General features: G+C 32.0%; 4 protein-coding genes across 9 annotated transcripts; 2 read left to right on the top strand and 2 right to left on the bottom strand.

The window, feature by feature from the left end:
• Positions 1-12,856: 12,856 nt before the first annotated feature.
• Positions 12,857-15,756, top strand: LOC105780790 (transcription activator GLK1). Of its 4 annotated transcripts, none has more exons than XM_012605293.2 (6): positions 12,857-13,830; positions 14,140-14,283; positions 14,539-14,883; positions 14,971-15,078; positions 15,181-15,273; positions 15,348-15,756. In XM_012605293.2, the coding sequence occupies exons 1-6, from the start codon at positions 13,351-13,353 to the stop codon at positions 15,495-15,497; spliced, it is 1,320 nt and encodes a 439-aa protein (XP_012460747.1). In that variant the 5' UTR covers positions 12,857-13,350; the 3' UTR covers positions 15,498-15,756. The 4 variants fall into 4 exon arrangements, with proteins under 4 accessions (XP_012460747.1, XP_012460749.1, XP_012460750.1 ...); XM_012605295.2 differs by having other exon boundaries at positions 12,859-13,830; positions 14,143-14,283; XM_012605296.2 differs by having other exon boundaries at positions 12,876-13,830; positions 14,971-15,027.
• Positions 15,757-37,165: 21,409 nt separating this feature from the next.
• On the top strand, positions 37,166-40,344 carry LOC105780437 (uncharacterized). 2 transcript variants are annotated; one of them, XM_052629924.1, is made up of 7 exons: positions 37,166-37,341; positions 37,697-37,819; positions 37,918-37,949; positions 39,344-39,441; positions 39,542-39,624; positions 39,836-39,913; positions 39,986-40,344. In XM_052629924.1, exons 2-7 carry the CDS (start codon positions 37,736-37,738, stop codon positions 40,247-40,249), a joined length of 639 nt encoding a protein of 212 aa, XP_052485884.1. In that variant the 5' UTR covers positions 37,166-37,341; positions 37,697-37,735; the 3' UTR covers positions 40,250-40,344. The 2 variants fall into 2 exon arrangements, with proteins under 2 accessions (XP_052485884.1, XP_052485883.1); XM_052629923.1 differs by having other exon boundaries at positions 37,634-37,819.
• Positions 40,345-43,344: 3,000 nt separating this feature from the next.
• LOC105780436 (uncharacterized protein At4g28440) lies at positions 43,345-44,521 on the bottom strand. The gene is made up of 2 exons (XM_012604766.2): positions 44,125-44,521; positions 43,345-43,808 (listed from the first exon to the last, which is right to left on the bottom strand). The coding sequence occupies exons 1-2, from the start codon at positions 44,372-44,374 to the stop codon at positions 43,606-43,608; spliced, it is 453 nt and encodes a 150-aa protein (XP_012460220.1). The 5' UTR covers positions 44,375-44,521; the 3' UTR covers positions 43,345-43,605.
• A 964-nt stretch (positions 44,522-45,485) lies between these two features.
• On the bottom strand, positions 45,486-47,458 carry LOC105780847 (probable protein phosphatase 2C 58). Of its 2 annotated transcripts, none has more exons than XM_012605366.2 (5): positions 47,226-47,458; positions 46,534-46,776; positions 46,144-46,420; positions 45,889-46,043; positions 45,486-45,800 (listed from the first exon to the last, which is right to left on the bottom strand). In XM_012605366.2, the coding sequence occupies exons 1-5, from the start codon at positions 47,256-47,258 to the stop codon at positions 45,663-45,665; spliced, it is 846 nt and encodes a 281-aa protein (XP_012460820.1). In that variant the 5' UTR covers positions 47,259-47,458; the 3' UTR covers positions 45,486-45,662. The 2 variants fall into 2 exon arrangements, with proteins under 2 accessions (XP_012460820.1, XP_052485265.1); XM_052629305.1 differs by having other exon boundaries at positions 46,534-46,745; positions 47,226-47,457.
• Positions 47,459-72,089: the final 24,631 nt, after the last annotated feature.

The following is a 72,089-nucleotide window of genomic DNA, read 5'->3' as shown; positions in this document are numbered from 1 at the left end:
GTAATAGGCTTTTGATGTGAAGACGCCTGAAGACAATAAAGACTATGTTGCAAAGAGCCACAAAGTAACACATCCCTTGATTTTAAGTCTCAAACCTGACAATGAGTAGGATGGAACTCAACAAGTACCTGCTTGTCCTTTGTGAACTTGGACACAAACAACAAATTCTTGGTTATGCCAGGAACATATAACAATAAATGTAGATAAAAAGGGCGAGACCTCATAAATAAAGACAATTGTCCAACTCAAGCAATAGGCAAAACACTACCATTACCAACAAAAACCTTACCTGAACCAACATAAGGCACAGTTGAGGTAAGAGATGCAACATTATTGGTAAGGTGATGTGTAACCCCTGAATCGGGATACCAAGAATTATCGTTAACAACATCAAGTGTAGCAACCAAAGCTTAAGCATCATTGTTAATAGGAGAAGAAGTCGTTAGTGAAGGCACTTGTGGTGAACTCCATGATGGTGAATGAACCACAAATGGATTAGACCAAGGTTGTGGATAAGACCATGCACCAGAATGTTTTGAAACCATCGAGTTGAAAGGGAAACCAACAAATTGAGGAGGTGCATATAGAGAATACCATACTGACGGTGTGGGGGAGACCATTTGAGGGTGCAGTGAGAGAATTCCAAAACCACACACATGAGCTTGGCTGGTGGACGACAGTAAGTGCTTTTGTAACTTGTATCAAAATGATGATAGCATCGATCAACTAGATGTCCAATTTTTCCACAGAGATGACATTAAGGCCAAGAGCCAGATCTGCCTCATCCACATCCTTTGTATGAACCAGAACCAGATCTAACAGAAGTCGATTGATAAATAGGTGTAGACTCATGACTAGATTGATTTGTATTAGAATTATGAATAACAACATTAGCTGCAACTAGAACGTCAATCATTAGCTTTTGTTGTCGTGTTTCAGCATCAATGAGTATGTTGAAAAACCCTGAACATTGTATGGCACTATGCTAGCAGAGATAATTGTGAGAACTGACTTATACTCTAGAGAAAGACTATTGAGAATGGTCGTAACATGCTTAGGTTCACTTATCACTTTTCCACAACTTGCTAGCTGATGACAAAACATTTTAATCTTCATGAAAAAATCTTTCATTGATAGCTCACCTTTCTTTTAAGAGTGCAAAGCTTGACGATAATACATCAGCTTGGATGTGGTTTTGCTACCATACAAATTGCTTAATGCTTTCTAGATCTGAATCGTAGAGTCCATTCCTATCAAGTGAAGAAGAACATGTTGACTAACATATGAAAGAAGCCATGACACCAATGTGCTGTCCTACTGTTCGAAATGGTCAAAATCAGGGTTGGCCTAAACAACACCATCTGAATTTGTGAGAAATTGAGGCGAAGGAAGAAAGGAAGCATCAACAAAACGTTGAAGCTTGTGTGTTTTGAGAGTCAACAGAACTTGCTATTTCCACAACAAATAATTTGAATAATCAAGTACAATGATAAGAGGTTTAGTAGTGAATAGTCGACTATTAGTTATATCACTACCAAACGAAGAGTAAGAGCGATCTGAATTCATGAAAAATGCTGGTAATGAACAGGGAGGAGAAAGTAGAAACAATCGGTAAATCAACGAGCTTAAACCGTGAGGAATACTGGCTCTGATACCAAGTTAGAAAATGAAGCAAAATATCATGTTTAGCTGCTATTTGGCAGTTGAGAAAATGTAAAGATATGAATATTTTTTATTATTCAAAAAAAATTCAAAATAGTTGTAATTTTTGCAACTATTACTCAGTGCATATATATATTGACTGAGAGAAGTTGGTAATAGAGGAGGTGCTCATGGCGGCCCGGCCCGACGGCCTGCTCGAAATATGGAAGGGTTCGGGTAAAAATATAGGCCCGAAATATGGGTTTGGGCAAAAAACGAGGCCCGTTTAGAAAACAGGCCGGGCCTCGGGCACCATTTTTTTTGCCCGAGCCCGACCCGGCCCGAATATATAATAAATTTTTATTTTTTTTATTTTTTTAATTTTAAAATATTTTTAAAATACTTTTTTTATTTTTTTATTTTTAAAATAAATTTTTGGTGTTTATTAAAAAATGGGACGGGCCGGGCTGGGCTTGGGCTTAGGAATTTTTTCTCAGGCCAGGCCTGGACAAAATTTTAGGCCCATATTTTGGGTCGGGCCGGGCCTGGGCCTAGGATGCGGGCTGAAATTTTTTTCTGGGCCCGGCTCGGCCCATGAGCACCTCTAGTTGGTAATCATGTAAAGCATGCTCATATGTACACAAAACAACTTCAACAGATCTTGGCTAACAACTAATTAGCTAAGCTCTTACAATAGCTGGATAACAGCCTCAAGACATTCATACTACCATTCTATCATCCTTCACTAGAAAATTATAAATTTGTAAATTATCCTTTTACTGGTGTCACCATTTGAGGAAAATCTTTTATAATTGTATCTCTTTTGGTTGGTTGGTTAACTACGAAAGGGAAAACTATTTTAATATTGAAGCTAGTATAGTTATTTTAATATTAATAGGACTACGAAAGGCCTTGCACGAGGTGCTGGCCAGACTTCATGATGATGGCATAATGGCGATTGATACACCTTGTAATAGGGCCCAATCGACCCAGGTCCAAGCAAAATTAAAAAAGAAGTCCAACAATTACAGGCCCAAAACTAACCTAAGCCCAAACAACTAAACCAGACCCCAAAACAACCCTGGCCTAAAGCAAAAAAAAAAAGAGAACCCTAGCCCTAAGGAGCGCCGCAGCAAGCCCCGAGTGCACCCAGCAGCCTCAGCAAGCGTCCAGTCACCGTAGAACTCGGAGATCGGCCTCCCCACGCTCGCCGTACACACCACGATACCTACAAAAACAGACTCAAAGAGTCCGGAGGGGAAAAAAAGCAAAATAAGTTTATTTTTGTTTCTTTTTTCGGCCTATAAAAGGCCATTCTTAATATGTAAAGAGTGGAGATCTTTGGGATAGAGGAAATCAAGAATAAAAAAAACCGCGAATACTCGTTTTTTTAAAGGTGATTTCTTTTTTTTTTTGTTGACAGTGATTATCGTTCCTCACAAGTTTTTCATTTTCTTTCAGTTTTCATTTTGTTTTCATTTAAAATAACAAAGTAAAAGAAAAGGAAACTTACCCGAAGCCGAGCCGTTTCCATCTCCGTCGCGTTCGGAGTAGTGGTGAAGGGGCTAGCAATCGGCGGCGCAAGGAAGCTAGGGTCGAAACCCTAGTAGAACACCTAAGAGATTTTTTTTTATTTTTTATTTTTTTTCCTTTCATTCGGTTTCAATTGATTTTGAAGGGCAGAAATTTTGTTTTAAATAACGCTCAAAACGGCGTTGTTTAGGTGGCCATACCCGCGCGGTGACCCGACCCGGAGGGGAGGATCCGCGCGCTCTAACGTCACATGGTCTATTTGCGCAATTGGCCCTTCGTTTTTGCGATGCACTTCAATTAAACTCATTTTGTTTTTTAAAAATTTAGCCGCATCTTTCATTTCTGTTTCAATTCGGTCCTTTGCTGCGCAGCGTTTTGGAGGGTGGGATTAATTTCCCTTTTGGTCCCCCATAGTTGCTCGCGTGTTCGAGTTTGTCCTCTTTTATTTATTTTCGAATCTATCCCATTTTTTTGTTTTTTAAGTTCAATTTAGTCCATTTTAGATTGTTTTTTTTTATTTTTTAAATATTTATCATTATATCATTATTCATTATTGTTATATTATTTATTATTGTGGTTATTATCATTATTTCTATGTTCATGCACGCATGGTTTTTACAATATATATATATATATATATATATATGCATTTTTTTATGTATTAAACACACATATTTTTATATATAATATATATGCATTTTTTAAATATATATATATATTTTAAGCTTTTATGAATACATGCATATCTTTTATTCATACGTTTTATATTTTTATATTTTTAAAACTTTTATATACTTTATTTTGTAGATATATACACATATACATTTTTATCTTTATTTTATTTTCATGATTTTCGTACACATATATACATGCATTTATTATTAGTTTTTTTATTTGATGTATCTCTTTTGTTTGTAAATTTATTTGTATATTATACCTACTTGTATATATTTGTAAATGTTTATTCATATATGCTTGAAATTAGAATATTGATCTCATGTTATGCATTACCCCTTTTAGCATATCCTTTTTTAAAAAATGTGTATTTTGGTTTTATCGAAGCATTAAAATCATCATATTTTTACAAATTTCCAAAATATTTGGCATTCATGATTCTTGGGAAAGATCGTGTCCTAACTTACTGGATTGCGATTATTTTTCGATGAATTTAGAAAGCCAAGTATTTGTTTTGCAATAAATTCGCAAATTTTAAATAAAAGCTTATTCTCGGGAATTCGAAATGTTGGGTCCTAACTTACTGGTCATGACATTTTCTTCTCGAAATAAGAATTTTCAAAAGCAAAAGGCAATATTTGGGTATTTTGAAGATTTAAAAACATTGTACCCTAACTCACTGGGTGTGGTGTTTAATTTCTTTGAAATAAGAATGCCTTATTATTTTTCGTTCATGAAATAAAAAGTTTCCTTTTAAAATCTTTTCAAATTTTCGACACCAAGGCATTCAAAAAAATCAATTTGGTACCAATTTTGGGCGTTACGAGGGTGCTAATCCTTCCTCGTGCGTAACTGAACTCCCGAACCTATTTTTCTCAAAATTCGTAGACCGAAATTGTTTTTAAGGTGAGCCGATCACACCTCAATCAAGGATCGGTGGTGACTCCAGTTTTTGTTCTTTTTAAGTCAACAACTAAAATTTTTGTTTTCAAAAAACGGTTTCGACACACCTTGTTTGGGTTAGGAGGCAAGCGAATACTAGAGCTTCGATTTCTTATGCTGGCTTCCATGTTTGGAAGGATTTTCTACCACTTATTACTACGTATTTCTTGTTTTCTTAATGAAGTTTTAGTTATTTAGAAAAAATTATTGATGTAAATAATGGTTTAAGGTCTAAGAAGCCCAATAAAATTTTTCAAAAAAAAAAAATCTATCAAGTCGTTTGATAAAAAAATGTAGTCAATTAAATCCTCAGGCTTTATCTATACAAAAAAGTGCATTAATTAAATCCTTTCATTAACAGTTTTCATCTTTTATTATTAGTGTGCAGACATGACCGCTAACGATAGTTGAGTCAACCGTCATGATACTAACTAGCATTACCACATCAGTAAAAATAAAAAAGTTATAAACATTATTTAAAAAATTCAGGTTTAATATGAATATGGACAAATGAACATCCAAGTGCAATTAATTTTGGATATCTTTTGTCCATGCTCATTCTAAATACAGTGTAACGACCCGATTTTCAGTAGTACCAAAAAATATAATTTTAAAGCCCCATTTCTTTAAATGGAATCCGTAAATATTAAATAGGAATATTTACGAAGTTATTATAAAAATACATTGAAATTTGTTTTAGTAATTTACTTGAAAATGTAATTAATAAGATTCAGAGACTAAATTGTAAAATTTCAATTACTATAGCATTTTAATTAGGAAAAGACTTGGGGAACTAGATAGCAATTATCCAAAAGATCAAAATGGTAAATAAACTAATATTTAGTAGTGGATAGTAAATGATGATATTAATTAGCATTAGGATTAATTAATGGTAATTAAAGTAATTTAAAGCATGATTAAACTAATTAATTAACATTAAACTATAGTAGTTAACCTATATAAGCTAGACCTAATACAACAGCCCGATTTTTAGTGGTGACAGAATAGTGGTTACGAGACCACAAATTTTCGTCGCGTCCACTCATAAATATCATTTTTATAATATTTATAGAGTTATTAAAGCTGTAATAAAATTTGAATAAGAAATTAAACGTTTATATAGTTAATTAAGGAAAAATGACTAAATTGTAAAAAGTGTAAAATATACTAATTATAGCATTTTAGTGATGAAATGGCTTAATTAGTAAAAAAAGAAGGACTTAATTAGAAAATATATCCTAGTTATTATAGTGGGATGGAAACATAGTGAAATTGATTAAAATAAATTATGAAATCAATGGTAAATTTGTAAATTAAACTAAATTAAAACAAATTTAATTACTGAAAGAAACAAAATCACTTTCATTTTCTCCTTGAATTCGCTGAAAGCCATATCTAGGGTGAGGAGAAGCTTCAGTTAGCTTATCTTCTTGCATGTAAGTCTATTTTGATCTCGTTTCTTGTAATTTTTTTGTTTTTGAGATCATTGCAACTAGGTCCAACTAGCCCGTACCTTCATTTTTTATTCTGTTAAAATTTTGGAAGTTTCCATTGTTGAATATTGGATGTTTTTGATGAATACCATGTATTTGGAGCTTTGATTGTGTTGTTTGATGATTTTGTAAAGTGATTTTTTTTAGATTTTGATTTTAGGATTAAATTATGAAAATGTCAAAATATTAGGGTTTGATAGTGAATTTAATATTTATTAGGGACTTTTTAAGGGCCTAGTATATTTGGATCGAATATCGATTTGAGAAAAATGGTTAATTTGATGAATTTCGGGTTAAGGGACTAAATTGCAAAAATTGTAAAAGTTTGAAGTTATTCTGTAAATTTGAATAATAAAAGGGTATTAATTGTAAAATGGATTGGAATATGAAATGTATGCTAATAATTGAGGAATTTTACATTTTAGATCAAGATCCCGTAGATACTCGTGGAAAAGGAAAAATAGCGGAATAGTTTCTAAACTTCTGTAACTATTACAATTCAATCCAGGTAAGTTCGTACAATTAAAATTTAATATCTAAATGAATTTTTGAATAGTATAACATGTTGTAAGATATATATATATATATTCAATTGTTGATAATGAATTATTATTTGATATATGTTATTGAATTTGATGCTCGGATTGGATTAAAAGCGAGATAGAGTACAAAGGTGATATGGTATGTTGTAGGGAATTGGAGAGGAGATGGTTTGGAAGGATGTATATATTTAGTTCTTGAGTAAATTGAGGTTCAGCATTTGTTGCGAACTCTCGTGTTATACTCTTTGTTTGGCGTGTTTCGGTTGGATTAGCTCTTATGAGCATTGGCGTATTTTGGTTGGATTAGCTCTTATGAGCATTGGTGTGTTACGATTGGATTAGCTCTTATGAGCATTGGCGTGTTATGGTTGGATTACCTCTTATGAGCATTGGCGTATTATGGTTGGACTGATGATGTACTCTTATTCGTAAGTCGTTCTTTGAATTAAAATCTCGGTAAGGTAAACTGTTAATGAATTTGATGGATTTGCTATTCATTTGAGTATTAAATTAAACGTATGTGATTTATCGGTTGAGATTGTGGATGACAGGGAACCTTCATGGTTGAATTGTTATTGTTTGAATTGTTGTATTTACTTTGGAAAGATGTATTGTTTTAGTATGTCAAACTTACTAAGCTTCTTCAAGCTTACTTGTGTAAATCTTTGTTTTTGTAGATACTCGGAAGGTTAGACGATGGGATCGGCTCTCGAGGCACACTATCTAGCATAATTCGGTAGTTTCTGGAACGTTTATTCCAGATTGTATGGCATGTAATAGGTTTGAATGTTGATATCCATGTTTTGGGTATGTGAATAGTTAAGTATGAACTTGGTTGTATAAGTTGTTTAGATGATATTTTTTTGGTACTTTTGATATCTTAAATATATGTATTAAGTAACTATTTGATGCATGTTAAGATAACCAAATTAGTATGCTATGAATTGATTATAGTATAGCTAAGATATGGTATTGAATTTAGAACGGTATGGTTGAAAGGTGTTAATTGTGATATGTTTTGATATGGAAATAAGTTAGTTAATGAATGGTTAAGTATGCACATGTTTAGGTATGTTTAATGTATATGTTTGAGGTGCCTATATGACATATTGGTTGTATGATTTATTAGCCTATTGTATGAGTCATTTCATGCAGGTTTTAAGCATGTTTTGAAGCCTTGGTCATGTGTTCAAGTGTATTTAGGCTTATGCTTGAGAATGGTGAAAGGAATGGCTTGATTTTGGCCATTTTCTTGTCCACACGACCTAAGGCACGGGCGTGTGTCTCAGTCGTGTGTGACGCACAATCATGTGACATGGTCATGTATCCCTTGTAAGTTTTAAAGGGTTGCAAGTCAAGCAGTTACATAGCCAATCACACGGCCTGGCACATGGGCGTATAGCTTGGCCATGTGACCCAAGTCAGAGAGTTACATGGACATGGGCTGGGGCACGACCGTGTGTCCCTTTTTCGAAAGTCACACAACTTGAGACACGGGCGTGTGTCTCAGTCATATGAGTTAGACGGCCATATCCAAAACAGAAAAGATGAAACCATCAACTTCATCCTCCATCACCGTCGACCATAGCCAAAAGAGAAAAGAAAGCTTCCAAAAGCCCTTGTGCATTCGACTAAAATTTCAAGTAAGTCCCTTGGCCATTTTTTTTATTTTTTATAGATTTATGATCATTGGATATTAATATTGTTAAAATTTTAGCAAGTTTTCATTGATGAGAAATTGATGATTTAGGTTTGAAGTTGATAGAAATTAAACATAGATTATGAAAAGGACTAAATTGTAAAGCCTTATAAACTTGGTTGTTAACTTTGTTATATTAGATACCAAATTGAATAAAGTGAAAACCTATTATGAAATTATGCTAGGAATAGAAAGTATAGGGTCATTAATTAAAGAATGTGAATTTTTTTTAATTCGAAGCTATATATCAAAAGATATACAAATCTCGAGTTTAGGGGCTAAATTGAATAAAATAAAAAAATATGATTGGATTTATATTTGAATGTGAATTGGATAAAATTTGATATTATTTATTTGTTGAATTATCATTTGTAGCTAAAGTCGATACTAAGCCGTTGAGAGGGAAAGAAAAAGCGAGAGTTTCGACAAGTGACGCGCAATCTTGGTTTGTACTTTTATGATTTGAGATCAATTTAATTGTTTTCATATTCATGTTAATTACATGATTAAATATCGATGTGGGTATATAATGATTGTACAAATTAAATTGTTGTGATTGATATTGAATATCGAGCTAGTGGACTGAATTGAATAAAATAGAAAATGGAATGATTCATTTGAAGCCTAATATATAAATTGAAAATGGCTTGAAACATGTTATATGATAAGATGAAATTGAGAATTGAGAATGATGGAATATGAATTGAACCATATAATGTAATTGGAACTTTGATTACCTTATTAGTTGTTCAGATAAGGTTGGATATAGTCGGCATGCCATAGGGTTAGGATATTGATTAGAAACCATCGTTGTCGGGCAACCCGGGGTGGTGGAATGTACATATAGAGTCATCATTTTCGGGCAACTCGGGGTGACAAAATAAACAAATTGTGAAAACCATCATTGTTGGGCAACCTAGGGTGGTAGTATATAAATGTTTCAAAGTTATCGTCATCGGACAACTTGGGGTGATAGAGGATAGATTCGTGTATCTATTCTAAGTCCATGCCGGGTTAATAGGGTTATAAAAACATGAATTGGCTATATGGTAATTGAAATGAAATGTGATTGGATTTGGTATACTTGAATACATATGAAATGTGATACATGACAGCATGTGAAAGACCATGTGAATTGACTAAAAATGAGCCATGAAGGTCGATTTGAGTTGAACGAGCCATTAAGCTCGAAAGTATTGAAATAGAATACTAAGATGATGCTTCATTTTGGTATGATACAATAAAGGAAAGTAGAACTCTAATATTTATTAGTATGATATGATAAGTATAAATACAAATGCTAGTGAATTGATGTATAAATCTACTATACATGTTCATGTCATAAGTAAACAGTATCTATTGGTATAAATGGTATGTAAATTAGATAAGCATTAAACTTAAATTGATTATATGCATTTGATTAATGCTTGTAATATATTGACTTAAATCATGGAAGTATCACTAAGCTTTACGGCTCAACGTACAATTTGTTTATTCCGTGCGCAGGCTTAGGTGGATCTCGAAGTTCTGAGACGTAATTCAGCATCCAGCTAGCGATCTTCAACTTAGCAGTGTTTGTATTGTCCCTTTCGTTTTATCATATGGCATGTACCTAGATTTGAGTTGTTTTGTATATCATAAACGTATAGGTTCATACTTAAGTAGAAATGGTTAACTTGATATGGTCAAATGGTATTGTAAATGTCATGTTTAAGATGGTTGAAATTGAAATGATCATATTATGCTATGTTAAATGGAATGGCTTGGTACCAAATGTTCAAATGGTGGAAATTATCATAGATATCAATGTATTCAATGACATTTTGAATAATGCATATGTTAAGTGTTTTTTTATGGTTAGAATTGAGCATATGAATATGGCATTTTAGAAACTTTTAGAAACAGACAATCATGTTGCGACGTCGAGTTCTTATCGTCGCAACTCAACGCCGTGACGAGAAGTCGCCAGTGATTTGCGTCGCAACGAGGAACTCTCGTAATTGCGATGTCAACTCGATATTTTGCAAACTTTACAATATGGTCATTATTCAACCCTGAGTCACCAAAAGAGCTTTGATAAGCTCGTATAAGACCCGAATATGATTATGAATCATATTATGAGCGTGTAATATATTTATCTGCATGTAAAATGGTTATTTTATGTATATAATTTATCGTAGTTGCTCCAGTAATGAATGTGGCATCCCGTAGCTTAGACTTGGAGACAAGGTCGAGTATGGGATGTTACACATAGTTTTTTAAATTATAAAAAAATTAAAACTTTTAAAAATATAAAATTTTAAAAATTGTAAAATATTATAAAAATTATAAAAAAATTGGAAATTGTAGTCATTATTTTTCTTGCTATCTCACAGTAAGTAAATCCCATATTTCTTTATAGGTTTTAGAGTTCTTGTTGTTATTTTTTATTTAATTTATCAATTGTGACATTGGTATTTCCTTGGTCCACTGTTAATTTCAATGCATGATTAGAAGTTACAATGTCAAAAATACACTGTTATGATTAAACGTTTGCATCATCAAATAGAGACCTCGAACTTATAATAATAATAAGTTGGTTTAGCACACATGGTATCGGTGTTTTAGATTTACAATTATCCCCTCAACTATATTTATTTTCTCACTTTCGCACTTTAACTTTTTTCTTTCTTTTATATGTTCATTGTTAACTATATTTAGTATGTAAACTATGCATTGTTACATGTTTTGGTACCTAAAAACTATCAACGTTAATAAAAAGTTGGCCAATTACATGACACGTCGATTGGTGATGTGACATGTTCATCAAGTTGACCAGCATTGATCCATCGATGTTTTTTGGTAAAAAAAATTATTAAAAATGATTTATAATTTGTAAAAAAAATTAAAAATAAAAAACTTGAAAATATTACTCAAAATTATAAAACTAGTAAAAAATATTCAAAAAATTTAAAATCTATTTAAAAAATTCAAAAATTTAAAATCTATTTAAAAAATTAAAAATAATTTAAAATATTGAAAAATTTGTAAAAATTCTTAAACGTTTGTTAAATATTATAAACATTGCAATTTTTAAAATGTAAAAGTAATAAAAATATTAAAATTTGTGAAATTCATCAAAAGATTTTTAAAATGATTAAAATGTAAAAATTGCAAAAAAAATATTATAATAAAGAGCGCAATATTGTTCAGCTAAAGAGATTGAAGATTCATCTCTATGCCCACAGAATTCATGCATTATTTAGTTGATTAAACCTGGGTTGTCTAATTGAAAATTTTTCAATATAATGCTCGGAAAAATTGACAAATGAACTGAACTTTGAATTAGAAAACATCCATTGGATTTAAATATTAGAAGATTGTTCTAAGATAAATTTTAAAGATTATTATAATTTTTACAATTTTTAAAATTTTATGATTTTCAGAATTTTAAACTCTTCGAAAATTTTAACCATTTTTTAATTTTTATTGGCTTTCACAATTTTATACATTTTTAAAAAGTTACAATGCTTATATTTTTAACAAATTTTAATAATTTTATATTTTAAATAAAATTTAAAACTTTTAACTAATTTTTTTATAATTTTAAAAGTTCTTTTTCATTTTTAAATAATGTTTTACACTTCTTTTAAAATAACTTTTAATGAATTTTTTTACTAGTCAATGCAGGCCAACATTAGTCAACAGTTGGTCAACATTGATTAACTTGGTCAATGTGCCATATTATCAATCAACCTACCATGTCATCATGACTCGGCTCATTCTGATTGGTCAATTTTTAACTGCGTTAGCTTTTAAATATCAAAACGGGTAATGGTGCAAAGTTCAATCACTGTAATTTGGTCATTTTTAGTCTGTATATTTTTTAAATTTTAAAATTTTAGTCTTCACTAAATAATAACTATTAAATTCATATAATTTTTTATTTCTAAAATATAATGTGACAAATATGTTATCATATGTGCAATGCCATGACAAATTTTTTTTACATATTTTTCACTAAAACTCAAGAAAATAGATTAATGATTGTCATTTTGCATGAAGATTAGAATTTCAAAATTCAAAAGTACCTGCCTTAGAAAAATCTAGTTGAAGAATATAAATTAAATCTACAACAATACTATAATAATGATTGATAATTGAAATTAACGGAACAAATTTATTTACTATTTTTTAGAACTGGATTAAAATTTTCAAATTCTTAACAAAAATTTATAATATTTGAAGAAATGAAAATGTCATCAAACCCATCCATCCCTTTCTTTTCATGCATATCTCAATCCGTTTCCACTGTGACATCAATTTCTCCCCCTTTTCTCTCTCTTTCTTGAAGCAAACTTTTTTCTTATACAACATAAATGAATTTAAATAACAGCTCACCAGCACGAGATTCAGTTTCTGCAAAAACTTCACAAATTTCTTAAAAAAGGCCATCCACAAATTTAAAGAATTTCAGCCATTTTTATTTTTTTAAAGAACAAAAAAGGAAAGCCGAAATTAATTGCCTTGCAACTAGTGCGTATACATACGAAACAAAAAACGTAAAAACAAGCAAAAAAAAAAACACCCCAGAGATCTCAACCCAAGTTGTGGTGTAGATCCAATCTTTTCCACACTCCATTTTCAGATTTTCTGTGTAAGCAAGCAGCAACTACAAAACCCCACCAATTTCATTAAGCGTATCCATTGTCCCCTTAGCCTGTATCAGTTTCCATGCTATACTATATATCTGCATAACGGATATCAACGTAACTTTTGGATTTAAGTCTCTTTTTTCTTTTCTTCATCTTTGAGGGGGAGGAGAAAAAAAGAGTGAACTGTATTAATGCTAGCTGTGTCACCTTTGAGGAACACAAGGAATGACGAGAACAAAGGAAAGATGGAGAGTTTCAGTATTATTAGCTCTGAAGAGTTCCCAGACTTCGCCGAGGGGAATTTACTTGAGAGTATTGATTTCGATGATCTTTTTATCGGCATCGATGAAGGCGATATGTTACCGGATTTGGAGATGGACCCTGAAATTCTTGCAGATTTACCCACCAGTAGATGTGATGTTGAGGAATCAATGAACACTTCAGTAGAAAAAACTGACGAGGATAGTAGCCAAAGGAAAGAGGAGGAGGAAGAAGAAGATAAAATTTCGGGTTCGGGGTCAGGTTCGAGCTCAAGCAAAGGCGAGGAGATTTTCAGCAAAAGAGAGGAACCTAATGCAGTTGATAAAACGCCTTCTAAATATGCTGTTAAGGGAAGAAAATCGTCAGCAGCACAAGCAAAGAATAACAATCAAGGCAAGCGAAAAACGAAGGTAATGAAAATTTACCGTAAGTACTTGAAAGTAGTACTAGCATAAGCATACTCGAGTAATTAGGTTTTAATTGTCTTAAGATTGAACCTAGAAACTGGTCTCTTGCTTTCACAAGTATGGACCAGAACATGGTTCCAGGGAAGGTGAAGATGTCACGAGAATCATGGAAGTAGGTGAATTGTAAACAAGAGAAGAGTGAGAGGGGCCCTCTGAAAAGCTATTTACATTAGTTGTTTTTTTTTCTTCAGAGATCTGGATAGGATAAAGTACTGTTTTGATTAGTTTAATGATGTGTTGAATTATGTGAAGAAGGTGGATTGGACGCCAGAGTTGCACAGGAGGTTCGTTCAAGCAGTGGAGCAGCTCGGGGTGGATAAGGCGGTGCCTTCAAGAATTTTAGAGCTTATGGGAATCGATTGTCTCACTCGCCATAACATTGCCAGTCATCTTCAAGTACTTTCACTTCCAAATATTCTTTATTTTTTCCTACTTATTCATATTTCATGCCTTTAGTACCTGTTGAATCTCTCGATATATAGTATTGTAGTTTGTTTCTTACCTTTTGAAGGTTGGAATTATTATGTTTACTTTTTCTGCAGAATCTGTTTCGAGATATGCATAGGATTGATTAAAAGTTTCAGAAAAAGAAAGTAGTATTTCAATGAATTATTTATTTTATGTAAAACCTTTTTATGTCTTGTTGTGCAGAAATATAGATCTCATCGGAAGCATTTGCTAGCCCGTGAGGCGGAGGCCGCAAATTGGACCCAGAGGAGACAAATGTACGGTGGTGCTGCCACCCCCGCTGGTGGCGGCAAGAGAGATATAAGTCCTTGGCTTGCACCTACTATGGGTTTCCCGCCGATGTCACCCATGCACCACCACCACTTTAGGCCTTTGCATGTATGGGGTCATCCCACCTTGGATCAATCCCTCGTGCACTTATGGACTAAACATCCAGCTCACACAACATCCCAACCACCGCAGCCACCACAGTCTACATGGGGACCTCCACCAGCTAATCCCTCGTTTTGGCATCATCACCACCAACGTGTAAGCTCTAATCACCATTTTCCCATCCACCTAATTAAAAGTGTCGATTTTAATAATTATTTTATTTTATTTTATCTCATTGTATAGGTATCAAATGGACTAACCCCAGGAACACCTTGCTTTCCACAACCAATAGCACCAACGGTAAACAATCACTCCAGTTTTGGCAGCATCTTACCTGTTTGTATCTCAACCGTGAGATTCATACTTGCTAGCTAGTAGTATTATGTTTTGGCATCTGCAACTATAGATTGATGAAGCTTTTAAGACTAAGTGGATTTGGTGGTTTCCTTGCAGAGATTCCGTGCAGCACCGGTCCCGGGCATTCCTCCCCACCACCACGGTACTGGCGGACAATCAGGACCCCACCCTCTCATTGACTTCCATCCGGTAAGATGTTTCCACATTGATTTCAACTACCTTTTCGTATAAAAGGTTTTTACAATAGTTTGTGAATTATACAGTCGAAAGAGAGCATAGATGCAGCTATAGGAGACGTTTTAACAAAGCCATGGCTGCCACTTCCTCTTGGACTAAAGCCGCCATCTACAGATAGCGTATTAGGAGAGTTGCAACGTCAAGGAGTGCCCAAGATACCACCCTCCTGTGCTTGATCCCCCATGCGAAAAAACCCTTAATTCGACGACATTTCCCGGCCTTAGCTTCATGTGGAAATCTAATTTCCTTTTCCTTTTTCTGTAAAACCTTGCTTCTTGTTGGACAAATTTGTTTATCAAGCTTGCCGATCCTGTGTGTGTTAGTAAAGCCAATTTTTGTAATGGTTTTACGGTTAACATTTTATTGTATTAGGTGACTTATCTATGGCAAAATCAATCTAAATCCCAAAATTATACAAGGGATAAGTGTTTGATATGGTGGAATCTCATACATTTTATTTTTAGGTTTTTAAATACTAATTAAGGATAAGTTTGATTTCTATTTTCATTTTCCAATATTGGTTCAAATTTTGAAAATTATTTTTAGAAAAATTAGAAAATAATAAAGAATTATTAATTTTCACTAAAATATTTTATAAATTAAAAAATTGTTTAAATTTAATTAATACTTACCCTAAAAAATATTCTTTTAGCCATTTTTAAACATGTGTATGTATGACATAAATCATAATACACGTTATATTCACATAATTTGTTATTAGACGAAATGTACTAACACTGCGATTAATTGTTTACTTTCAAAATTGAAAGGGAGTGAAAATTTATTACTCCAAAAAGTTTCTAGAATATCACCTGGAAATGTGTAAAAAAAAGACAAGTTTAAAATGTGTTCATAGTTGGATATTAAAAATAATTTTTTGATAATTTAGTGAATGTTGATTTAGTTTACTCAATAAATTGTTAAAATAATATCATCTTTTTCGCAACTTGAAGGAATTTTTAATATATTTTTATGTTTTTTACTATTCATATTCGAGTTAGTAGTTATTTTTCTCAACAATATCATCTCCAAATTTTAAACATAAATTTTGTTCTTAAAATACAATATTTTTACCATTACACTGCAAACTAGTTATTGCCATTTTTTTAAAAATTTACACATTCAAATTAACCTAACTAAATATTAATGGATTACAAGATATAAATACTTAAGTATTATAATTAAAATTTTAATTTTGGAAATTACAGCTTATAATCACCACAATATTTATCGAATTGAATAACTTATGAAGAAATAATTTAGCACTCTACTTAGATACCCAATTTTGCTACTTCATGCAAAATCTCCTTTACAATTATCAATTTGTTTGAGTAACACATTTATGTAAGAATTTAACTTATCTAGTATGCCAACTAAGACCCATACGGCTTGACTGTGGCATTGTTGACTTTCTTTTAACTTATTTATTTGATTGAATTATTTTTATGAAGGAATTCTACTCACTATTGATGTTACAAATATCCATATCTAAAATAGGATAAAATTAGAGTTGAGTTGTTTCTAAAATAAATTGAGGTGAGATAATTGGTTAACGATGAGAAGATATAGGATATCAATGAAATGCAGTGAGTGATTGTTTTTCTCGTCTCTTAATTATGAGGTCAGGAGTTCAATCTCTACTTACGAAAATAGAGTATAATTCATAACCAATTATTTACTTTTTATGGAAAATAAAATTAATCACGATCACCGGTAATAGATTTTGAGAAAAAAAAATATAAAATTTAATTAGACGGTGAAGAAAAGGTTGAGATAAGAAAATATTGATTGTCTCAAACTACTAGAGAGTAGAGGCAGGAGATTCTTATGGAAACAGATAGTGACAAAGGTGGGCAACCTTATAATTTAGACCATCATGCATAAAACTATAACATCTTTCTTAACTTTAAACTTTCACTAAATTGAATTATATAAGTTAATTCAATATTAATTTAGTTGAAAAATGTATTATAATATTTTTATATTACAAAAAGTAAATGCGATGTTATTATAATACCACTTTGATTTTTTTATATTTTTAATAAAACAAATAAAATATATATGGAAGGTATAAATTTACCGCACCAACTTTAATAAAATTTTGACTTTATCACATCAACCAAAGTTTTAATTTATATATATATTTTTATAAATTTTAAATTTTATAAAAGAAAAGTTTTTCACACATAGCATTTGTTTATTGATAATATTGATGATTGAATTGATGTCAAAAGTCAACTCGAACTAATTCAAAATTGATGAGAGTTATTTTATAAGTTACCACTTTATATGATTCAATTGTTAAACAAATATTTTCTAACTATATTTTTAATGTTAAAATTTTCATTCACCAATGTGATAACATTTTGATAGCATGTTAAATGATACTTTCTAATATGATAACATTTTTTTTAAAACATTAATCTCATCATATGTTCTTATCATATCTGTTCTTTTTTTATACAATTCTTAAAACTACCCATAAATAGGAGGATAATGTGCTTCAGCGCACTCGGACCCTGACAACAATGCCGATATCAATCGAGCTAAGACTCAAATGGCTAACATGATAACATTTTTAGGTGCTATTAAAAAATGACAATATGAGCTAGAAAACGATTAGTGTATTAATATTCTTAATTAGATGTATTTACCTATTTAAATTTTTTTTACTCTATATTTTTACTATTTAGTTTTATTTTAATTTTGTACATCTTGTATATATGTTATTGTTAGTTTCAAACCAACTATTTAATTATTTATTGGATGTTTAAATTTTAATAATTTTCTATAATATTTTTATAATTATTTAAAAAATCACATCCAATATGAACTTGGAAATGGTTTTTAAAATAATTATTAAAAACTATTTATTTTTGATAGTTTTAAAATTTTAAATATTTACTGATGTGGTAAAATCAACATGAGATATACGTGGCACACCACGTATCATTATATGGTTGCTAGTACCGTCAATTTATCATTTTTGTTTGGGTAAACTACAAAAAAAATCACTTTTGTTTGTTTCAGATTACATTTTAATCACTTATGTTTGAAATGTTACGTTTTAGTCACTTACATTATTGTTTTGTTACGAAGTGGTCACTCTACTATTAAGTTCTGTTACCTCCCTAACGACGGTTCTATGTGGCAGTCCAAATAGGTTTTAAATGCCAGCTTGGATGTCTTACAAAGTAGTCCAAATTAAATTTATTTAATTAAAAACCTATTTTCATCCCAGCAACTAAACATCCAAGTTGGCATTTAAAACCCATTTGGACTGCCACAGAAGACTGTTGTTAGGGAGGTAACGGAGTTTAATGGTAGAGTGACCATTTCATAACAAAACGATAACGTAAGTGACTAAAATGTAATCTAAAGTAAACAAAAGTGACTATTTTTATAGTTTACCTTTTTATTTTACTATACTATTGACATATATTGATACCATTTGTCTTCTAAATTTAATTATAGGTGTTTTTTTTTAAATAATTTTTTTTCATATGTAGTTATATTTTAGTATAGTTTATAGTTTCTTAATATATATAAATATTTTTTTTGGTGAATTACAATAACAGGTAAAACTTTAACAACCAACGCTACTAGTACAACTCAAAGTCAGGCTACACTTGGGGCCATGAGCACCCTTGACCATAAGATTTGATGGGTGTCGATTCCACCAATATAAACCTACGCCTAATTTGTAATTTAAGCAGTATAGGGAGTAGGGTCTATCCCTCAGAGACTGGGTTTACTGAAATTGTTTCTCTTTCTCGACCAGGTTTGTGTTTGGACAGTTGTCGTGCCCAAGAAATTTTGGGGGAGGATAAAATTGAAAACCTAAAACCTGAAATAAACAGGAAAAAAACGTGAAAAGTAAAAGCTGAAAATAAAATAATAAAAATAGTTAAATAAATCTGATGAAAATTTAATTAAACTAAGCTCAACTTTAGGCTCGAGTTTTTCTCGTCTTTGAACCGATCCTCGAAATCAGATGAACCATTCTTTTCCAATAAGCTAGTTATAGCTACCAAGGATGCCTCGGACACCAACTCTTCCTTGTGTAAATTAGTTATGGAACGTCCAAGAACTAACCCTTACCGATTTAACAACCAACGAAACGTTCGTGATTTAGAACTCCGGCAGCTTTGCGTTCTAGAAGAGCCTAGCTCGAACCAATGCCATCAGCCGCGTGAGACATTTAAATCCGGTTACTACTTCCCTTGACGGAACCAAACAACAATCCCCACTTGGCACGCCAATGTGTTCATGGAAAACCAATCAAACAATCGATCCTTTCGGAATTCCAACTGTACGTCTAACCACACTAACTCAAACGACGTCTTTTTGACTTAGTGTTGATCTGACTTTGTGAGTTGAAAAAATCATACTCTTAATCTGAAGAAATAATAAGTATTGGAATTTAGGAGTTAAATTGCTCGGGTTCGTAACTCACGGGTTTTGACGAGGCTAACTCCGATCTAAGCTAAAAATGGATTTAGTTAACTAAGGGTTGGGGCATGTTGGTATTGGATAAATTAAATAAGATAAAAAAAATGGGTGAAAAGGATGGGAGGCGTGATTAAGTATGGGGGCTGGAAATTTAGTAATATATTAAAGTGGGATGGTTAGCTACTGGAAATGAAAAGGGAATTTGAAAAAGGAATTGCAAATGGTTTAAGTTGGTGGCTAACTTGAAATTAATAAATTGAAGAAAAAGAAACTAAAAACAACAAAATGTTACGTGAGAAATGAAGAAAAGATGAAAGCTTGATTTCTGACTTGATGATTAAAATGAACAAAGTAGTTCAATATTTATACTAGTGGCTTTGCTAAATTAAGAGCTAACTAGTCATAGAAAATCAAGGAAAAAATATTCCATGATATAATAAAAATCCCAACATAATAATAAAAATTTCAGCTAATTATATATTGGAAAAATTCTGCTTTGGCCCTCCTTCTTTGCTTCTTTTTTCAATCTAGCCCAATTCTTTCCTTTTTCTTCTATTTAGCCCCAAATTGCATCACTGCACAAAATTCAACAAAAACGTGGAAAAATTAGTGGTGCACTCTCATAAATTAACCAATTTAATTACATAAAATATGTAACTTTAGCATTTAATCAAATCCCCCTACTTAGCTTATGCTAGTCCTCGAGCATTTTGTATGTATCTGCAAAAGGAAAAATTTTCTCCCAAATAGGACTTGACCCCCATGGTTTACACAATTCAACAATTTAATCCTAGCACATTAATATCTCAAATAACCTAGCCTAAGAAGTAAGTAAATATATTTCAGAATTTATTAGAGATAGACTTACCTTTCATTTTATTTATTTATTTTTGTACTTAGGACACTTTCGAATTTTTTTACGTGAGACATAATGACAACCCAAGCACCATGTTCCGGTTACTCAATTCAGATGTCTCTAAGCGGGTTATTTCACCCTACTCGTGATAGCTTGTTAGCGGAGTGAGTGCAAAGAAACTAGACAGTCACACAAACCTTTTTACGCGAGATGTAATGACAACCCAAGCACCACATTCTGGTTTACTCGGTCCGGTGTACAACCCCAATTTTTCACTCTTAACATTCGTATCAGAGGAGTATTATTATTTTTTCTTCTCTTTTTTTTGTTTGCATTCAAAGAAAATCGACATTTGGTATAAAGTAGGCAGTCAAGCAAACTCATAATTCCTAAAAATTTCTTATCCACTAAGTCTAGGTTATTGAAAAGTTTATGTGTAAAGAACTAAATAGCTAAATGGGTCAAACCATAAGTGCACCATCCCAATTTATCAAAAGAAAAATTTTATCTTTCACAAAAAATATGCAAAAACAGCGACAACAGATAAGCAAATTAGAATCAATTTATATTTCCCTCCCCTACTTATTTTACATTGTCTCAATGTAATTTAAAGAATAAAAGTAAAGATAAATAAGAGAAAAAGAGAAAAAAGAAACTCCCCATGTATTTCAACATCGTGGAGGGTGGTGGTGTTGAAGGCGAAGGGGAAAAAGAAAGAAAGTAAGAGTTTTAGTTTTTCTTTCTTTGGCGGTAATTGGGGGGGTATTTGGGTGTTTGAAAAGTGTTTTATTTGTTTGAGGAGAGTGGACGGTTGGGGTAAAAATGGGGGGTTAAAATGGGTAGTGGAGTTTTTAATTTCCTAGGTGAAAAAGTATGATTTGATGAGTGAAGGGTTTTTTTTAATTGGAAAAGAGGTGGACGGTTGGGGAAAGAGGGAAGGGCTCAAATAGGGGTATGGGGTTGTAGTTTTCTAGGTGAAAAAGATGGGTGTGATAGGTGAAAGCTTAGGATTTGATGGGTGAAATGGAAGGTTTTTTTTTATGGAAAGTGTGGACGGTTAGGGTGGGAAAATTTGGATTTTAATTTTTGATTTTTGATTTTGGGTAGGTATGATGGGTTTGGGTTTTGATTAATGGGTTAGTTTGGGTATTGGATTGGTTGATATGGTGTGTAAGTAGAGTGGGCCTTGTCTGAAATAAAAAAAAATTTGTAGGTTGACATGTGAAATTTAATTTTGTCTCGAAATGTTTCTCTGTAAAAATAAAATAAAAATAAAATAAATAATAATATGAAAATTAAAATTAATTTTTTTTTTCAAATTTATTAGCTAAGCTATAAACTTAAGAAATAAATTATTTAAAAACCAAGATTACGAGATTTGGTAAAATAGTCGTGATAAATGCACCAAATAAGTTCCCAGGAAAGAGAGGTGAGTCACAACGGATATACTTAAGTACCAAGTCTTTCCTTAGACAGAACTAATCCTCGTAATGCATTTTCATTTTCCATTTTACCAAAAATTTTATTTGCATAAAGGAAAAGAAAATTTGGGTTGCCTCCCAACACCGCTCTATTTAACGTCGTTAGCTCGTTGACCTATTATTCAAATTCTAGGCTCCTCGAGAACAATCACCTCAACTGTGTGCATTTGAAAATTCTCGTAGAAGGGTTTCAGTCGTTGACCATTCACCTTAAAGCACTTCTGAGTTTCTTCGCTTTTAATTTCCACTACACCATTTGAGAATAAATTAGTGATAGTAAATGGACCTATCCATTTGGATCGAAGATTACCAGCGAAAATTTTTAAGGTGGAGTCATATAGAAGAACTTTCTGTCCTATTGCAAACTACTTCCTAGTGATCATCTTATCGTGGAACGCCTTTGTCTTTTCTTTATAAACTCGAGCATTTTCATATGCATCGTTTCTAATTTCCTCGATTTCCTAAATGTCTAACTTTCGAGCCCTTCCTACAGTCTCCATCTCCATATTACATTGTTTAACTGCCCAAAATGCTTTGTGCTCTAATTCAACCGGGAGGTGGCACGATTTACCAAAAACGAGTCGCTAAGGTGACATGCCTATTGGTCCATTGTAAGCTGTCCTATAAGCCCAAAGTGTGTCATTTAGTCTCAAGCTCCAACCCTTCTGTTAGGTTTAACAGTCTTCTCCAAGATGGACTTGATTTTACGATTTGTCACTTCAGCTTGCCTGTTTGTTTGTGGATCGTAAGCAGTGGCAATTCGTTGAGTTACTCCATACTTCTCCATAAGTGCACTTACGAGCTTATTGCAAAAATGAGTTCCTCTGTCACTGATTAATGCTTGTGGAGTACCATACTTGGAAAAAAATAGAACTTTTAAGAAAGTCAACCACGGTCTTAGCATTATCATTGCGAGTAGTCTTTGCCTCTATCCACTTAGAAACGTAATCAACAGTTAAGAGTATATAAAAATTACCGAAAGAAGAAATAAAAGGACCCATAAAATCGATGCCCCACACATCGAAAATTTCGCAAATATAGATAGGAGTAAGGGGAATCTCATTTCGACAACTAAGGTTACCGACTTTTTGGCATATTTCACAGGTTTTGCATAATAAGAAGGCATCACGAAATATGTTTGGCCAAAATAGTCCACACTCGAGAATTTTATGTGCGGTGCGTTTAGATCCAAAGTGTCCTCCACATGCATAAGAATGACAAAAGGTTAAGATAGACTGTACCTCTACACACCGTCGAATTACCTGATCGGAGCATTGCTTCCAAAGGTAAGGATCGTCCTAAATGTAATATTGAGCATCTTTTTTGATCTTATCTTTTTTAGACCTTGGTAATTCCGAAGGAACAGTTCCTATAACGAGATAATTTACTATATCTGCGTACCAAGAATGAACCGTATTTGCTGAAAATAGGTTTTCATCTGGGAAGTTATCTTTTAATGGTGTGTCATCTACTGGAATCGGTAATCGACTCAGATGGTCAGCTACTAAATTTTTGCATCCTTTTTTTATCCCGAATTTTAAAATCGAATTCTTGTAGGAGTAGAATCCACCTAATCAGTAGAGGTTTTGCCTCCTTCTTCCCTATTAAATATTTCAAAGCTGCATGATCAGAAAATATAATCATTTTAGTTCCCAACAGGTAAGATCTAAATTTATCTAAAGCAAACACAACAACTAATAATTCTTTCTCAGTGGTTGTGTAATTGCTTTGGGCAGCATCCAAAGTTTTCGAAGCGTAGTAGATAACATGAGGCCCTTTCCCTATTCTTTGGCCAAGAACGGTTCCCACACTTCGATCACTTGCACCACACATGATTTCGAACGGGAATTTCCAATTTGGTGGTTGCACTCTGGGAGCGGAGACCAATTTCTGCTTCAGCACGTCAAATGCGTCTTTACAGGTCTGATCAAATTTAAATTCTTTATCCTTTTGTAATAGACTGCAAAGCGGTTGTGCGATCTTCGAGAAGTCTTTTGTGAATCATCTGTAAACTCCTACATGGCCAAGAAATGAACGAACCTCCCTTACAGATGTGGGGTAAGGTAATGAGTTAATAATATCCGTTTTTTCCTTATCGACTTCAATTCCTTGCGAGGAAACTATATGACCCAAAATTAATCTTTTGTCAATCATGAAATGGCATTTTTCATAATTTAAAACAAGATTAAATTCTAGGCATCTCTGTAATATCTTAGCAAGATTATCCAGACATTCGTTAAAAGAGTTATCGTACACCGTGAAGTCATCCATGAAGACTTTAATGATTTTTTCGACATAATCGGAGAATATGCTCACTATACATCTCTAGAAAGTGGCCGGAGCATTACAGAGTCCAAACGGCATTCGTCTATATACAAATGTTCCAAAGGGGCACGTGAAAGTTGTTTTGTCTAGATCCTCAAGTGCCACTGGAATTTGGAAAAATCCTGAGTACCCATCGATACAACAATAATGGGTCTTACCAGCTAATCGCTCGAGCATTTGATCGATGAAGGGAAGTGGAAAATGGTCTTTTCTGGTAGCCGCGTTCAACTTCTTGTAATCGATGCAAACCCCATTCTGGACTCGGGTAGGGACTAACTCTCTTGATGAGTTTTTCACCACTATCACGCCAGTTTTCTTGGGAACAACATGAACCGGGCTAACCCAATCACTATCAGAGATTGGGTATATCATTCCAGCATCCAACAGTTTCTGAATCTCCTTCTTTACTACCTCCATCAAGGGTAGATTAAGGCGTCTTTGAGCATCTCTCTTTGGTTTCGTGTTATCTTCGATGGAAATTTTGTGCATAAAGGTGGATGGACTTAGCCCTTTTATGTCAGCTATTATCCAACCAATAGCCTCATTATAATTCCTCAAAACTTGAACTAGACTTTCCTCATCGTCTTTGGTCAGTTTGTTTGACACTATCACCGATAAGGTGTCTTTCTCTCCCCAAAAAAACGTACTTAATGTGGTCCGGTAATGCTTTAAGCTCTAAGGTTGGTGGCTGTAAAACCGAAGGTAACATTTTAGTTTGGGAAGGTAATAGTTCAAATTGGTTACCTCGATTCATCAACGATGGTTGCGTCTCCAAGTGTTTGATAATTTCTCGCAACGATTCTTCTATAATTGCTAATTCCTCGAGATGATTTAAAACATCCATGTCAATGCTTCTGTAAAGGACAGTTTGCAACTCATCATAGTCATGATATTCGAAATAAGATTGAGTTAAACAATCTATACTATCGATGCTAGAAATATTTGATAGTGAGTTAGGATGATTCATAGCTTCGTAGACATTAAATTTCACGATTTCGCCATCAAACTCCATTGTCAGTGTTCCACTCCGAACGTCAATTTTTGCGCTTGCGGTACTTAGAAACGGCCTTCCAAGAAAAATATCAGACGAATTAGTTGAGTTATCGTCCTTCATATTAATAATGTAGAAATTTGCAGGGAAAACTAATTCGTTAACTTTAACAATAACGTCTTCAACCAACCATTCGGGATAGATGACTGACCTGTCCGCCAACTAGATTATTACTCCTGTCTTTTTTAAAGAACCCGCGTTAATCAACTTATAAATAGGATAAGACATAACATTAATGGAAGCCCATAAATCACACATGGCTTTTTCAATGCCTACATTACCTATCTCACAGGAAATAGCAAACATACCTTGGTCCTTGTATTTGGGCGGAACTTTCTTTTGCAGTACTGTGGAGACATTTTCTCCTACATTTACTTTTTCGTTACTTATTAACCTCCTCTTGCTAGTACACAATTCCTTAAGAAATTTTTCATAACGAGGGATTTGTTTGATAGCGTCGAGCAAAAGGATATTTACCTCTACCTTCCTGAACGTTTCGAGGATTTTTTTTTCCTTATTCTCTTTTTTATCCTTTGCGAGCCTCTCTGGAAAAGGAGGTGGCATCACAACTAGTTTCTAAATTTTTTATTCCGGTCTGGCTTTTAGATTAGAGATATGCTTTTCTCGTTCCTTGTCTTGCCCATTACTTTTGTTTGGAACTGTTTCTAAAACTTTTTCGCTAAGAAGAGTTATTGCACTTGCATTCTACCGAGGATTCGGCTCTGTCTGGGAAGGTAATTTACCTTGAGACTCCAAACGATTAATTGCCATCGAGAGTTTACTAACTTGATTAGTTAACTCTTGTATTGAGGCGTCTGTCATTTGTTGGTATTTTGCAGCATCGACGACAAGTCTCTCCATAATAGCTTCTAGAGATGTACTCGGCTTGGGTGGCGGTTGCGGTGGTTGCAGAGGTCTCAGTTGGTATGACAGATTATATCGGGGATTAACTCCGTAATTCAAGTTGGGATGATCCTTCCACCCGAGGTTGTAGGTGTTGGAGAAAGGATCATAGCATCTTTGCGGAGGTCCTAGAAAGCCTCCGACAGCGTCAACATGTGCCGTTAAATTTTCGTTAAGGATTGGGCACAAATCCGTTGGATGTTCAGATGTAGTACAAATTTCACACAGTTGGGTCAGATTCTTCTTTTCTGTAATCATAGATTGAACAATATTAGTAAGCTTATCCAATTTATCTTCTAAGGATGAAACGCTTACCCCATTAACCCATCTTGTAGGTTCTGAATTCGGCTGATACTGTTGAGAATTTGCCGCCATGGTGGATATCAATTCTCTTGCCTTTTGAGGAGTCATATTGACAAACGCCCCCCACTAGCTGCGTCAATCATTTTCATTTCCATAGGGAGCAAACCCTCGTAGAAATACTGAAAAAGTGATTACTCGGTCAAACCGTATTGAGGACAACTTGCACACAGTTTTTTGTATCACTCTCAATAGTCGTAGAGCGATTCACTCTCCATTTGGCGGATTCCCACTATGTCTCTCCTAAGTTCAGTTGCTTGCGATGCTGGGAAAAATCTGTCAAGAAAAACACGAGATAAGTCACCCCACGTTGTAATAGAACTGGGGGTAAGTAAAATAATCATTATCTTGCTGTATCAACTAAAGAAAAAGGAAAGACCCGAAGTTTAATTTTATATTCGGTTACTCCCTGCGGTTTCATGCTTGAGCAGATCATGTGGAATTCTCTCAAGTGGATGTGTGGGTTTTCGTTCTTCAAGCCTCGAAAAATGGGCAAAAGGTGAATCAAGTCTGACTTCAACTCGAACGAGGTTTCTCCGGCTGGATAGTTGATGCATAACGGTGTTTGCTCGTTTAGAGCAGTGGCTAGTTGACGAATGGTTTGGTTTGCCATCCTTTCTAGTTCACTGACTTCTGCTTCTTTTGTTTCAAAAAGTGGTTCGGTCTTAGGTTCAACCACTTCGACTTGTTTCTCATGTCGAATTGCCTCTGCTCAAATTACTTGGCTCAACCTTTCGACGTCGAATTCTAGGATCCCTTGTCCTAGCTCAACTTCTGTTTTACTTGTACGTTTAAGAGCTTCTGTCTCTTTTCGTCGTGCTCGTGCTGATTTCTCGATCTCTGGGTCGTATTCGAGATCTTCGGATGAAGATCTGCTCATGAAGATTATTTAAACAATTATAAGTGTTGCCAGCCCCTGACAACAGCGCCAAAACTGATGGGTGTCGATTCCACCAATATAAACCTACGCCTAATTTGTAATTTAAGCAGTATAGAGAGTAGGGTCGACCCCTCAGAGACTGGGTTTACTGAAATTGTTTCTCTTTCTCGACTAGATTTGTGTTTGGGCAGTTGTCGTGCCCAAGAAATTTTGGGGGGAGGATAAAATTGAAAACCTGGAACCTGAAATAAACTGGAAAAAAAACGTGAAAAGTAAAAGCTGGAAATAAAATAATAAAAATAGTTAAATAAATCTGAAGAAAATTTAATTAGACTAAGCTCAGCTTTAGGCTCGAGGTTTTCTCGTCTTTGAACCGATCCTCGAAATTAGATGAACCCCTCTTTTCTAATAAGTTAGTTATAGCTACCAAGGACGCCTCGGACACCAACTCTTCCTTGTGTAAATTAGTTATGGAACGTCCAATAACTAACCCTTACCGATCGAACAACCAACGAAACGTTCGTGATTTAGAATTCCGGCAGCTTTGCGTTCTAGAAGAGCCTAGCTCGAACCAATGCTCTCAACCGCGTGGGACATTTAAATCCGGTTACTACTTCCCTTGACGAAACCAAACAGAAATCCCCACTTGGCACGCCAATGTGTTCACGGAAAACCAATCAGACAATCGATCCTTTTGGAATTCCAATTGTACATCTAACCACTCTAACTCAAACGACGTCTTTTTGACTTAGTGTTGAACTGAATTTGTGAGTTGACAAAATCATACTCTTAATCCGGAGAAATAATAAGTATTGAAATTTAGGAGTTAAATTGTTCGGGTTCGTAACTCACGGGTTTTGACGAGGCTAACTCCGACCTAAAGCTGAAAATGAATTTAGTTAACTAAGGGTTGGGGCATGTTGGTATTGGATAAATTAAATAAGGTAAAAAAATGAGTGAAAAGGATGAGAGGCGTGATTAAGTATGAGGGCTGGAAATTTAGTAATATATTAAAGTGGGATGGTTAACTACTGGAAATGAAAAGGGAATTTGAAAAAGGAATTGCGAATGGTTTAAGTTGGTGGCTAACTAGGAATTAATAAATTGAAGAAAAAGAAACTAAAAACAACAAAATGCTACGTGAGAAATGAAGAAAAGATGAAAGCTTGATTTCTGACTTGATGATTAAAATGAACAAAGTAGTTCACTATTTATACTAGTGGCTTTGCTAAATTAAGAGCTAACTAGTCATAGAAAATCAAGGAAAAATATTCCATGATATAAAAAAAATCCCAACATAATCTCCCTCTAAGTCAACAAAAATTTCAACTAATTATATCTTGGAAAAATTCTGCTTTGGCCCTCCTTCTTTGCTTCTTTCTTCAATCTAGCCCAATTGTTTCATTTTTCTTCTATTTAGCCTCAAATTGCATCCCTGCACAAAATTCAACAAAAACATGGAAAAATTAGTGGTGCACTCTCATAAATTAACCAATTTAATTACATAAAATATGTAACTTTAGCATTTAATCAAGATTATCACATGGGGTTTAATATTTTTAAAATATTTTTTCATATGTAGTTATATTTTAGTCTAGTTTATAGTTTCTTAATATATATAAATATTTTAATTACATAATTACAAATATGTTTATATGCAAATATGAATTTTAAGTTTAATTGTGAATTCCATCCCTTCACTTTACAAAATTTGAGAAATTATTTTTTACTTTAATTTTTCAAAATTTGATTTTTGTAACTAAAGTGGGTAAAATAGGCCTAAGTTTGAAAGCATGCCAATGTCCATGTGATAATATAGTAAATAATAAATGGTGTTTTTGTTAATTTAAAATTTATGTATAAAATAATTAATTACAAATTAAATTACAGTATAAAAATTACTTTTACATTAGGTTATAATATACTATATAGTATTACATTATATAATAATATACAAAACACACATATATATATTAATATATTATAGATTATAACATAATATATTAATATATATTATATATTAAATGTTTCACATTTAAATTGATACGGAATTTTTAATCATATTCATTATCACAATATTTATATACATATAATTTTTTAAGATGTTAGATATGCATTCATTAAACATAAATAATACATATAAGATAATTTTCTATAATCGTATACTATAATAAGATCCATGATAAAATATAATATAGTTATAATATACAGGTTATACTATAAACAATGAAGTATCACATAGGTTGGATTGAGTTTAGGTTCATGCAAGACATCTAAATCAATTTTTTAAACTCGAATTCTGGTTTGGATAAAAAAAATGGGTATAACTTTTTGCTCAAGCCCAACCTAAATTAAGAAAGGTAAACCTAGGTCCGGCCCAGTCTCCCCATTGATATTTGATTTTTTTATATCAACTTTTTGTATAAAAACAAATTTAAAAACATAATACACTAAATACATTAAAAGAAATATTTCCTAACATATTCAAAATACATTGAATAACATCAAGATAATAGCAACTTAGCAAGCAAATACCACAACATAATCAACAATAAAACAGTAGTTGAAACAACAATAAAACAATATCTATACATCATTAAAACATGGAAACAACAGCAAAAAGTAGTAACAATATAGCAGCAAAACGCAATTGCAAATCAAACCCTAAAACAATAGCAACCCAGTAAAGGAAACATCGAAACACAACAAATATAATTAATATTTTGGGTTATTTAGTTGGTTAATTTTTCTAGATTTTGAGTAATGAGTTTAATTGTTATTAGGTTAGTGATTTAATGTACATATATATAATTATTATTTAACATATATAATTCATATAATTAATTTTTATAATAGAATATATATACATCCAAGCCGGGCTTGGGCCAAAGTAATCATTCACAATTTCTGTCATATATAGCAAACGAGCCTTAAATTTTGTTCAAGTCCATTTTCCAAATCTCGTATTTTTGTCCAAACCTTTTCATTTTTCAAGCGAACTTTCGGGCTTGGGCAAGTGGCCTAGTCCATGAGCAGCTCTAATATTATATTATGTAATAATACATATTATAGTCTTCACTTGTATGGAGTAGTGGTTAAAATTCTTGTCAAACACCCATTTGGCACAGGTTCAAACTATATTACCCCACCTCATTATTTTACAAGTAAAAAAAATTATTATAATATCAATGGTTATGTATAATTTAATAAATTAATGTATATTGGTTGAAAGAAATAGAAGAGAACTTCTAATTACAAGACTCTAATGAGAGTTTATCCTTATTCCAAATTGTTGAATATCATTCTCCAATATGGCTTGATCACACTATGGTGGTTCTACAAGGTAGCACTTCACATTCAAATATCCAATTAACATCTTCGCTATACAATCTGCAACATTGCTTTGCTCCCTCGAAACATGCTGAAATCTAACTTGCCAGCTCCTCGCGAGCATTGTATGAATTAGTCTAACTTTTGAAAGATTATTGTCAACTGCATACTCATTACTAACAACATCAATCAAGATAATGTTATCGCTTTCCACTTTGATTTGTACAAACCCTTCCTGCCAAGCAACAACAAGTCCATCATAAAGTGCCCTTATTTCCATTCGAAAAATTTTAGATCTGCTAATTATGATGCCAAAGCCAATTAACCATTTCCCCTAATGATCCCGAATCACACCACCCACAGCAACAGAGGATGTTTTCTTTGGGAAGCTACGATACCAAGCTATACTTGTTGCGATCAAATTAGTGTTGTTATGGCTAGTTCCTTTAAAAATAAAATTATTCCTATGCTTCCAAATCAACTAAGAAGCAATGGAAAATAGAGTTGGTCATTCTCCACTGACCATGAACTTATATGACTTGAGCAAGTTCATTTTAACTCAATCCTCCAAGGAAGAAGAAAAACAGGAAGACCAATCATGTCATGGTACCAAACATTTCCAAATTCCAATTGTATATGGACAGTCGTGGATTGCATGAAGCTTTGTTTCAACTAAAACACCATACCGTGTACAATAACCATCAATTGTCATTCTCCTCTTTACCCTTACCTCATTGGTAAAGAGACGATTTTGCAACAGAAGTTAAAGGAAAGTTCTCACTCTCCGAGGGGCAAATTTGTAACACTCCTCACCCATCTCCGTCGTCAGATCCGAGCTATAGGATGCTACAATAGAAAATAGGGACAATCACATACTATTTACTCAATAATATTCAATAATTCAATAAACACAAGTCAAGTCTATGTTTAACATGCATTTCGAACAAGTCCACATTTCAATTGAGCTTACAAAAGCTCTTAAATTGACTCGAAATCAGTTCAGGTCTATTTTAAAACTTTTACAAAAAGATAGGTCAAAAGACAAAACATGGGTCACATGACCATGTGGCCAAATCATATGACAGGCTGAGGCCGTGTGGAGCTGAACTACATAGCGATGTCTTCAAACTGTATACAAGATTGAACGTTGTGTAATGCAGGGTTACACGGCCATGTTGCCAGGTTGTAACAAATTGTGGCTGTGTCAATAATCCTGCATCTAATTTACCAGTAGCACACGATCGTGTGACAGACTGTGTAACATCAAAATAATCATTTTTCAAATGATGCAATCCAACCCTTACACAATACCAAAACACAAGTTTGAGTACATTATATCTTGCCTAAATCACTTCACAAACTCAATCCAAAACATGATATAATACATCCTAATAGTGCCTAACCAATATGTCATTTTGGCACCATCTCAACCAAATACCAAACATAAAAACTCAATCATACATACAAGCATGTATCATTATTATGCATTATTATGCAGTAGCATTATGTTCAATTATCTCATCTTCCGAGATTTCTACTAGATTAGCCTTGTCGTCCATATCCATAGCATTATCACTTGTTCATTCTAAAGTTCGAATGATGCCTTTGATCACCGTGAAAACCGCTACGGATTGTGTTTCCTTAGCACCTTCCTCCATGACTATAGATTCCAACTACATATGGTGTTGACCATGGTTCTCGCTCATACTATCCCAGGCACAATCATATTTGGTTCAATGTTCTCTTTCAAATGTTTTTTTTTTTATTTCACTGAATCAACCATTTTGATTGCTCAACTTTTTGAACCAGTCAGAGTTTTATCGACTCTAATCGCTTGAAAATAGAGAAGATAGTTGGGTTGCCTTTCGTTATTAATCTGCAAACTAGATCCATCATCAAAGGATGTAAAGCTCGACCCCGCTGAAGACTCACCCATCATGCTTGATGACTTTAATATTTTGACACTTACCCTGGACCCACCCGAGATAACAATGCTTTTTCCCTTTCCTTTATTATTCATTGACTTAAAAAAATTACTCTAACTCGACTTTCCTTCGATAGAAGTAGAATCGGTTCTTGGGAGGTTACCTTCCATACGTGCAACAAATTTCTCGGCATCAATCAAGCCAACAGAATCATCTTCTCCTTCATTCTTGCCTAAGTTCCCATAAGCACCCCAAATTTGGAACCACCGACAACCTTACCAATAACCATGAGACTTTTATTCACCGTCGTTTTGGAAGACTGTCGCTGCCTCCTTTCCACTAACATCCATAGACCAAATCGTTCTTCCTCCACCCTCTTGTGTATCTCATCAGTTTTGGATTTGGGTTGTTCATTCATCTCACATTCCTTGGTCTTAGCGAAAGGGTGATGCGAACGAAAGTCTTTGTTATGACCAAACTACCCACAACCAGAACAAACATTGGGCAATGACTCATATTTGACCTGTTGCATCTTCCCAACAATCTTGAGTTTCGAGATTAACGATTTGCTTAAATAAATACAGACAACTAGTCTAGCAAATCGTCCTCAAACTCCATTATTCATTTTATGATCAATTTTCAACACTGGGCCAATCATCTCCCCAATTGCTTTGAGCAAATATTGGTTATACAAACCTTCAGGAAGGCCTAGCAATCAAACCCAAACTATTAAACTTTAAGGGTGATCTTCTGATGTTGAGAAAGACGGTGGCCATGGACGGACCGTAAGGTATTAGCCAAAGACAGTCCATGATCCCTTTGTCAAAGTATTGGAGTAACCTTTTCATCTTGGAATTTGACCAGGTAATAGTCATTTTCCAAATCCATCAACTAAAATGGTTTCGTTGTTTTCCACAGACCTTGCACTTTGTTAACTGAAGTAGGAAAACCTATTTTACGACCCAACAGTTTAATAATAACCGAAAGTATCATACGTCTCTCAATGAACCAATTAAATCGATCCAAAAAATGAATAGAAGGTACTCCATCCACAGCTTCAGTGATAACATCGCCTTCAAATAGTTCAGAATTTTCATCTTCTCTAACTGTTTGGGTTTTGGGAACTGATCCAATGAGTTCTTCTTTGAAGGACACTTTTTTGTCCATCAAAAACATCCATTTTGACACCATTTTCATTCACAATGTGATCCTCCGAGTTCGATGAGTTAGACGGACGTTGACGAGCTTTCTTGGTCGTACGACTAATGCCATCTTTTGACGGTACAAGATGAGAACCAATGGTAAAATCACCTACAGAGGTGTGCATGGGTCGGGTTTAGGCTGGCTTCAACTAAAAATGTAGTTCCATTTGCCAGGCTCAAGCCTGGCACAGTCCGAAAAATGAGTTTAAAATTTTGCCCAAGCCCGATCCAGATAAAAATATTAAAACCCGAGCCCATCCATATTAATTTTTATATTATTTTTATATAATTTTAATATATATATATAATACATCAAAAATACTAAAAATATCGAAATAAATATTTCCTTACAAATTGAAAATAAATTTTAAAAAATATGTATACTTAAATAACACTAAGATAGACGCAACTTAACAAGCAAATGCCTCTAAAATAATAACAAAATTAACAAATGTCTTTAAAATAATAACAAAATTAATAATAAAATAAGTTTTATACAATATCCAAACAAAAACAACAAAATAATAGCAACATAATATTAAAATGGTAGCAAAATAGGGAGAAAACAATAAGAAAATAATATTAAAAAAACAAATTTTTTTGTCCTTTAGTGAATTCAGGCCGGGCCGGGCCCGGGCCAAAAAAACGTTACCCTAGGCCTGGCCTGTTTTTTAAACTGGCATTATTTTTTTTGTCCAAACTCATTTTTCGGGCCTATATTTTTACCCAAACCCTCCCACATTTCGAGCCAAGCCGGGTGGCTCGACCCATGAACAGGTCTAAGAGAGATTCGCCTTTAACAATTTTGAACACCTTCCCCATGTTATTAAAATTTAAATATCATATAATAATATTAACTATGTTTACAAAATTTATATACATATTATATAATCATAAATATTACATATAATATAGAATTTTATTTATGTTATATAAAATATTTCTATTATAATAAAATATTTATATAACATTTCAACTTTTTATTTGGATTGTTTTATCATTACGTCAAAGAAAAATTAATTATCACGTCCTACTCAATTCGACTAATTTGACCGTATCCGGGTTTGGAATAATTTGAGCTCAAAATTATCTGAATCCAAAAGGGACCAAGCTTGAGAAAACTTGAGCCTAAAAAAATTTGAACTCGATAAGGTCCTAGCCTAAGTTCACGTGTTTATTAAAAATTGGACTAACTTCTCAATTTTCATAAAATACAAGACCAAAATTTGACAAATTAAAGTAAAATGGCTAACATCTTAATTTTTCTAAACTAGAGAGAGAATTTAGAAAGGATAAAATTGAAATTGCACATAAATTTTGATTCAACGTACAGTTTAATACATTAACTTTGATTTGGTGCAATTATATACATAAAACTTTTATGATTCAAATTTTTACTTCAATTTATTTTAATGTAATTATTTGTACATGCTACATATAAATTTATTTTATTTTATATCAATTTGTCTAAGCGCGATATACATATTGTTATTAGTTGTGTCGAACAGAAACACGCCAATTTTAAAAAATACCCAATTTTAATTAAAATGAAACTTAAATGACTTGATATGGCTCAAAACTGAAATTTGATCCTATTTTCCGCCATGAGTATAGCTGATTAGGGGTGAGCAAAACTCGATTCGACTCGAAAAATCGAAAAAAAATTCGAATTTCGAGTTAAACGAAATAGTTATTCGAGTTAATCGAGTATTCGAATCAACTCGATTTTTTTTCGAATTTCGAGTTCGAATCGAGTTGAGTTTTCGAATTCGAATAACTCAAATAATTCGAATAATTCGAATATCAAACTATAATATTTTACATTTTTACCCCAAACTCCCAAACCTTTTTACTTTTCCCTCAAAACTTTTACTCCTTCCCACTTTTCCCCCAAAACTTTTACTCTCCTCCCCTCCCCTCCCCTCCCAACCCCCCAATCTACCCAAAATCCATTTCCCACCAAAATTTTACTCTTCCATTTATTTTTTCTCAAAATTTTACTCCCAAAAACCCTCAAAACCTTTTATTTTCCCCCAAAATTTTTACTCCCTCCCACTTTTCCCCTAAAACTTTTATTCCATTCCCATCCCACCTCCAATCTATCCCAAACCCTCCCCCCTCCAATTTTTTTTTTAAATATTTTCCCTCCAAAATTTTACTCCCCCTATTTACTTTCCCTCAAATTTTTATTCCCCAAAACTTTTATTTTTCCCCTAAACTTTTACTTCTCACCCTTTACTCTCAAATAAAAAATCAAAATTATCCAAAAAAAATACTAAACATAAATAGTAATAATTTTATTTATATCTACTATTTATATTATTAAATTAAATTTCTCATTTTCTATTATTTATATTATTGAATTGTTTAGTCATATTGAATATTTATATTAAAATTGAATTATTAATTATGCCATAAAATATTCGTGTTAGAATTTTATATTGGTATTAATTTCACATTTTATTTTATAATAACTTTTATTAAAAATCATATTTTTACATTTAATATATTTTTAATTCTAAAATACATAGTGACAAGAATCAAAATAATTGAAACAACTAAGCAAGCAAAGAAGCTAACCAATATATAAAAATTAATAAATAAATTATGAAGTGATGAAAGTTAATAAAAAAATTGATTAATGTGGACAAATTTTATTACGATGGGCGACAATGGTTACAAGGACCCAAAATTATTTTTTAAAATTTAACTCGAACAAATATAATCGATTCGGTTTGATTCGAATTCCAACTCACGCGACTCAATTCGAGAAAACTTCAAATAAAGTTAGGATGATAAAATGAGATTCGAAAACTCGATTAACTCAAAAATTTTCGATTCGATTCGATTCGATTCGATTGAATGCTCACCCCTATAGCTGATTTTTTTTAATTCTAATTTTAGTATTTAACATTTGAGTTGATGATGATATTCAGATAATGATGACAGAGAGACTTTACAAGATATCATCAACAATACTATTCTTAATGCCGTGGTCATACAGCCTAACAGGTTGTTTGGTTGGGGGGAATAGGAATGCATTCCCCCCTATTCTGCCGGCCCACCACCAAATGGGCGCATGGTTACCCGTAATGCTATTACGTCCCGAATCCATTCCATCCCTAATACGCCCACATCCCGTAATAGGCATTCCCCCATTGAGCGTCGATTAGGGATTACTTACCTGTTTCTTATTTTCGTTTCCTTTTTTTGCCCTCATCGATTTCTGCTTCTTCTTCCATCGATATTGCAGAGGTAATTTCTGCTTCTTCTTCCATCGATTTCTGCTTCTTCTTCCATCGTTTTCTTATTTGGTGGCCCGTACGGGTCGTCTTCAGCAAAGGTATGAGGCTGGTTTTCGCCTTGTCGTTGGGTATGTTTTTTGTTATGATTATTTGCTTAATCTGTGTAATGCAGATGTGGAAGATATGTTTGCATGTGGCTTTTGAGAATTTTGATTGATCAATTTTTGGTTCTTTGTATCTTTTTGAATGGTGTTGTTTCTGTTATTGGAATGTTTATTATTTGTTTAATCTGTGTAATGCAGATGTGGAATGTTTGTAAATCATACCAAGTAGATCATAAAGACTATTTTCCATTTTATTTCCAGTTTCGATTTCAATTCCAAACCAAAGCAAAAAGAAGAAAAATGGCCACGAATCCTGCCCTAGAACCCGAGATCGGACCCGATGGACTCGCTAGGGAAGCTCCTGTCATCGCCTACACTGAGAAGGTCACTTCTCTTTCTCCTCTCTTCTTTTTGTGTTGCGTTATTACTCTGCTGAAAATGTCATGGCGAATTCTTATGGTTTTTTTCTTCTGTGGGGGCAGATAATCGAAGAAGAGCGGGTTCAACTCAAGAAGTATGTTCATTTTGTTAATTTTAAATTTCTATTTTTGTATGTGTGCTTTTTTTGATAATTTATTTTTCACTTGCCTTAGTTCAATTGTTGTAAACCTGACTTATATGGACGACTCTGTTCAGTGCTGGGATTTAATCCAGTAATAGTAAGGAGAGTGTTCTTCTAGTCCTGCATTGCAATGCACGATGAGTGTATATATAAGTTTTCTATAAATGGTCAGCCTTTGAAGAATTACCTTAAATCCTTACTATAATTCTAATCTAGAGGGATAAGAAGTGATTTGTGCTGGTGCATTAACTTTCATGTGAGTTTGATACTACTTAAAACTTTAATTTAGGGTCTGTTTGATTGCCAGTAAAATATTTTCCGTAAAATGATTTCGGGAAAATATTTTACTTTTCTGTAAAATGATTTACTGGAAAATATTTTCTGGTGTTTGATTGAATCTGTGTAAAATATTTTCGGCTGTTTGGAAGATTTCCTGTAAATATTTTTCGAAAAAATTGTTTTTACATATATTGATATATATTAATAAATTTTTATATTTTAAATTATTTTTACATATATTGCAATGATTTATTTATAATAATACTCAATTATTAAGCTACAATATTAATCGTTATAAATTGAAAAAAACTAATATCAAATAAATTGTTTGTAATTGTGTTAAAAAAAACAAGTATTGAATAATTAAAAAAATAAGTTACTGGAAAATCGATAAACAGAAGCAATTTTCTACCGGAAATGAAGGAAGGAATGAAGGAGGCGATAGAGAGGAGAGCACGGAAAATGTCTTACGGAAATTGAAAGGGTAAGACATTTTCCCTAAAATGTAACTCATTTTCCCTTGTTTTGGAGTTCATTTTCCAAATGGAAAATGTTTTCCGCCAATCAAACGCTGGAAAAGTTGGAAATGATTTTCCGGAAAATCAATTCATTCAATCAAACAGACCCTTAGTCCTAAATCTTAATTGAATTTACAGCTTCACTAAGTCTTATTATTCAAATCTGAAACAGATTCGAATTGCACTTGCTTAGAAGCTCTGACATTTCTTTTGTGTCAGGATTATCTTTTACGTATATGTATTGACAAAAAGTTCAATATGACAATTTTTATTTACTCACTTAATTAATCAAGTTTAAGAAAGCTCTTTTGTTTATTTTCTTGGGATTCAGTTATTAAAATATAACAATTTAAAGTACAAAAAGAATTCTGTTTGTATCTTGGAACTTTTTTATCTAGTCTGTAGCATTTACTTGTACAAATTAAGGTTGAAAGAGGATTGTGCTTTATATGGTTGTCATTTCCCTTCTCTTTAATGTTCTTTCAGTTTGTTTCTCGTGATTTCAATTGCTGGAGATTTTATCTGATCTCTATTGATTCACACTTCCAGATACATAGAAGAAAACTATTCTAAAATACGTGATGTTGAAAGAGAACTAGCAAATCTTATAATGGAGATGAAACTCACTGCTGGGCCCAAAAAAGCAGGTTGATGTGCTGCTGCCTGTATAAATATTTTTTCATTTATATGTATTTTTCTACAATGGGGTGATTCGTACATGGTATGATGTGTGGTACATACTTTCAGCCCTTGAACATATGAGAAAGAAAATCGAAATGTCAACTGAGAGAATACGTATTGCGAAGCAGAAGGAAGAACAAGCACGAAAGGTTTGTTGCATTCTCTCTCTCTCTCTCTGGTAGATTCTGGAATTTACTTATACATGATAATTATGGTTGCATTTGAATTAATTAAGGCCTGAATTGGTTTTTTGGGACTTGCTACTGAATAATTTTTCAGTTTCTTTTACAATCCATTTTACTAGCAAGTATAGTGCCCCGTGTCTTTAGTTTTATTGCAGCTCTTTAATATGTATTTCAGATTTGGGAAGCAGCATTGAAGGCTTTGAATGATGATGAAGCACTTAAGCAGAAGTTATGTGAGGACTTAAAAAATCTGGTATACTTCTTTGCTGTAGGTGGATAAGCTTGCATTATTGCACTGTACTAAATTGATTCTTTCATTTGATAGGTTCAAGAAAGCAGTAACTCCCAGTTTGCTCGACTTGAGGAATTGAAAAGGCGATTGGAAGCTCTGAACCCAAGTAGGCCATCCGCTTTGTCTAGTCATGTGAGCTTTCTTTTTATTCTTTCTTATTACACTACAAGTAGTCCATGTAGTATCCAATACTTATATGGTGTTCTAGGAGAAGATAACTTCTTTAGAACAGTCATTAAAATAAGCATGTCACCAGATAAAAATTGGTTTTCTGTTATTGTGTGCTCTGCTTTTTAATTTTCTATTGCTGACCATTTTTGCAAACTGGATTGATAAGGAGGTGTCATATCAAAATGGAAAAGATATTCATGTGTTTGAGCGTTTACTTGTCCTCATCGTGACATTGAGAGCTTGACATCACGATGTCACTCACTATTTTCAAAAGGTCCAAAAGGTGCCAAAAAATCACAACCTGAATCAATTAAATTTGTCTCATTTCAACCAGATCAACTATTATATAAAATTCATATACACTAAACCAACCATTTATGTACTTTAAATTTAAACATTTATAATACAAAATCGACTCAAAACCTAGTAAATGTCAATTATCAAAGCAAAAGGGACTATAAGAACATTGTTGAGTCGAGTGTCGCAGTTTGGAAGTTGGATCACTTCTCGTAACCTTGAGGTCCACCTATGCTTGTGCAAAGAATAAACAAACCGCACAACATTAACATAATAAGAATATAACCGATGCATAATTCAATTTTAACCAATTCAAACAATGTATTCATGATTCATATGCTAATTTCATTCACTATCTCATTTAGCAATTCAATAAAAACATGACATGACAAATTTTCTACCATTAAGGATGTATGTGATACCATTTGATTATACCAATATCACATTTCTTTATCGAATCTACTGATTCGTTAAGTTTCCATATCGACCCTCCAAGCTTTTATAAACCGATTCGCATAGTCTCTTACGTGCTACTGATAATCACATATCACATATATGCATTAGTAGTACTATTTCATATTATCAAATCAATTCAAATATCATTTAATCGATTCAAATTTTATTATTTTAAATTATATTTTATAGTATTATATATTATGATTTTAGTAAATTCTAAGAATATTTAATATCAATAATTTTATTAAATTATATATTTTATTAAATTATATTTAAAATAATTAATTTAAATTATATTTTATAGTATTATATATTATGATTTTAGTAAATTCTAAGAATATTTAATATTAAGAATTTTATTAAATTATATATTTTATTAAATTATATTTTTAATAATAATTATTTTATATTATATTTTATAGTATTATATATTATGATTTTAGTAAATTCATTTAAGAATATTTAATATTAAGAATTTTGTTAAATTATATATTTTTATTAAATTATATTTAATAAAAATATTTTAAATTATATTTTATAGTATTATATATTATGATTTTATTAAATTAGTATAAGAATATTTAATATTAAGAATTTTATTAAATTATATATTTTATTAAATTATATTTAATAATAATTATGTTAAATTATATTTTATAGTATTATATATTATGATTTTAGAAAATTCATATAAGAATATTTAATATTAAGAATTTTATTAAATTATATATTTTATTAAATTATATTTAATAATAATTATGTTAAATTATATTTTATAGTATTATATATTATGATTTTAGAAAATTCATATAAGAATATTTAATATTAAGAATTTTATTAAATTATATATTTTATTAAATTATATTTAATAATAATTATGTTAAAATATGATTAAATTATTTATTATTTATATTAATAATCTTATTAAAATTTAATAACAATAACAATAATCATCTACCTAAAAAAAATTCTGCTAAGGGTATTCTAGTCATTTTAGTTTTTTTTCTTATGCTATTACAACATCATTCCATTCAACCAAACACAATAATACTATTACGCCTCTATTCCATTGCATTCAACCAAACAATTAAATTACTATTATACCTCTATTCCATTACAGCTCTATTCCATTATACCTCTATTTCATTACAGCTCTATTCCATTACAGCGAACCAAACGTGCCATAAATCTCCGGAACATACCTATGAGCTTTAGACTACCATATTTGCTAAGCATTTTATGATGGCAGATAAAATTCAGTGCTACATCGATTGTGTTGCGCTAGTAGCTTCCGACACTATCCACCCTCATCTTATTTTTTTCCTTATTTATTTTTCATTGACATTGCCCATGCATGCTGGCTGATTTGTTCTATAAATTGACCACCTTCATACTTAGATTTTGTTAGGTTCATTTGCTTGATGGCCGTGCAAGTGTTGATTCAGCTAGACAAATTTGGTCAGGTAAAATATGCAAAGCTTAAATACTGAGAGCATGAGAGTTTAGTTTTTTAATGTGAACAAGTTTTTTCCTTGCACGATTAGATCAATTAATGAAAACTAGCAGTGATGTTGACAGTCACGTAGCTGCTTGACACCCATTTTTAAAGATGCTTAAAGCACCCGTTGATATGATTGCATTTACAGCAATTTCATTTGGTTTATCATATGCGGGTTCTTGCAATAAGGTTGCACAGGCTATTATATTTGCTTTAATGGCCTAAATTGAATCAGAATTGGGGGAGCCCCTAATCGGCTTCTGCCTCTTTGCGACACTGCTTTCAAGTGCCAACGCTGGAACAGGGAGTGTTTAAAGATGATCTCTTAAATTCCTTAAAATGCTGTTAAAGTTGGAACTTGTATACATGATATCAGAACTGTTTTATATTCAGGTCCAAAACCTTCTTTGTCGTTGTCAGCATCTTGAAAAGAATTGAACTGTTTTACTTCAAGGTGTGAAGCTTGAATATGCACTTCTAGTCATGTAAATATTTCTATTCAATCAGCTTCCAATCATGTATGACTAATATTCGGAGGATTGGAGCACGTTTAATGAATTTAAAATAGTTCTCCCTCCTAAGAGAGTGTCATATGTATATATAGCTGATATTCTCATCGGGCAGATGAGGAGCCAAGCCAAGTTGAATTTCCTAAGTTTTGAAACCATACCATCATTTCGTTCTATTGCCTTCCCTAGCTCAAAGACATTTGAGTACAAAAATGTACCACAAATGATTGATTGGTGTTAACCAATAACATCACCAATCTTTGCATTTGTTTTATTTGTTGGAGGGGCAGCTTTATCATAGAGATACGGGCAATCTCGGCGAGGTGGGAAAAAACCCCCCAAGATGTAAACACCTTGAAATTGGATGGGAAAATGTTTCACGGGTGTTCTAAAGTTATAACCTGAACGCATTCAGCATTCATCCCGACGAACCAATAATATCACCAATGAGAAAATCAAAGTGAACAACAGCTTTCTTATTGCATTTAACTTTTTCAACTTTAAGCTGATGATAGTCATAACATAAACAAGAAGCAAAAGAGAATCAAACTCGATTTCACAATGAAATATGTCCAATACTAATAAGTACTACCGCAATCTCAAAGGACTGATCATGACACAATACCAAGCCAAGAATCAAGCCCAACGGTTACTTTTTAAAAAGTATTAACTTCCTAGAAATATATATATATTCAATCATTCACTCACATTAAACAAAGCCCCTAATTCATGCCCTGGTCAGGAACAGTAACAAGCTCATATTCAACTAAAGAAAGATTGTTATCTTCTTTAACTGCGAATTTAGCAGGTTCCGTTACCTCGATCCGTCCCCATTTGTCAACTGCTAACCTCATTGTTGTTCGCTTGAACATAACAATCTTAGCATTACGTAAAATCACGGTTGCACCTTTTGTCATAAGATCAACTGCATCACCAACATCAAAATCATGATATTACATAGGTACTTGTTTAGTTTTAAGAAGTACTAAGCAGCTTAATTGAATTAAGTCTTGCAGTCAGAATTCTTTCCTTCAAAATACTACTCTGTTCTAGACTACTAAAATAGTCCCCAAAATAGAAATAGAAAAGACAAAATGTCTATACAAAGTAAAACCAACTTGGTTTATTATGAAATATAGGCTGACCCAATAAAACGCAGAGCAAATAAAATCGATCTAAACACAGAGGCTATAAATTTCTATGAAACTAGTATATACTTATAGATAGAGAAAAATAAATACCTTGTTCGTTGCGTGCGGTGAAGATGATGGTGCCAGTCTCGTCCCCAACGACGCACTCAGCGATCCGGGCCGGAGGGACAGGTCGAGAAAGGAGGGCACGGGACCTGTTGGGCCTGGCGGAAGTCTTGACTGGGGTCATCTCCACCACTTTGACGATCAAAGTGTGCCCACTAGTACCGGGCTTCAAATCCTCCACTTTCACGAACACCGGCTTTCTCTTCGCGTTCACCTGTCCCGTCGCAGTCGCCATTCCTCAAATCCAAAGATTTGGCGTTGTCTAAAACCCTATACCCCAAACCGCAAATGCAAACCCTAGGAATATCTCTAACGGTTTTTATGGGAGGGCAGAATGGGCATAAACAATTAGCGAAGATTTAGGGTTTCTAAGAAATTTAGGAATTTGGGTGACCCGATCATTAATATATATACGGTGGTGGAAGGTTTATTGAATTTTACACGTGTTTGAATTGTATTGGTGTTTAAGGTCAACGATGCCGGGGAGACCGAGACTTTTCCCCTTCTCCAAGGGGTTTCAGTCATTACTGCCGTACAACTAACTACTTACTCGTTAAGTTAGTTTTTGCTTTTATTTTTTTTTATAATTAATAAATACTTTTACTCCTTGAGAATTTAAATTATTAATTTCAAAATAAGAAATTGAAAACAATGTTAATGTGATTTTTTTTTGTAAATTTTGAAAGCTTATATATATATATTTTTTAAAAACTTTAACTATATTAATTTATAATGAGAAAATAAATACATTTTTAAAAAATAAAATGCTATACATGATTAATAAACCCTAAACCCATTTTATAAATTAATTGTCATGTGTTACTTATGTTTTAATACCCTCAATTCATGTCTTCTTATATTGGTAATAATATCGAAACCAATCAAGCTAAAATGAATTGACAATCTGTATTTATATTTATACTTTGAATGAATTGGACTCGTAAAATTTGCTAGCAATTTATTGATTTTCTTTTTCCTTTTTGGATGATAAGCGCAACATTTTCTACAAATATATTCTTAATATTCATGGAAATTTAACTTGTTGAAAGGTAGAGGATATGAAGGAAAGAATCATCCATCAATCTTTCATTGTCTTACACACACACACACAACAAACATCAACATCAACATGCATCATCATCACCATCTCCATAAGAGAGTGTGCTTTTTTCTTTTTTTCCTTTTCCTTTTAATTATGACAGTCTTTATTAAAGGAAGAAACCATTCAAAATCGTCACCCTTCACATGTCATGATGATGCTTCAGTTATGTATGGAAGCCTTGAATGCACGAATGGTCCTATCCTTGGTAACATTGAAAATCAACAACATATCATCAACGATGACGTTACAGGCAATTCAAGTAGTCATTTTTATAAAGCTGGGTCAATTTTTTACATACAAACAGTTTTATGGTAGGCAGCAACAATCACTATAGCTATAAAGAGGGTAAAAAACGTGGCATGGTATACACATATTTGGCTATTCATTTTCTCATTAATTCGGTACTCATCGGAAGAATATATCACCGGAACCTTACAATGATGCAAGATATGTCATCTTTGCTCTTCTTAGAAACTGCTGCCTCAATCAAGTGCTTTGCTGCTGATTGAGCATCCTTGATGTTTTTTATGGCGTCCACTGCTTCTTGGTTTGACATAACCTGCAACGAGATCCGCTGAACATGAGAAACTTGGAATCTCAATTGAATTAATATTTGCATGAGAAACTAGAATTGCAAAAGTAATAACCTTCCATATCCCATCACTGGCCAGAATAATGAACTCTGTGTCATCATCAATCGTCACCACTTTCACGTCGGGCTCGGAGCTAAGGTGTAACTTTAAACTCTTATCGCCAAACGCCCTTGCTACAGCCAGCTGCCCGTCAACCCGTGGAACATCCCCTGTGAGAATCAGATAATATATGCCAGTTCCAATTTCCAGATACCAGACACCAGATAAGGGAGTTGCAGAATTGCTAGTATTTGTTCTAGTTAGTATTACCTGGAAGGTTTGATACAAAGCCACCGCGGCTCTCAATCAATCTCTTCTCTGTGCTTGGTTCGTGATCAACGGATAGTTGTTCTGCCACACCGTTCTTGCACATAACTGCCCGAGAATCTCCTACATTCCCAACTACCAGTTTCTGACTGTTGATAAGTATGGCCGTCACGGCCGTTGAGCCTCCTCTGCCTAGAACCTTTGCTTTATCCAGTATTTCAGCATCAGTCGAGCGATAAGCTCTTCTTATTGCATCCTCCATGTTGGTCCAAAAATCATGCTGCATGCAAATGTTTCATAAGAGATCCTGTAAGTGTGTGCATATATATATATATACATATATATATAAGGGAAGTGACAGAATCATATGTTGATTCTTACACTAATCTCTACCTGTTTCAAGATGTTATCAAACAGATGACTCTGCAAGTACTTTGCAACATCATGGCCCAAATGTCCATCAAAGATTGCAAATAAACCTAACTCACTATCCTCTTTTTTCTTGAACTCGGAAACAACATAATCTTCCATGTCATGATTTGATTTTCCCTTCAGGCAATGAAAACCGTGCGTCGTATGCTTTGACATTTTGCTCTTCCCTTTCCCTGTGTCAGCCCCAGATGAAAATAGCCCAGCCTTCAGATGAAAACATAACATCGTTACCGACATAAAAGTAACTAGATATATTTATCCCCAAAAGATATACTATTCTTTTAGTTCATAAATTACATTCTAAGGATGAAAAATCATCTCTTAGAAACTAAGCATGCTAAGCTAACATCTACTTGGTAAGCCTTCTATAAGAAAATCAGAAGTAATTCAACAATATGATTACATTGTAAAATTCAAAACATATATATACACACACAAATAGTTTGATTCAGGAGCCAAATAAAGTTATAAGCAAATTTATGCATTAAATCCCAAAATGTAAATAAAATTACAATCTTTAACTCATTAGTCAATAAAGAAAAACTATATTAAAAACTAGGAAATAAACCAAGCAATATGAAACCCTTTTGTTTTCAAAAACAATACGTCAAAGAATCATAAAAATAAAAAAAAGGATTGAACTTTAAACAGACCTTCATTTTGTGAAGAATATCTTTCCCATGCATGTTGTAGTTCCTTTTGCTTTATTACAGCAAGCACCAAAAAACAAAATTTTTATTAACACTGAAAATAACCAAAAAGTTGAAAGTAGAGAAGCTGAAGAATTGATGTTAGAAGAAGAAAAGCTTCAGAGCAGAGGACAAAAGGCAGTGTATATAGAGAAACAGAGGAGGAGAGGGAAAGGAAGGTTGACCGCCGAAAATGTGACCTGAGTGTGAGTTTAGCTTTTCCGCCCCGCGTGTTTTGAAATGGACGCGTTCTTGCCGACGACTTTTCTTCGCATTATTAAGATTACCTTCTTTTTTTATTATTAGATTTCCCTTTATACTATATTCTTGGGCTAGCTGTTTTTGTTCCCTTTTCATAATACGAGTTTAATAATAAGATTTTTTATTAACAATAGTTGAAATGATTTCGGAATTCGAATTCGTAAATATGAATAAATTGGTGACCTACAGTTTCAAGATATTCTCTTATAAAAGGTAGTCTAATTATTGTCATTTTCTTTTTAATCTCAGTTATCACCAAATGGTTTTCCTAAATAATGCCAATTTAAACGAAAAGTAGTAAAAATATTATAGAAAAAATTAATAAATATGGAAAGGTAGTAAGAGTTTAAATCTTTTTATTTTGAAAAATAATTACATTTTCAGTTACAAAAATAAAAGAAAATTTTAATTAACCAATAACCACCAATAATATTCTTAATAGTTTTCACCCACCCTGGGTTTACCAATTCTAATATAGTTGGCAAGGGGATATTTTGTTGATATTCTAACCATGACATAAATGTGTTTGAGAGAGTCCAAGTCAAAATAGGTCAGTAGAGACAAGTGGATTATTAGCTCTTTAATACATCAATTTCATAAATCATAATCATATCCAAAAGAAAGTATACATGATATTTTTATTCTTATATATTGAAAATAACATTTACATATTCAAATATGCATGTTAAAATGTTGATGTATCATAGCTACGTTTTGGGATCAACCCAAAAGTTTATTTTTGGTTAAATATAAATTATAAAATTTTAAAGAGGTTTAAATATAATTTTATCTTTGGTATTTTAGAATTTTAAAGGGACTAAACTATAATTTTATTTTATTTTTGGGATCGAGTACATTTTACCATCAAACTAACTTATAATTTAAAATATTTTAAGGAACTAAAATAATAATTTACTAATTGCGAGGGGAAGGCCCTTTCTTGGGTACATTATACGTATAAATGAATTAAATAAATTAAATAAATATTTATCTTTATTTAAAACATCATATTTGAAAACAATTAAATAAACAAGGTTTTGGAAAATCAAAAATCGAATAAGGGAATCGAGTTTTACTAGATGTTGAGGTCTGTTTTCATAGTTTCCTTAAAACAGATTCGGCTGCTCCTATGGTACTTGGAGAAACGTTGGTCGACTGTCTCCTAAGATACAACAACAAAATGATCGCGGCAGTAGCACCTTTGTAGTGATCAACGAACAAACATTGCCTTCTTCTATCACCGAAATGATTGAAATTTTGGAGAGGAAAGAGAAAAAAATTGAGTGAAAATTTCATTGTGTGTCTTTGTTTCTCTAAAGAATTCTGTAGTATTCTTTAGGCTTTTATAGGCATTCAATATGGAAGAATTTTGGAAATTTACATGAATAAAGATACAAATCTTTCTATTAAAGGAGCCTTTAAATCAATTTGAATAAATCAAATCAATTAAAAATCAATCTGATTGGAATAAAATCAAATCAAGATATTTTTCCTTTTAATACAAATTCTGTATAATATCTGCTGAGAAAAATAAAATACGTATTGGGCCAAAATATCGTGCGAGTGCGCTCGCAACCCCTTGTGCGCAAGGTAAGATTTCAAGCTTAGTCATTCAATAACTCATCAAATAAGTTCTCATATATATATATATATATACATATATATATATATACATATATATATATGTATATATCAGACTTTGTATTTAACCAATGTGGTCTAAGCTTTTCATTTTTCTCAACAAATATTCACAAGTGGTTTACTTTGAGCATCAATTTCTCATTCATCACTAAACCATTTTGAGCATATGCTATATCGTTGTAAAGGTTTCATAGAGTAGAATATAAAACCATAATTTTATGATTTAACTTTTCACCTTTACCAATCTAGAATATGCCTCGAAGTTTCTACAAATTACATTTTTTCCAACAAGGACTGATTTATAAATTAATTGGAATGAGAATCAAGTAGTCATTTGTTGAGGCAATTTTTTAACCAATGCCCACTAGTGTTTGGCACTGTCTAGCTTAGAAACTTGTCATGTTTATTGTTGGAAAATTTTAGTAAGAAAAAACTTCGACTTTGATCTTTGCTGATAATGTGGATGTGTGCAAGCTCATCTCTAATATCCAAATTGTTTATAACAACATATCTTAAAGGTTTGTTTGAATTGGATCAAAGAAATCAACTTCCCTACTATGAAAAGATTGGATCAGATTGGATCAAGTAAACTTGAAAGCATATCCTGTAGATTCACGAGTTATCCTAAACTCATTAAAGATATTCTATATGTTGATTATCTTGTTGTTTTATTGGAAAATTTGATTGTAATTGATATAATATGTTAGCAAGTCTCAATTCCTTATAAATTAAGGAGATTTGTATAGGTGATGTACTAATTTTAGAGCACTTATTTTTGTTTAGTGAGGAACGTTTATTTAGAGTGCATTGAGTGTAAAATGAATTGTGTTACTTGATTTTTATCCTAAGTTTTCATGGTGGAACTTAGAAGAGAAATATCTAGAGCTTAAGTGCAAAAGTGAGATCCTAATCTGGTGAGATTTAATGTTTGTAATCACTTATTATACAAGGTGTCAAGATAGTGGATTATCTATCTAGGTAAGGCCCTATAGATGTAGGGAATCCAACCTACGTAAACATATTGTGTGTTCATTATTTTCTACTTTGGTCATCACTAGTGCTTGAATCAATTGGCATTGCTCTTAAGCAATGCTTCTAACACTACTCGGTTTTGCTTGCAAATACCATTTCAAACATTTCATCATCTAATTTGGTAAAAATCATTAAATTGTAAGTTTTTCTAACTATCTAAGAAATTATTGAACTGATAAAATATTTACAACAAATGGATAAAAACAAAGAAAATCGTAAAAATCTATTTTTAAACCTTTTTAAAAAATTCTTTTAAAAAATTTATTGCATCTAATGAGATTCAAATATTTAGCCGCTTGATTTAGTCCACGAGAGGTTAAGGAATTTTTTTCTATTCAGATTAATTTGCTTAGGCCTAATGATACTTTCATGTGAATGCATTCTTCGAATGGATTTTACACAATTAAGTCTGAGTATTTTTTTGTTACTTTTTAGGTCATCGGGATATGGTACGCATCAATTTTATTGGTGTTAGATTTGGAAGCTTTAGACTTTGCTAAAGATAACTTTTTTGCATGGCATGTCAACCTTGCTTTTACACCTATGTTTAATGATCCTAGGTGTCGAAGATGTAGAGCACCTTTAGAGATAGTCTTTCATGCCATATGAGATTGTTGAGTTCTGATATAGCTAGTTGCATTAATTAGCTCTACTTTGCCATGAGGTTTCTTGGCAATAAGGCTTTTACAAGTTGTTGGTCTTTGTAACACCCCACGTCCGACCTGATCGTTGGATTCAGTTATGAAGCACCACAAGATAACCCATTTATAACACTAGACTTTCCTTTTTATTTAAAACAACTTCCCATTTTGGCAGGGTACCCTCTCTCCAACGCGTTGTTCCATTAGTTTAGAACTATGTTAAGTTGAAAGTAAATTTTTTAAATCAGCATTACGCCACGATTAAAGATTTGAAATACAAGTAAATAGCCTTCGATGGCAGCTTAATTATCACACTCCAAAAATCGAGTTAGAAGAATTGGGTTTGTGAAAATATAAAGTGGTCACGCCCAGATTTATAAGGTTATCTTTTAGCGTTTATAAATCGAGGGTTTGAAACGAATATTGAAATTAGGGTCATAAGTAATTAACTAAAGTATTAAAATAATATAATCAAGTATTATTATATTAATTAATCAAATATTGTTATATTAATTAATCTAAAACAAAACTTGATTACGAGGTTTAATTTGAAAATAATGTGTTTTAATTGAGTTAGAACCTAATCGAAAAATGAGTAAAATGAATTAAAATATTAAGAATGAGACTTGACTATGAGTATTAATTATTGTATATAAACTAAAATAAGAATGTGTTAAAAATATAAAGTTAAATAAGTTAATAAAAAAATTGAGTAAATGGATAAGCTAATAAAGAATAGGTAAGTTGAGCTTGAAATAAATACATACAATTAAGAAATAAAATTAAGCAAGAAATAAGCCTTAGATTTGAAATACAAGAAATAGGCTTTATTTTCCCAATTGACCCAAGTTTAAATTCCTTCGTTTCTTTTTATTTCATAATTTCGCCAAAGACACTTCAAACATTAAAATATGTAAAACTAAGTGTAAAAATTAAGCAAGAATGAGCAACAAGCTCAATGGTAAGGTGTTGGTACTCTTTGAAATCAGGGTTCGAGTTGTTGTCTCCTTTCCCCCTTTTAATTTCAGATTTAGCAAAAAATTGGGGAAATTGCAAGCCTAGGGTTTACAAGACCTAGGAATTGACCCAATTCTTTCCTAATTAGAATTCACAATTTGCTCATTCCTCAAAATTCCAATAAAACTAGAATTCCACCATTTTTTTTTATCTTGTTTTCCTAATTAGAATTTCAATTTGCCCTTTTCAAATCCCCTTAAAATTTTGCTTCAATCTTCTCTATTTAATCTCTCTTTCTTTTCTTTTCTCCCTTTTATATCATAATTTTATTCCATTGTTGAAAATTATTTTTTGCTTCTCGAATCAAAACCTATTCCCGATTTAAGTCATTTTTCAATCGGATTCATAATCACCATTAAAAACATTCTTAATTCTTGCCAAGAAGTGATAAGTATGCCTCAAATCCTGAAGTTTGATCTTGAATCTTTATAGATTTTCTATCTAATGATAATATTGTGATCGATTAAACGATCTTTCTCGATTTTTCATCAAATATTTTGATAATCTTGATGAATATTGAAAATCGTTATTAATTCTTACATAAATGATGTCTGAAGGACTCGATTTAGGTACCCCGAACCAGATTTAAGCGCGAGGAATGTCGATTGAGATTCTGGAAACAGGTGTGTGTTCTTTTACAAGCGAATTGGGACAAACCCTGCCTAGAATTAGGCCACATGGCGAGCCACACGACCCCTCACACGACCATGTTCCCCTGAAACCTTAGGTTTTTCGATTCTCACATGACTAAGGACCCTCCACATGGCCTGCCACATAACCGTGTCTCCCGTGTAGGTTGATTTTGTAGTTTTCACACGACCTCAGCTTGTTACACGGCCATGTACCCTCTCCTCGCAGTTTAGGGCTTTACACACAAATATGACCTTTGTTAGAAAAGAAGAAATCTCCTAGTTTTTCTTCGATGATAACAAAGTCTAGTAGAGAAGATGAAATAGAAATATTTTCTCCACTATTATACTACCCTATTTATAGATAACTCATATCCAAATCTCACTCAAGATTATCTCTAATCATTACTCGTTATCGCAGGCTTCCACTAATTAATCACATTCTACGAGGCTCTCCAATTATCTTAGTTATTGACATGTTGCCTCCACTAGGATGCTAGGTGACTTAAATCTGTCCCATAGGCTACTATGCTTACTTCAGGAATGACACAAAAACACGATTGACATGCTTATTAGCAGAAAAGTCCGCCTAATAAGGTTATCACCACAATAAAAACTCATCATCCTACGAAGTGGAACTTTGTAGTATTGACAAAGTTTTATGAAGTAATTCGCCACAAAGTTATAAACCTTATCTGGTTTAAGTTCTACGACTTAAGTGGTTTTCGTCAGTGTAGTCTTCCAGACCAAATCGACTCGCCAAACCAGGGTATGACAGTCTTAATGTGGCATCTTTGAATAATGCAGATTAATGAGATCATTAAGAGGCGGGGGACCCCTCTTCACATTGCTTTAGAATATGTATATAATTTACGTTGGGGCTTCTATGCTCATAAGCTTGTGCACCATCTTATGTTGTTGAGAGTGTTATGGATCACGTATTGGTAGCCCCTCTTATTACAACATAAACGATTAAATGTTGATGCGAACTTTAATGTATCAATGAGGCAAGCTAGGCTAGGGGCTATGGCTCGAAACACAAATGGACTAGTGGAAAATGGTGTTGCCTCACCCATGGTCAGTGTACATGACTCCGTTTGAGCAAAGGGTTATGTTATTCTCCTAAGCATTCGATTTGCACATAATAATGAATTTTGCGATGTTATTTTAGCAAGTGACTCTTATTTACTTGTTTCCAAACTTAATTTTCATATATGGATTTAACTTTCTTTATCAAGTCATTTATTGCATGAGGCTCGAACTTTTGTTGATTTTTTTAATTCCATTTCTTTTAAGTATGTAGCTCATATATGAGAAATCGTTTAGTCAAGTAGGATTGATGAGTTTTGCTTCAATTGAACTTTATGACACTGTAACATGGTTAATAGAACCAAAGGTTTTCTGGCACCATTTATTCAATTACATGTTGGAAAAAATTAGTTTGAAAATGGTTTTCTTGCACAACGGAAAAATAAAAATTTGAAAACTGAACCAGTTTGTGATATTTATAGCAATAAACTTCTTCTGAAAAATACCTGTGTTTTATGTGAAACGGATCCTTGTTGTTCTCAGCTTTCAACCGAATGGTCTTCTTAACTATTTTCGTACCATGAATCATTTCGAGTATGGGCTTAAACGATTACGAATCAAACATAGAACCAAAAATTATTTTCTTACTTTCAATAAGAAAGTAAATCTCTTTCTCTTATAGAAATTGACAAACTTGTTATTCCAGAAAATAGAATTTATAATTAGAAATAAATTCTGACTATTTTCAAGTAGAAAAACAATATTTCAAAGTTGTATCTTTAGCCATACTGTGCCATCTATTTATAAGGAGAGATAGAGAAACTCTAGTTGAATTAATAGAATACAAATAATACTTATTTAATAGAAATACAATCCCCTAGTTGAATTAGAATAGAGAGGAGCGGCTAACCCTAGTTATTATACTAGGTTTGCTGCCCTTCATGCTTATTATGAGGGGTTTTGGGCCTCTTCTGTATCAGGTCCAATCATACGTTCTTCCTAGAGTTTTATCATATAATTTAATCCACCCCAATATACATATTTTTCTATTTTATAAAATAAATATTATTTATTAAATTAATTAATTAATTATTCTAATTAAATAATATTCTCAACCCGATTCTAATTTTATTAAAGTCATGACAACTTTACCGTTAAAGTTATGACAACTTTACCATTAAAGAATATATGAAAAATATATTTAATTTCTACATTCAACGGATTCACAATTACCAATTAATTTAATTATATTTTCAAAATTTAATTATTTAATTAAATAATAATTCAAAAAACTTAAATTAATTTTCAAGTCCTTTCCATACTTATTTAGAAACCACATTCATTTTTGAATGAAACCTATTTCTCTAACTTTATCATTTCTATTCATTTCTGTTCATTTGATTCAACAGACAATTCATTTATAGTTTCAACGAGCTAGCGGAGGGACCACTTAGATATGTAATTAGCGCTTAAATGATTTATAACTAACTCTCAGCTTTTCACCTATTAAAGTATTTGAGGCTTTTACTATGAACGTCACAAGTGAATAAATCCATAAACGGATTTAGAGTTTATTCTACTTGGGTCATGTCTGATGTACTGTCAGTCTAGTCATTCACATCTATATCTCTATCTTCTGGGATTCATCTGCTCTGATGCCTATGACAAAGAATCTCCTCAATTGGGCTTAATGAACAACTTATTAGTCTTTCAATAGGTTTTCTCATTTTTTATTAGATGAAAGACATGTTTTGGTTCATCTACTAATATAAGTTGTCTTTCCGTATTACGATCCAACCACATAATATCGCTTAGTATTAGTTAAACACTAGATATCCGGTGAGCTAATATTTGCTTCTTTTTTTACTTTGCATGCAAAAACCATTAAGGACAATATACAAATTGTAACAGCCAGTTTCTGAGTCTGTTTGGAACAGTGGTTTCGGGACCACTTAACTGAATCAAAATATTTATTTTACTATTTTAATAAGTTTTACAGCATGATGAAATTATAGTATAAAAATTTTATTAAGAAATTTTACCGTTTAAATACTTAATTTAATTAAAAGGATTTAATCGCGTCAAATGCAAAATTAGAATGTTATATGTAAAGGTACCTATTTGTTATGACTTTTATTATATAGAGTCCTTATGTGGTAATTTAATCACTAGAATATTGCATGGTCAAAAATAGACAGCCATTAGGTGTTTTGTAATTTTTAACTATTAAGGTTAATATGGTCATTATGTTAATAAGTTTTTTTTTATAATAAAACAAAACATGAAAAATCAATGATCCATTCTTCTATACTGCCGAAATAACAAAGGAAAAGAAAGCTTATGAGCAAAGTAGGGTTCGGCACTTTTGGTTGTTGATTAAGGTATGTTCTTTGCTCGATTTTTGATGATTTTTACGTTTTTGAGATCGTTGTTTTGTATTCTAGCTAGCCCGTACCTTAATTTTTGAAAATTTTGATGATTTTGAAATGTGCCATTGTTGAATACTGGTATATTTTGAAGTATTATGCTAGATTATTGATGGGTGTTGAAACATATACAAGTTTTATAAAGTAAATTTTGACAAAAATGAGCTTTAGGGATTTAATAAAAAAATAGAAATATTATGTTAGAAATGTGAAATAAATGAAAATATGAAGGCTATTTTGTAAAAATGCCAAAATATATTTATATGGATTGAATTGATTGATTTGGTGAATAAATGAGTTAAATTTGAATTTATATAGATCAAATAAACAAATACGGAACTTGATCGGAAACAAAAGTTAGGCGGGTGAGCGAAAGTATTCGAGCAAATACGAGGTAAGTTCGTGTAGCTAGAATTGAATTATTAAATATTTGTAATTGTCCAAAAATGAATGTATGTAAGTTGAATGAATGATCCACTTGAATTTTAAATTACCGATATGCTATTATATTACTGTTTACATGAATGCAAATGAAATGTTACAAATACTATATACGTTATATAGATTTGGTATAATAATAGGCATTGAATATTAAATTTTGAGTATTTAAATGTATGTATTTAATTATATTAAATATATAAATACGCATATGAATTGAGAAATTGAGCTATTGATTTTTCATTTCTTAATTGATGAAATTGGATAATACTGAGCCCGTTTGAACTTTAGAAAATCGTCGGATACGAGTGACTTGTCACTAGGGTTACCGTTTGGTCGAGCTCCTGCATTTGTTGCGGACTCACCACAGCTTGTATGAGCTTACCGTTTCAGCTCTACGGAGCTTACCGTTTCAGCTCGATATAGCTTACCGTTTATCAGCTCGGAATGAGCTTACCGATCATGGCTCGAAAGAGCGAAAATGACAATGAATTGACGAATTTCTGATAAATACACTTATAGTGTATCACCGTGTATCCTCGATGTTCTAATAGGTTCAACGGGCATAATTACATTCTCGATCATATGAATAAGTTATATAATTATTTGGATGAATTACGAGGTTACACGATTAGGATGAAATTGATATAAATGCTATATGATTTACATGAATTATTTATTTTATGAATATATGAATTATATGGACGACATGATATATTTAGCTATATGACTAACTCGTGGATGGTGATGTTAATAGACTTTGTGGACAAATGAGTTGAATTTAATTGTTTAAAATGCTTAAATGTTAAATTGACAAGTTTAATTCTATATTATACGGCTTACTAAGCTTAATGCTTACTTCATTTATTTTCTTATGTTCTATAGACTTCGGAAGCTAGCTCGATTTTGGACTGGGTCGGAGATTTGCTATCACACTATCCAAGCAATTTTCGGTACTTTTGGACCTTATGTAAATAGTGTAAATATGGCATGTATAGTTAATTTTTTTGTTATGAATTTTGGGGTTTGATCAAGCTATGTGATATGGCTTGAGTTAGAAATGTTTAGTTTAGAATGGAAACATTATGTGTTATGTTCATTTTGGGTGCACTTTGATTAATGGTATTTTGGTATATTTGAATATATAAATGCCTTGGTTGAAATACTGGAATTGGGTTGGTTATATTTGAAATTTTGCAGGGGGTTTAATGTAAAAATAAGCTGAAATGCTGCAGAAATTTTTATAAAATAAAAATGAATGAATGAAATCAATTAGTAAAATTTTATATGAATTATGATTTACTTTAATATGTTGGTTGTTTATTTTTAAATTATGTGTAAATTGTGTGATATGTCCGGTAATGCCTCGTAAACCTGTTCCGGCGACGGTTTGGGAGTTAGGGGGTGTTACACAAATGGTGTTAATGTAATTCATGAATAATTTTATTAAACCAATCTGTTTGAAAAAATACAAGTGTACAAACGAATAAACTACACTTAGGGCACTAGATCTAACAATACATACATATTTTTATTAAATATCTATGTTTTAACACCTATTTAATATTAAAATGAACATTTTTTTTATTTGTACACAATTGAAAACACAAAGCTAAACCATACAAGAAGCGTTTGCAGAAGTAAACGCGTCTTCAATCACTGTGAAACAAATAATAAAACAGGGACAACAAAGTTTGTTAACACAGTTTGGTTTTCCTACGTTTTCGAAGCCTAGCTCAGTGAGAAATATCCACCATCTTCAACGCTTACAACAAGTGAACCTAAATCTATCTGTAACATCCCAAAAAAATTTATGGAGTCTTGAACAGTGATAAATACATAATAAATTAGTCAAAATTTTGAGAAGTCAGAAATTGGAAATTTTAAAAGTTATGAGACATAAAAGGTAGGCATAAGATATTTGGAAAAGTATAAATATTAATATAAATTTATTTGGGGAAATGATTAAATTAATGGAAAGTATTAGGACAAGGTGAGAAAATTGGGTGTTGAAGGATTAAATTAAATTGATGAAAAAGGAGGAGAGACTAGAGGTGAAAATATACCAAAAGGAACTAGGACATATGGGTGGTATTATGAACAAAAAGTGAAGGGAAGTGAGAAACAAGTAGAGAATTAAAGCAAAGGAGGAGCTAAAGGAGGAAGAAAGCTTGATTCCATATTTTGAGTTGTAAGTACAACTAAAGTTTTGTTTATTTTAAATATGTGATGAATTATTAAGTAAAATTTGTTGAGGATAAATCTAGATAGAGTGTTTAATTAGAAATTTACATATTATATAATTTAAGAATAAAATGTGATAATGATAGAGTATATTGGTATAATGAATTGACTGAGTAAAATGTAATAGAAAATAAAAGAAAAGTAAGGAAAAGATTAGAAGTGTACAAAGGACTAATTCATAAGAGATACAAAAGTTAATAGAACTATAATTTTTATAAATAATTAAATGAGTGTATGAGATGATATATATAATTCTTGAGTAGATTGATGTGGTAATGTTGTGGGATTATATGATAAAATATGAGAAAAAAGGGATTACATTGTAAAGTATGTAAAAGTGATATATGAAAGATATATATAATGAGAATAGTAAATTATAGAAGATTAATAAATATGAGATGTGATACATGTATTATTGTTAGTGGAAAATAATGTTAAATAAGCTATCGTTCTGAACTAAAGTTTGTTAAAAATGTAAAAGTAGTATAAGATAGATAAGATATGAATAAATGATGAATTATGGAAATTATAATAATTGGTGAAACATGTTACATGTATTAAAAATAATTGTAAATTTTATTTGTGGATTTGATGCCTCAAGGAAAAATTTAGAAAAAAAAATGAAAATGACATGTGAATGTGATAAGAAATTATGGTGGAATATGGAAATTAAATAGAGAACTGAAATATGTTATACGAAATTGAAAGAAAAGATATTGTTACATGAAATGTTATGATGAGGTCTAAATTGTAAAATAAGTAAAAGTGATAGGTGAAATGTATAATAAGAATTATTAGTGAAATTATGAAAGATTATTAAATATTGAGACAAGTTACATGTGTTAATGAAAAGGAAGATATAATTATACAAGTATTGTTATAAGGATTAAATTATCCTAAATTTTAGCTAAATGGAATAAATGAGAATTTTAAAATAAATCATGTGATTCTAGTATTATATAGATGGTAATTAAATCAATATGCTTAGTTGGTGTTTAATGAGTAAATAATAATAAATGTGGACCTAATTGTAAGAATAAAGGAATTGATTGGTAAATTATGTATGATGAATACAAACAGGTCATTTAAATGATTCTGTGTAGTAATGATAAATAAGTTATAATTTATAATATAGATTATGATCTAAATATTAGTTGTACTTACTAAGCTAGTAATAGCTTAACGCATGTTTGTACGCGTAGGTTAAAAGTAGAGAAAAAATGGATCTTTAAAGATTGAAGGCACCTCATCTCATCACATCAGAGGATCCGAGAAAAGGGTAAAGTATTAATTTCTGTTGTTTCAGTAAATGGCGTGTACGTAGGTGTGTGTATTAAGGTTGAATGTGATGAGACTTAAATGTGAAACTCGTTGTTTGCTTAGTTCATATGAAATAGTTTAAATGTTAATTAAGTGATATAAGAAAATTAGATTTTAGAATGCTTAATTACGATTTATATTTGAATTAAATTGGCTTAAAATTTTAGATGTGAGCAATGGTTAAACTAGGTAAACTTGAGGAATTTATTTGGTAAATTATCCCTTGAATTTCAAATTTAAACATGGTTATTGAAATCCACACAGTCACGTTCCTTATTTTTCACAATGGCCCTTCTTTCACTTTAGTATATTGTTCTCAATGTAAAAGTGGTTGAAAATTTTTATTTCAGCTTATCTCGAATACCAATGATCAATATTCTAGAACAACGAAACTAATATGTACAAATTATAATGATATTTTTATTAAGATATTATTATTAGAGTTTCTGAAAACCAATGTAGCACTTCTATACTTGATTCGGTAATCAGGTTGGGTATAGGGGTGTTACACTATCACTCCCTGTGACAATTTCCTCACTTTTGTATCCTAGAAGACCGATACTCTCACTACTAAATTCACCATTGTAAACTTAGTATGTAAAATCACAACACAAAGGTTTTACAATCAAATGCACACTCACAAATAATGTTCCTCATTTGAACAGATTAAGTGCTCTCAATCTTCATTACATAAACTTATAAATGTCTCTCAATTATATAAAGTTTTTTGGGGACTTACTAACATAATGCAGATCTATGATAATCCCTATTAAACAACATCTAAACTAGCGGAATACAATAAAATAATAATAAAAAAGGTAAATAAGGACTCTTGGCAACTAAGTTATCAATGTTCCAATGTGATCCAATATCCTCGATCTAAGGGATAGATAAGCAAGATCTGATCTGATTCCATTCTCTAAATATGTTTCCTCAAGTGATACAATTTTCATTAATGAGCTAAATACAGTCCATAACATCATCACAACCCAAAAATCTGGTTCAATAAATTGTTGATCACCTAAATATGAGAACTGTTCAATATGCACATCTTAATCATTCCATAATTTTCAACACATTTTAATAATTATATTCTTTCTTTTTAACACATTTAGATTTAGATTTTTTAAAAATCTATTATAAAAATTATTTAAAATCCTTTCTTTCAATTGTTTTTTATTTACTTTCTTTCATATGGTCCTAGTCTTTGTTTTTTTGATACAATGCCCGGAATTACCCATAGCCCCTCCCCAATTCTTAAATAAGAGGATAATATGCTTCAGCTCACTCGAACTCCTATCCAACTTGCATTGGCAACAATGTCGATGCCAACTAAGGTAAGACTCAATCGATAAATTTTAATTGTTAAATACATATTAATAAAGATAAATTCACAATCGATATAATAAATATATCAAATTGATTTGAAACTTTATGTACATAATGAATACAATTATATTAATAAATTTAATAATAAAATTATTAAAATATCAATTATAAAAAGCATTACAAAAATGTATAAAACTATTTTTATTTTCCACTGACATAAATCAATCACTCCTTTTATATATAAATATCAATCATAGGTGATAAATACCAATTGACTTATACCTAGTTTCCACCTTTGCCACAACGGTGTGGTCAATGCCAGTTCTTTACTTTCTTTGTACTTGTTTTAGCTCGTAACTTGTTTATAAAGTCCATTTATCTTCCATCCATTGTCCAATCATTATCATGTCAGTTCCAATCATTGTTTAGCTGGTTACGTCAATTATTTATTTAATCACAATATCTTTTATATACCCCCCCCAAAAAAAAAACTGTAGTATTTTTCATTAATTTTATGCTTATTACTGCTTAATTATAAAGTGTTTGAAATAATAAATGTTTTGCAAGGAATTACCAAATTATGAGATCATCAAAATATTTAATCATTAGATGCTCTTATTTATTTTAACTTTTGCTCATGTAGATGTTTATTATTATTTTTAAATAAAAAATATTGATATAATTTTTAAGCAATGCATACTATTTTGCTCTTGCTTTCGAAGGAAGCAATCGATCCCACAGTTGAAGTTTTGGATAAACATGTTGGTGTATGTTAAAGAACAAGTTTATTGAACATGGTGTGATCACTGATGCGTGAACGCCCTTGTGTTTTGATCAGTGTCAAATACACGCTGGTTAAGAAGGTCAGCTTTCATATTGTTTTCGCATTTTTATTTGTTAGCTTAAATATGAACAAAAACTCATGATGATGAATTGTTTTATGGTGTTTTAGGTACTTTTCCTGTTGGAAATGCCAAAATTTTGAAATATTATAACTTGTTTGGCTTCCTCATTAAGTGCATTCTTATACTTTCGGTTAGAAATTTTATTTTTTGAGTCGAAATTAAATTGTATATTTTTATGATAGTAAAAATTTAATTTTATTATTTTAATAGCTTATATATTTATGATTTTTAAAGGATTAAATTAAAATTTTATATTTTTTTTGAGAGGCCGAAGTGTAATTTTACATGACTAATTTAAAATTTTATAAATGATAAAGAGCTTAAATGCAAAATTTTTCATTTTAGGGAGACTAGGGCCCTTGCCAGCCTCCCTGAAGCTCAGGCTTTTACAGCTGACTTCACACGAATTATATTATATTAGTTTAAATCAAGAGATAATTATTTTCCTCATCATTCATTCATGGATAAGATCTCGATCAAAACTAAGGAGCTCTAAGGGTGATATGTCTTTGCTTGGGTGGCAAGCTTCTTATTCCCCATATAGCTGACCATTTTGGTTGCCCTATTAGGTCAATTTCAACCCGTATATATATTTTGAACTCCCAATTAATTTTAGTTAAAAGTTAAAATTAATTATACAATTAAATAATTTATAAAAGTCCTATTTTGATGCCATTAAAATGACGAGGATTTTACCATATTAGAAAATATGTACAACTTTATTTAATTATTATTTATTCCCTTCCAAATAATTAAATAATGTCTATCTCTTAACTTAGTTCCAACTTGTGAACACACAATGGAAACATACTAAATGATAAATCTAGCTAGATAAAACCTAATTTAAACGTAAAGTACATATTGGACTCATAAAATTTTAGAATTAAAGCCCCCCATGTCAGTTTAGAGTTGATCAAATGCTTCATAATTTGTAATTCATGACTTGGACTTGTACAAAATTTTCAACTCAAATACGCTTCAGTAATTTAACCATAGGCTACAAAGATCCAAATGGCATGGCTCGTAGTGTATCGGAAAGTTAAGAGACAGCTCTACAAATTGCAACAGAAATTCATTACCCGATTCCGCTGTGATCAAAGACGCAAATGTATTGACATTTAGCTGATTTTCTAGCCAAATTGGAAATCTCAAGTTAAGTGGCTTTGCCACCGTTCATGCTTGCACCATCTCCTCTTTTATTGAAAAGATTCTTGCTCAAAATCTAAATAAAAATAAGAGGAAGATAGTTGAAAAATCCAACTCAAATTAGTTTGCGAAGCCATCCTTTTCAATGAAAGTTGAGTTTATTAGTGTTCAAACAAGAAGCAGTACTCTCAAACACTCTTTGTTAACATACATTGTCATCTATGAAATTTTCCAAACACATGTTAAGAACTTCGAAGGTCATGCAAGTGCTCCATTTCCTCAAGTAACAATTTACGAACAAGTGTCGTGTTGTATTGTTAAATTTATAGCGTGCCATATTAAATGTATCCAATACAACAATCATGTTATCTCTAACTCCTTTAATTTTAGGCAACCTATCACAAAATCTATAATATTATTGTTTTTTATCCGCCAAAACTAGATTTTATTCATTAAGTTCAAGAGTTATGAAACTTTGAACCAAGAAAGCTGCAACCATACAGTCACACCAGCTCATACCAAAATCAGATTTGTTAGGAATCGACCCGATTAAGCAACAAGTAACAAAAATAGCGGAATAAATTTAGAAATTGAACACACAAATTTAACGTGGAAAAACTCCTCCAAAGAGGATAAAAAACCACGGGCAAAGATAATTTTACTATAATGGCAAAAGAATGAAGAGTACAAAAGATGGAGATAGAAACTAAACCCCGAAAACAAAGAACCCTCAAAACGTAAACACAAAATTCTCTAAATGTGTTATGAGTTCTAATCTCTAATGGGTGTTTTTACTAAGGTTGTAAAAGAGCCTATTTATAGGCTAAATTCATATGTCAAATAATAATAAAATAATCTAAACTAATCAGTGTTTGACTGAAATAAATAAACAGAGTTTAACTAAAAGATTATTTCTTAAATTTGACTGAAAATAGGAGTCATACTTAACAAATCTCCACATTGACTCATATTTCCACAACGCCATCTTTGCCAAAGCCCGCCACGAGCCTATCTTGAACTATGCAGGGAATTAACTGAGTCGAATCTGTGCTTAGAAACTGGAAGACTTCTAGCCTTCGACTTGTACACTACCAAATCAAAACTAACCCGGGTTTGATTTTCACGAACACAGTGCCCTAACTTTTCAAAACCTGCATCCAAAAGAGAACCTCTCTTCAACGAAACGGTCATACATTTTTCCCTCCTATGACCAAGTTGCCTCCGCTCCAAACCAGTTGACTTCAACTCTGTAACGGACGAGGGACGTCCAATTTCACCGGTCACTGTAGAACCTTCCAGAATATAAAGACTGCCTGTTCTTTTACCTTTTAACAAAACGAGAGCTCCACGAGATACTTTAATGCCGCTTGACTCGATGTTGATTCTGCATCCTTTCAAGTCTAAAATACTCAATGAGATGAGATTCTTTCATAAATCAGGTACATACCTGACATCTGAGAGTGTCCTAATCGTCCCATCGTGTATCCTAATTTTAACAGTACCAATACCAATTACCTTACTAGATGAATCGTTCCCCATGCGCACAACTCCACCTTCAACCGAACTGTATGTAGAGAACCATTCTCTTTTGGGACACATGTGGAAAGAACATCCCGAATCTAGGATCCACTCGGACGTGAGCTTGGAGTTATCGCTCGTTGACACTAACAAGAAATCATCACCGCTTTCATCGATCAAATTAGCACCAACTACATCTTTCTCGTTACTCTCAGCAACTCTTTTATTTCGTAGTTTATAACAATCTACTTTGATGTGACCTAACTTTTTACAATAGCGACACCTTTTGTCTCTTTTCTTTGATGATATCAAAATGGAAGCTTGCCTATCTGCCTTGCTATCCAAATGAAGCTCATTGTCGAGTTTGTCTTTACTCAACAAATGACCCTTTACATCTTCGAATGAGAGTTTGTCTCTGCCATAAATCAGGGTCTCCTTGAAAGACTTGTATGAAGGGGGTAAAGAGCACAATAATAGCATAGCTTGATCTTCATCATCAATATGAACCTCAACGTTCTTTAAATCATTTAAAAGAGTAATGAATTGACTGATGTGATCTCTAAGAAGCTCACCTTCGTTCATGCGAAACGTAAATAGACGTTGTTTCAACACTAAGCGGTTAGCGAAACTTAGTCGCATAAAGAGTTTCTAACCTTTTCCACAAGGCGGATGAGGTCTTCTCCATCAATACCTCCTGCAATACCGTATTCATGAGGCACAACCGGATTGCGCACAAGGCCTTTTCATCAAGCTCTTCCCATTCATTTTATTTAGATTCTTAGGCTTTTCCGGTAACAACCTTTTCAAACCGGATTGAACTAGAATTGCCATCATCTGAACTTGCCACAGATTGAAATTTGTCTCACCATCAAACTTCTCAATTTCAAACCTTGTTGTTGCCATATCTGAATAGGCTGATCTTTGAACTAGCTCTGATACCACTAGTTAGGAATCGACCCGATTAAGCAACAAGTAACAAAAATAGCGGAATAAATTTAGAAATTGAACACACAAATTTAACGTGGAAAAACTCCTCCAAAGAGGATAAAAAACCACGGGTAAAGATAATTTTAATATAATGGCAAAAGAATGAAGAGTACAAAAGATGGAGATAGAAACTAAACCCTGAAAAACCCGAAAACAAAGAACCCTCAAAACGTAAACACAAAATTCTCTAAATGTGTTATGAGTTCTAATCTCTAATGGGTGTTTTTACTAAGGTTATAAAAGAGCCTATTTATAGGCTAAATTCATATGTCAAATAATAATAAAATAATCTAAACTAATCCGTGCTTGACTGAAATAAAAAAACAGAGTTTAACTAAAAGATTATTTCTTAAATTTGACTGAAAATAGGAGTCATACTTAACAAGATTGAAAAACACCAAATGCTTAAAAAACTTAAAAACATTTAAAAATACAACTAGAAAAGCAACACCAAAATAAAAGCCAACAAAAAAACCAATATCCTATCCACGACAGAAAGCAAAAGTTCTCAACACCTAAGCAGGGCATCCACCATATGAAAGTAGACCAACAACCAATCCCTTTCAATCACATCAATGTTCCCTAAAGCCTTGGTTCAACATCTTAACAGAACCATAACCACGAATAGGAGAACCCTCCTCCCAGAATCAAAAACCATTAGATGCATACACCATTTATACGTCTAACCATTGTTCCAACAAATCAAAATCAACAACTTTAAAACTCGTCGTACAAAATAAGGAGGTGAAAGTTTCAAATCTAAAATTTTACTAAAGTAAACCCATTAGATCACCATTATGTCCCTCACTGACAAGTAATTTTTCCATTAAACATTCTAAATCTTCGTATCAAATTTAAAGAGTACAAATTATTAATATAAAGAAGTAGACACTAAAAGTATTAAGTATAATAATAAGATATATTTTACTTTGAAACTAAGTAAACTAAATATCCATGCACCAATCAGAAACAGGCCACAAAGTAAGAGATCAAGTTTGAAAGAAAATTCTTCGGGTTTCCTATAGTCCCACCATTGACCAAGTAATCGATATCTTAATCACATCATTGTTGAAGCAACAGTTTCGTAATTTAAAGGTGAAAATGATGGTAGTTGCTCCCATCCGTTTGTGGGACGGAAGAATTATGGAAAATCGATTGTAGCTCTCGTAAATTATAGTCATTCGACTAGTCATATATACCATCTCAATCTTAATAACCGATACCAATTATACCCCATAAATAATTAACAAATATTTTTTTCTTAGCTGCCTCCAAGTCAATCCTTTTTCAATTCAAAATTCAGCAATTATATTGCATTGGGGGACAGTTTTTATTTATTGGTATAGATTAGGAGTTGAAGTTTACCATTTTGGTAACATATAGTAAATATCTTCTAGTAAAATAATATATGAATGATTGAGTTTCCTATTATTCTATTATTGCTATAAAGGTAAAAAAATCGTCTTAATTTCTTTTCTTTTATTTTTGAAATTAAATTAATTAGGATATATATATATATATATATATATATTCACATAATCACAAAATACTTCAATAATGAATCCGGGAATTTCTATTTGTGGTGAAGTATACTGTTAAATTCTTTTGCAAAGATGTAACGAAATATATATATATATATATCGATGTCAACCATTTGTGATTATAAAGCAAGGCCAATCATTGGGAAACAATGTTTATTATTAGATGAGGAATCAACATGACTAATTTTGGGAAAATTTTTCAATTTGATAATTGTTTTAGATCTAAATTCTTTTTTTTTGTCTAAACAAGTTTTTAAACTTGGCAATTGTTTTCACATTAAGTTTGATTTTTTTAATTTTTCAAAGAAATATTAATGAGTAATTTGGACCAAGAAAATGTTCAGATCCCAATGTGAGAATAATTGTCAAATTTAGAAACTAATTTGGCCAAAAAATTCAAACTCAATGTAACAATAATTGCAAAGTTTAAGAACTAGCTTAGATAAAAAACTTCAAACTTCAATATGCAAACACTAATCAAATTCAGACGAATTAAACCATTATTAATATTGAGATTGAACTCAATTTTAAAACTTATATTTTATCTGTCTACTTGAAAGAATTAAAATGATGAATTTTCGAGGAAATAGATACTTAAAAAAGGTGAAGATTTTTAAATGTAATACAGCTTGAATGGGGTAACCGATACTTTCTTATCCAATAAATTGTGCACATGGAAAACCGTTATATTATAAAAGAAAAACTTGTTGGGTCTAGTCGAATACATCATCAACATTTTGTATCATAAAAGTGTGAAAAGTTATAGCGGCAGGCATTTTGAGGGTGGGTAGGGGCCAGGGTGTTATGGTTCTTATTTTATTATAGAACACGGCCAAATCCAATTATCATTAAAAATCATTTGATATTACACATTTTAAATTAGGCTCTAAGGTTCAAGTAAACAAATCACGTTCAAAGATGACAGAAGAATTAAAAAGAAAAAAGAAAACTCAATTGTGAGAATAGCAGTCGGTAGCAGTACAAGACAACTCAGCCATAAATTGATGAAAATTCTACGAAATAATGCAAAAGCCATATCAATATGTTCCATGAGCAGCGTTGTAACTGTACACTAAAAACATGATAATCTCATTTCATCAATCTGTACGACCAATAATTTTCTATAAAAGAAAAAAAGGAAAATCATGCAATAGCCAGCTGCACGAGGGGTTATATCCACATTGGATAAGTTCGCTGGAGAGGGGGCGGGGGGATGGGAACAAACCTTGGGGGCGGTGGGATACATGTGTCTTTAACACAGATGTGAATGGCGGATTAAAGTTTTTGAAATGAAACTCGGTTTTGATAGTAGAATTTAAATTGAGGGAATTACGCTTCTAGTACGTGAGTGTGATATCGAACTATTGAGTAATTAAATTGAGGGAGTGTTAATTATAGTACAGGGGTTAAATTGCAAAATGATATAACAAGTGAATTGCAATTGAAAAAAATGCGAGAAGCCTTAAGCTGTAAATAAGCCAAGGACCAAATAACTAATATACATCATTATTTCATCCATTTCCACTATGTTTGTTAATTTGAAATCATGGCCATCCATCAAGTCTTAAGTATCTATTAATCAAGCTTAATTAACCACTAATTATATGTATAAATTTATAATGTGAGTGTGAGAGAAGAAAAGAGATCAATATCTTCTTCTCCTTGCCGTCCATAGGTAAGAAAACATAGAAAGTTTAAGTTTTCTTCCTTCAATTCCGGTCAACTATAGTTGGAGGTAAATAAGTCTTTTTCTTGAATTATTTTATAAGATTTTGATCGTGGAAGCCTAGCGTGTTTAACCCATGTAATAGATTCTTTGATTGTTAAGTTTATATCAAGTTGCCATTGTCGTGTCTAGTAATTTTGGAGTTTGGAAGCATGATATATTTGGTTGTAATAGCTTAGATAGGTGAAGAACATGTTAGTAACCTAGTGGATAGAGTTGAATTTAGTTGAAATTGAGCAAAACTACATAATTAAGTTTATGCCGTTAGGGATCAAATTGAATAAAATAAAAGTTGTTGAAAAATTTTGCTATAGATTGGAAGCTTGAGGTCCCTAGTGAATAAATACAAAGTCAAATTTAGATTCTATCAAGAAAATTGAAAGATACAAGCTTTTCAGACATTTAGGGTTTTGAAGGACTAAAATGAATAAAGTGCATCTTCATGTTTGATTTATATATTTACATGTTTGAATTGTGAAATTAATAAGCTTTCCATAATCAGACTTATTGTATGTAGCTAAAGACGACACCGGGACGTCAAGAGACAAAGGGAAATCGAAGGCCGTAGATGAGTAGCCATCATCTAGTTTGTGCTTTCGTAATTTGATTTCAATTTATGTCCTATAAAGTACTAAATTGAATGAGGTAATATAAATTCTTTTGTCTCATGAATGGTAAAACTTAACTACGTTTTAGTGATTTGTGAACTTGTGTATTAATGATTGCTTATTTGATATGAACATGTTTGTCAATAGTAAGTGTGCTATTAAATGGTCTTGGATATAATTACGGGTATATTATCACGCCATAGGATTTGTCAAAACATCGATTGCGCATTTCTTCAATACTATACCGATGAGTTCTAGTCATGTATTCCTTTTGTCATGTATCAATGATCTAAGGTGGACATATATATACTTTAGCACTGATTGTGTATTACTTCGGTATTACACTGATGAGTGCTAGGCATGTATTACTTCGGTTATGTACTAATGATCCAGGGTGGTATTATATATATGGTGAGATGGTGGTTTAATCCGTGTATCTATCTTGAGTTTGTGTTTGGTTAATATGGGCCATAATATAAGTATTAAATTGAGATTGATTCAATTCTTATGTAAATTTAATTATTTGAGAAATTATGCTTGATTTGATAAATTAGACATTGAGACCAACCATACGATTGGTAGCATGTGAAAGATCATGCGATATGAGCAAGTATAAGCTTTGGAGGTCGATAAAGTTATAAACAAATTAGCATATTCGATTGAACAAAATGAGATAGAAATGGAATGAAAGTATTGAAACAATTTTCTTTATGTATGTTTATTATATTTATGAGATTACAACTAGTTTTCTTACTTAATTCAATTATGCATTGCTTTCAAATTACAATAGAACCACTGAGCTCCTTTGCTCAGCCCGTGAATTGTTTGTTTTATTGGATCTAGTGCCCTAAGTTTAGTATATTCATTTCTAAACTTGTAATTATTCGAACAAATTGGTTAATAAAATAATTCATGGATTACACTAATATACTTTGTATAATTGTTCTCGTTTGGTTTTTGCATGCAAAGCAAAATAGAATCAAATACTGGCTCACTAGTTATTTAACATTTAACTAATACTAAGTGATATTACGTGGTCAGATTGTAATTACGGAAAGACAACATGTATTAGTAGATGAATATAAACATGTCCTTAGTGTAATCGAAAATGAACAAACTGATTGAAACACTTACATGCTACCTATCAAGTCCAATTGGGGAGATGCCTTGTCTTGGGCATCAGAATGGATGACTCTCAGAAGATAGAGACATAGATGTGACTAACTAGATTGACAATACATCAGATTGGACCCAAGAAGAATAGATCCTGAATCTATTTGTGGATTTATTCACTTGTGACATTCAAAATGTGGCATACCTTAATCCTGAGTGGATGACTGACTATGTATGCATGACTCGTATACTTCGAAGTATGTAAAAGCCTAAGTTCAAATAGATAAGGAACTGAAAGCTGGTGCATTGAGTATACGACTTCTGCAATATGTATCATCATTCATAATAGTGAAATTCATAGCTTAAGATATGGGTAAATGATATTCTCTCATTGGTATTACATGGTTGATGAAAAATAAATGTGGTCATGGGTCGTTCGTTTTTGTGATGAATGACTTGATTATTATTTGATAGTAATTGACTTTTCATAAAGGAAGATGTAATGATTATCATAAGATAAAATAGGATTATATTGAGAGAACGAATATTATCCCAAAGAGATTAATGATATCCTATGAGGGTAACACACTTATGACATGGTCATTGGATGAGTACTAATCGATTTGCTTTCATAATGGTATGCCATTAGGGAGATCTCAGTCACATTACTATAGTAGAATGACTTCGTGAATAAATGAGTTTATAATTAATAGACAAAAAGTTGAAACTTAATTATAATTATTTGAGCCCTAATTGCATATGTCTAACCAGTCCCTCCGTTGGCTCGTTGAAGCCAGAAATGAATTGCATATTGAATAAAATGAATAAAAATGGATAGAAATGACAAAGTTAGAGAAATGAAAAATGAATGTGGTTTTCTCTAAATGGAAATGATTTGGAAAATGAATTTATGATTTTTTCGAATTATGATTTAATTAAGTGATTAAATAATTGAAGTTCGAAAATAAAAATAAATTTATTGGCCATGGTGAATCCATTGAATGTAGAAATATTAAATATATTTTTTAGTAGATTCTTTTACGGTAAAGTCGTCATGATTTTAACAAAATTAGAATTAGGTTTATAAAATTATTTAATAGGAAAATTAATTAATTTTTAAAAATTAATTTAAGATGTTTATTTTGGGAAATAGAAAAACAAATATCGAGTTGGATTGAATTACAAAGTACTGGGTTAAAAGTCCAGGAAGTACTTGTAATTGGACGCGGTATGGGAGAGGTTCAAAAGCTCCTCATGTTTAATAGAAGGGATGGTAA

The sequence above is a fragment of the Gossypium raimondii genome, chromosome 4 (assembly GCF_025698545.1).
Source record: "Gossypium raimondii isolate GPD5lz chromosome 4, ASM2569854v1, whole genome shotgun sequence".
In the NCBI taxonomy this organism is placed as follows: Eukaryota; Viridiplantae; Streptophyta; class Magnoliopsida; order Malvales; family Malvaceae; genus Gossypium; species Gossypium raimondii.
The sequence above is the reverse complement of the archived record's forward strand: the minus strand, read 5'-3'. Positions and strand labels throughout refer to the sequence as shown.

Bases quoted from the DNA above. Each gene is read 5' to 3' on its own strand.
- LOC105780437 (XM_052629923.1), top strand. From the start codon at position 37,634: ATGTGGAATGTTTGTAAATCATACCAAGTAGATCATAAAGACTATTTT. The intron at 39,442-39,541 runs GTTGATGTGCTG...ACATACTTTCAG, and splicing joins TGCTGGGCCCAAAAAAGCAG to CCCTTGAACATATGAGAAAG. The intron at 39,914-39,985 runs GTATACTTCTTT...TTCATTTGATAG, and splicing joins GTGAGGACTTAAAAAATCTG to GTTCAAGAAAGCAGTAACTC.
- LOC105780790 (XM_012605293.2), top strand. From the start codon at position 13,351: ATGCTAGCTGTGTCACCTTTGAGGAACACAAGGAATGACGAGAACAAA. The intron at 14,284-14,538 runs GTACTTTCACTT...CTTGTTGTGCAG, and splicing joins ACATTGCCAGTCATCTTCAA to AAATATAGATCTCATCGGAA. The intron at 15,079-15,180 runs GTGAGATTCATA...GTTTCCTTGCAG, and splicing joins TACCTGTTTGTATCTCAACC to AGATTCCGTGCAGCACCGGT.
- LOC105780436 (XM_012604766.2), bottom strand. From the start codon at position 44,374: ATGGCGACTGCGACGGGACAGGTGAACGCGAAGAGAAAGCCGGTGTTC. The intron at 43,809-44,124 runs GTATTTATTTTT...TTGGTGATGCAG, and splicing joins CACCGCACGCAACGAACAAG to TTGATCTTATGACAAAAGGT.
- LOC105780847 (XM_012605366.2), bottom strand. From the start codon at position 47,258: ATGCATGGGAAAGATATTCTTCACAAAATGAAG. The intron at 46,421-46,533 runs GTAGAGATTAGT...ATTTGCATGCAG, and splicing joins TTGATAACATCTTGAAACAG to CATGATTTTTGGACCAACAT. The intron at 46,044-46,143 runs GTAATACTAACT...TGATTCTCACAG, and splicing joins CTTTGTATCAAACCTTCCAG to GGGATGTTCCACGGGTTGAC.